Below are 72,089 nucleotides of genomic sequence, written 5' to 3'. Positions count from 1 at the left end.
CCTGTTATGGCACCCTCTCTGAACGTCCAATAAATTAAAGTTTACTCAAGCAATCGTGACAGATTGCGTTAAGTTAGAACACGTTAAGAAGATCCTATGGTTACAATACGTTAGGAAGTTCTTCTCTGATTTGGGCGTGGAGAATTACTATCATAATCCCCAAGTAATGGCCAGGATCTCAAGAAAGATGCTAAAGAATCAATGCTTAATGCACTTAGCTGATCTCCGTCTGTAGCGAATAAAATCTCTTTTCAGCATTCATTGTCAATTCTAACAACTGCCACGATCCAGCCCTACTTAACCCTGAAGTTATCTAGCTTTGATACATTCTTATTGATTCGATTCAGATTAAATATCTTTCATCGTTTCGTAACTTTTCCATCCCCAAATGATTGGTCCAAGCAGTTAACCCATTGTCCATGTGATGGTATTTCTCCACAGTCGCTCCTTCGTGTAACTCTTTTCTGCACATTTTATATTGAACCCAGAAAGCGATGGCTGATTCCGATCCTAAAAACCTTGGGCCTTCGCCAATGCCGCTCTGCTTTTATGATTCTTCAATTTCGGGAATCAGACCTCATAGCTATAAATATCGCACGGTTCCTAAAATTTTGTATTCGGCATAGAACTAATTTGTAAATTGAGTCCAGTTCTATTTTAAAAATATTGCTACATAATGTTTTTAACTTGGAAAACATTTTAAATGAAACTTTTTTACTATTGGAAAATGTAATGTATTTTAAGATGTCTGTTTAAACTGCACTTTACCCTTTAGACTATTTGCTGCTGTGGGAAATTTATTATGCACTTTAATCGGTTATTGAAGGAAGTATCCAGCGTAATTTGCACACTGCAGAATTTAGAACACACAGGGCACTTTATTGCGTAATTTGCGTAATTTGTACCTTATCGCTTATATTTGTACATCTCCCTTCAGACCATTTGTTATTCTGTGGAAATTCTTTGGCACTTGAAATTTCTCCTGATGGTATCCAATAGCGATATTTGCACATTGTGGAGCTTAGAGTGAATAAAGCACTTTATTGCGTTATTTGCACATGACGTTCCCTGTTAAGAATATCTGCCATTTTTGCAATTTGTTCGTTACTAGAATTAAATTTAGATATTGTATTGCGACAACATGCAGCTTAGGCCGCAAGAGACAGATGTTTTGGTTTATATATTTTACCAAGTGTCAGACAATACGTTAATGTTTATTCTCTGAAGCTAATGACAAATGACAGGATAATATTATTAATATTTATGTATCTGTGATGATTTTAACATGTCTATTTGTGATTGCTTATATGGTTGTGCACAGCATACCCAATAAAGCGTTTTGACTGACTAAGCCAATATAATTCAAAGATATAATGTTCAACTTCCCTAAAGCTTGTGCATGCAGACCTTATTACGTCATGTTAAACTCTGTCATCAGCCATCTTTGAAACAATCCTAGGGTTTCAGTCACAGTTACTGACTCAATCTTGGGCACGATAACTCATCTGCATGTGTGACCTTTAGATTCGAAGTAGCAACGAGAATATGTAAATACGACGAATGAGGAGCATAAACAACAACCACATGAAGATAAAAATCAACAACCTGCCAAATAAGTAACAACCTTTACACCAGGATATTGGGCATAGAATACAGTCTATTTGAGACAGAAAAAATATTGCTCACAAAAAATTGGATGACTAAAAGATGTTTAAATCTAGAATTATTTTGTTACAAGTCAGCTATGTCAACCAGGGTCACTGACGTCAAATAGACAAAGAAAGAGCTAAGCACAAGATGACTATTTTGTTACTCAGAACCAAAAATGCCTCAGCACCAAAAAAGTAAGCAACACTTCAACTGGAAAATGGGATAGTATACTGCATACTTGAGACAGATTCTTAATCACAAAAAATCTCAAAGTTAAAGGAATCTTAGGCCAAGGATCATTTACTTCCAAGCAAGCTAGGATAATCCACCACTTTATTATGAAACAGAATAGACACTTCATAATAAATGCATTTTTTCCAAGGACAGACTGCACCTCCAACAAACGCCTCGAAAGGAAGAACAGCCAGATGCAAAATCAAATTCTCTGGTGAAGGAACAAAAACAAATCTGATAGCTTTTGGACACGTCTACTCCTGGCTGCAAACATATTTTTGGTTGATTTGAATGTTTTTGACAATCTGTACATGTTGAAATTGTCTGTCTGCAAATTGCGTTTGCGTGGCATAGAAGTAGTGTATTTGTTTTTGTGGGGTTTTATGTCATGCTGTGTTACATGCATTTTACAGCTGTCCGAACCCCCTTCGCAAACAGTAAATGCTGGTCCCAACTGTGGAGGTTGAGGCCATTTGCGCAGGGTGTCCTCGCGGCTGGCTTACTATGGGCTCTGAGCAACTGGGCCAAGTCCCTTCAGCACTTAGGGCCATATGTATCATAGTTCCGTTTTGCGAATTCCAAATAGCGATTTTTAAGGAATCGCTATTTAGAATTGGCAAAACGGTATGTATGTACAAAATCGCTTTTTTATAGCGATTCCTTACCATTCCTAATTTGCGATTAGCAAATTGCTAATCGCAAATTACCCATTCATTTCTATGGGCCAGGAGGCCCATAGGAATGAAGGGGCAATTTGCGATTAGCAATTTGCTAATCGCAAATTAGGAATTTTTTCAAGGGTGCAGGGGTGTCTCAAGAACACCCTGCTGCACCCCTGAAAATGACATTTGGGGGCATATGGCGCACATACATGCCCTAAGGGCATGTATGAGCGTCATATGGCACCTTTGGTTTTTTGAAAAAAGCTTTTTTTAAAGAATTCGCAACTTACCACCAACTAGAAGTTGGTGGTAATTTGCGAATCCTTATGGGCATTTTTTGAATATTTTTTCTTTGATACATTGCATTTAAGGAATCTTTGCGATTCCTTAAGTGCAATCGCAAAATAAGGAATAGCAAATTTTGCGATTCCTTATTTTGCATCAAACATGTTACATACATACCATTTAGCTAATTAGCATTCGCAAAGGCCGAAATTCGCAGAATTTCGGCATTTGCGAATGCTAATTAGCTTGATACATATGGCCCTTTACTCTCAGTGGTAGCACTGGTCGAGTAGTCCAAGGTTTTTTTGAGAGGAGGTAGGGGTAAGGCGAGCACAGACTCACAAGTTAAAATACATCCAGCAATCCCAATATATGATTGTTCAATCAAATACCTGCTTTTATGTAAAAAAAAGAATTTATCACTAACACAAGTACCTTACAACACACTGCAAACAATATACACAACCTTCTTGAGACAAGCCCATTAGTGTAACCCGGGTCAGCTTTCTAATCCCACTTCCCCATTTTCGGCTGATGTTTCTTCCCCATTCACATGTGACGATATCCAAGCTAGTTCCCACTAAGGCAATCACGTCTCAGAAGGTAGAAGGTGTCTCTTTAGTAAGATCCCCAAGTCCCTACAGTGGAGCTTATCAATTCAGTGCAAATTCTTCAGGGCCGGATGACCCATATGTCAAATTTACCAGTTCTCATGGAGTAGCTGGTTCAGTGTCCCCTGGAGCCTCTTGGCAGCCTGACTGTGCTGAGATGTTGGGAAGGTCCGGTCACGGCAGCCACAGTCCTTGGTGCTTCTCTGATGCGATAAAACTACCCCGGTATCTGGGGACAGGTCTTCGATGCTCCCGAATGGGGGAGTTGATACAGTCCCCAGGAAAGTGTTCTTGATCCTCCTGGGTGATGTCTCCTCAGCCAGCATGGTAATCTGTCAGACCCTGAGCCCTCAGTCCAGTTCACAACAAGCAGGTTTCGTGTTGAGCTTCTCCGCACTGATGTACAGCTTCAATTCGATAATTTTGTAGTCTCAAGCTCCCCTTTCATAGTCCATTTCCAGACACGCTTGTGATTTAGTGTCTCTGTATTTGAAGTTCTTGTTCTGGGATTTCTTTTCTTTGAGGTGCCCACTCATTTGTTGTGCTCTCCCTCCAGGGAGCAATCTATCACAGCAGTCCAGTCTCCAATCTTGACAGCCCCAAGCACAGGCCAAGGAAGTGACTAGAGGTTCACACCTTGCTGTCAGCCTCAGTGACATGTGCTTCTAAGGTTTACTACCCCTACTCTTTATGATTCTCTTATTAGCCTCATCTCCTTCCTCAGGTGTGTCCCTGTCTCTTTGACTAGTAACCTCCTTTCAGTATTAAACAGCTCCTAAGAAAGTGCAATGAAGAATCTAGCTTGTCCTTCCTCCAATATGTGTCCCACCCAGCTCTCTGAAAATCAGTAATCTACAAATCTGTCTGGGGGAAACCTCCATCACTTCCTGCTCATCCAGCAAACATGGGTCTCCCAAAATGAAAAACAGTGTATTCTATGTATTGTGCTCTTCACAAATGCCCCAATACCCCTGTGTGTACACGCATTCAGATGTGCATAGTCTCCAAAGTACTATACCTCTTCCCAAGCACACATACATTTTAGTGTGCTCATGAAACATCACACGCTATCTCCTATGTGCAGTACCTTCCCGCAGACACATTCTATCCTACCACGCAGTTTCTCACACTATTTCTACTGCACTGTGGCATCTCCCAGGCATGCATACCTCCTCACAAGTGCCTGAAACTACTTACGCTATTTCCACTGCATTGTACCATCTCTCAGGCATACATACGGACTCTTCGCGGTGAACAATGACTATACGCGACGCCTGCCAAAATGAATCTTCAGCAAAGACTGCTTTTCGCATATGCCACACCATCAGTGTTGACCACAAACGCGAAGCTCCAGCATAGACCGGCTCTTCACACCACACCAGCGACCATCTGCTACAACCCAGCCTGGTGTAGTGCTCAATAATATTATGCTTAGATAACAATTCAAGTTCTTTCTCAACAGCTTCTTGCAAATGAAAAGCAATTTGACTATGTCTTTGAGCAACAGGATGGGAATCCTCATTAATATGCAACTTCACTTTCATTGTTTCCAAACTATGAAATAAACAAGGGAACAGACGTACTATTTTGAGGTTAGCATTCATGTTGTAATTCACAGAAATCAGTCCCATATCAGAGGCTGTGCTGAAACTGAATAGACAGGCATTAGATACTGTGCCTTGAAGAACATGGATGGGAGCTTGTACCTTGATTTTTGTGTGTTGCATTGTCACCACAAATTATCCTTGACTTTTTAAAGGTGTAGATGCAGCCCATATATTCACTTCGGTTTTTGATAGCTAAGTTGCGGTAATGGAGATTTATTGTATTTCTCCTCAGGCATGTTTATCGATGCACCACTGTTGATTATGAAAGGTATCGAACAACCAGTCCTTCCAAGTACCACACATCAAGCGTTAGATTAACGCATTTCAGTGAGGTATTCCACAGCACCGTACTAAAATGCATTGTTACGCATAATGCATAGTCTCAGCTGTCACAGAAAGAACTTCAAACTGAGTGTGTGTGGCAGCACACACCTGTGGCCTGCGTGGGCTGCTCCCGCAGGCTTTAGGCGCTCTCAGCATCGGAGAAGGCTCACAGTGCTGCTACAATGTATCTTTTGTGATTCTCACGGCGCCACAGGGCAGGCTGTGAGGCACTACAGCATGACGGATCACTGTTAAATTATCGATCACAAAAACACAGAAGTACAACAATATTGAGGTGAAAATATCGTATACAAAAAGATCGTCATCCTATACATATACAACTTTTCACACAAATATCGATATTAAATTATCGCCTTAATAAATATCGTGAACAAAAATATAGACTACAAAAATATTGAAAATAAAAACATTGAAAATTTTAAATAAAAAAACAAACACAACAAAAATATCGATAACACTAATATCGACTTACAACTGCATTTATAACTTATACAAAAAATATTGAAAATACTATTCAACATTAAATAAACACTCCTTGAAACTATTAATTTAATATATTAAAACAATTACTATTTAATAATACCAACATATATAAAATTAATATATATTTAAAACAAATATAAAACATTTATAAAAACGCAAATAAATATATACATCCACAAAAACAATAAATATACTCACTAACACATATTTATTCACATATACATATCATATACAACAATTATTTAAGTTATAAAATGAAATTATTAACAAATATTTTTAAATAACTACAACAAAAAATATGTTATAAACATCTAACAAAGAACGCATATAATTACCTACTTAAAAAGTAACTGCTACCAAGTTCAAAAAACGTATCTCAACCAATTAATTTAAACTAAAAGACCACAAACCTATTAAAATTGAGAAGTACTTAAGTAACCACTATTCTAATAGACCCCTAAGACTTAACTTAAAGAAAATTACCGTTGATCGGCCAAACACGGAGGAAGAGCGTTACTTTGCTGGAGAGAGAGAAAAAGAAGATCTACAAAAACTACTGTAACAGGTTATACAACAACACAGGTAAGAAAAAGCATTTTTTAATTAATATATATGCCTGAACATCCCTAACTTAACTCCGTAAATTAATTAAATGTTCTCTTCTTTTTAAATTAAAACTAAACTTTCTAACAACAAAAGCAGAAAAAAAATGTGATAAAGTACCTTAATGAGCTGAGCAATTGTGGGGCTAACCCGAGCGGGTTTCAAATGCCGACAGCGTGTTGCCCCTTTGGCGGGAAATAACTCGAAACATGGGGTTGATTCTTAGTTGAATGTGGTGTTAGTGGAAGCAAGAAATAATTATGGTCTTACGATGGGATTTAGTCTAAGTAGATTTTGAAGCAGTTAAGCATGTTTGCTCCGTTATGAAAATGGTTGTCCTCACGTTGCAATTATTGTATCATATGCCTACAGAGTGGGTATTATGTAACGACATGTGTTACTAAGTTCAGAGTATAGTCATTGGGGACCATTAGTAGATTAGTGATTATTGAATGCCGATTTTGGACTCTTTCTGGATATCAGTACAGGACTGGATATTTGGAACTTCTGGGTCCTTCTGATCCGTTAATGGTGGCTTTTTTGGCTCATTTAGGCTTATCACAGCCTTGGGAACTCACCCCCTCATAGTACTCTATATTATCGCCTGGAATTCTGACCAAACCTTTTTGGTTCTACTTCTTAAAACTTCAGGTAAGAATTTATGTGTCAAGGTAATATGTCACTTATTACTTGTTATCTCTCACGACTCTCGCTACACGCATTGACGGCCATGACTGATCCCGGGTGCTTTTTTAATAATCTTTTTAGATAACCGCAAAGTGTGCAGACTATCGAGAATAATTTACTTACTGCTATTGGATCTTAAGTGGCGTTCACTGATTATCATTTCAGTATTCATTTGGACTATGATTCGATACAGGTCAGTAACCTGTCCTCGACTCTCTTCTCTTTTTAGGTTTAAAGTATTTTATTCAGTGTAACATAAATGGACAGACATACAAAGTGTATGAGGCAATAAGTCAGTGCGGACCAGGCCGTACCCACAGCGGCAGATCGTTAAAGAACAGTTCAATCGTGGGCCAGTCCGCATCAGCAGTGAAGGATATGCATTGTTGCAGTGTTAAAGTACCATTTTTAATTCAAACTCCCCCCCAAACCCCAACACCCAACTCCCCCATTCCCTGCCCCTCCCCCACCCACCCATCGTCCAGTGCGCAGGCCATCCCCAAGCCGTCTACCTCGGTCGCCCTCATTGAGAGAGGCGGATCCCGTACCCATTCAAGAGGCCGGCACTGCAGGAACGTGAGCCTCAGGAGACGGAGATATTTAGGAAAGGTAAGTTCCTTGAATTCAGTGAGTAGCAGGGAGTGAAATGGTTGCCAGAGGTCACGAAATTGCTCAGTGTCCCCCGCCACTGTGAGTGATAATTTCTCCATGCCTAATACGTGTCATAGTCTGTGTAGCCAGCCCGTGAGAGAGGGTATTGTGGTAGTGCGCCAATGTATTAAAATGTTTTGAACTGCTGAACCCAGTGCGATAGCTATCTGTCTACCCCTGCGGGATCTGAGGGGGTACATCAACCCATTCGGGAGTCCCAATAGGGTGTATGCGGGGAAGCGTGGCAGTTCTATGTCAAAATGAGAGTCAATTTCGTCTAACACTTCCTTCCAGTAGGGCTCTAGAAGCGGACAATCCCATTGAATGTGTGTCAGTGTGCCCCGGTGCCCACACCCTCTCCAGCAGGTGTTGTCCTTGCTACGGTCCATTTCATGGACCCGTTCTGGTGTATAGTACCAATAGGTAGATACCTTAGTCAGCGTGTCAGTGAGGCCCATGTGGTATGCCGAGTGTCTCGCCCTATGGGATATCTGTTCCCATTCCTTGTGGGTCAGTGTACTGCCTAATTCCCGTTCCCTGGGTGTGAGTGTTTGATTGATTCAGATGCTCCGTCCATCTCCACCCCCTTTTGTACCGCTTTTGGCCGCCATAAGTGTGGCAGGGTATGCTCAGACGTGAGTCCCTTGCTCACTTTGCCACTGGATTCAAGCAAGCCGGGCTGAAGACGGCTGGAATGCCAGAAACCGGTCCTCGGAAGCTTGTTTCCGGTCCAGGGAAGACATGGCTTGGCAGTTCAGGCTGGACTGTTCCCATGAGGCACAGGGTGAGACTGATTTGCATATAGCCATGTCTGAACTGGGGTGGCCGAGTGGGCTAAAGAACGGTGATGGATTAAACCCAGATCTTTTGACTGGGTGTGAGTGTTTGATTGATTCAGATGCTCCGTCCATCACCACCCCCTTTTGTACCGCTTTTTGCCGCCATAAGTGTGGCAGGGTATGCTCAGACGTGAGTCCCTTGCTCCACTTTGCCACTGGATTCAAGCAAGCCGGGCTGAAGATGGCTGGAATGCCAGAAACCGGTCCTCGGAAGCTTGTTTCCGGTCCAGGGAAGACATTGCTTGGCAGTTCGGCCTGGACTGTTCCCATGAGGCACAGGGTGAGACTGATTTGCATATAGCCATGTCTGAACTGGGGTGGCAGAGTGGGCTAAAGAACGGTGATGGATTAAACCCAGACCTTTGACTGGGTGTGAGTGTTTGATTGATTCAGATGCTCCGTCCATCACCACCCCCTTTTGTACCGCTTTTGGCCGCCATAAGTGTGGCAGGGTATGCTCAGACGTGAGTCCCTTGCTCACTTTGCCACTGGATTCAAGCAAGCCGGGCTGAAGACGGCTGGAATGCCAGAAACCGGTCCTCGGAAGCTTGTTTCCGGTCCAGGGAAGACATGGCTTGGCAGTTTGGGCTGGACTGTTCCCATGAGGCACAGGGTGAGACTGATTTGCATATAGCCATGTCTGAACTGGGGTGGCAGAGTGGGCTAAAGAACGGTGATGGATTAAACCCAGATCTTTTGACTGGGTGTGAGTGTTTGATTGATTCAGATGCTCCGTCCATCACCACCCCCTTTTGTACCGTAATTCCTGTTCCCAGCGCTCTCTTCCCGGATTGTAAAGGTGTGAGGAGGGTGGTTGCAATAGCTTATAGAGATCCGTGATCAGTTTCGAGTCGGACGAGCGAGTCATGAGCCAGTTCTCATATGGGAAGAGTCGTCTGTCGGCTGACTCCCGTGTCTGCGGGTGTAGTGCCCAGTGGCGGACCTGTAAATAGCGGAGTCTCTCGGATTCAGGGAATGAGAATTCCTGTCGAAACTGCGGGAAGGGGATGACTCCTTCCGGGCCACATATATGACACAGGGCCCGGCACCCGGCCGCTCGCCAGTGAGTAAAGGCCCCGTTTTCCATCCCTGGCGTAAAGTCTGGGTTGTCCACCAACGGTGTGAGTGGCGACGGGAGCGTAGTGAGATTGTATACAAGGTTGGTGGCATACCAGACCCGCAGCAGCACCCTGGTGACATAGGAGGCATACAGATTCGCGGGGCGGTGTGGTCGGCGTAGAAACTGGACTTCCTGCAGAGGTCGGCCCGCCACAGCCTGATCCTGGAATAGCCAGTGTTTGTCTGATTCCCACCTGCTCCATTCTACCAAATAGCGCAGCTGCGCCGCTTGGAAATACTTGCGGAGATCCGGTATGCCTAGTCCTCCCGCCTCCGGGGCTAGCGTGGAAAGAGCCCTGCGCATCCTGGGCTTCTTACCCTGCCAGATAAATCGGGAGAGGTCTGCTTGCAGCTGTGGGATCCACCCGACCGGTGGCTGGAGCGGTAAGGCTCGGAATAGATAAAGGACCTGGGGTAGGACCGTCATTTTGACCGCAGCTATTCTGCCTAACCAGGAAAGAGTGCCACGATTCCACCGTCCTAGTTCCTCTCGGATCTTCTTGCCTAATGTTGTGTAGTTGGCAATCACCATGGCCGGCAAGGTAGAGGCTAGCTGGATCCCCAGGTAAGGCACCAACTCCGACGACCAGAGCATGGGGAATTGGCCTTGTAGGTGTGTTCTAGTGGCCGGCTTAAGGGAGATGTCCAGAGCCACTGATTTCCCCATATTCATTTTAAAACCCGCAACAGCACCAAAGGAGTCCAGCTCCTTGACGCATGCCGGTAGGGCCGTCCGGGGATCCTCTAGTGATAGTATGACGTCATCCGCATAGAGGCTTATGGTGTGCGTAAAGCCCCCGAACCGCACCCCCATCGCCGCCGGGTTATCACGCACCCGTTGGGCGAAGGGTTCCATATAGTGGGCGAAGAGCAATGGTGAGAGCGGGCACCCTGTCTGGTACCTCTCTCGATATTAAAGCTGCTCGAGTTGTAGCCATTCACTCGCACGACCGCGGTCGGCAGTCTATAACAATTAAGGATCATGGAGCGAAACTTGTCTCCTATGCCTGCTTTCATCAATACCCGTTCAAGATAAGGCCAATGTACCCGGTCAAACGCCTTCTCGGCGTCCACCGCCAACATCATTCTCTCTCCGGGAATCCGGGAGGCCTTCTCTAAGAGGTGAACAATCCTCTTGGTATTGTCTACTGTCTGTCTCCCCGGAACAAATCCCGCCGGGTCCGGATCTATGAGTCCCGGTAGGTGGAGGGCTAATCTGGCCGCGAGGATCCCCGTGTACAGCTTCAAATTCACGTTCAAGAGGGATCGGCCTGTAGGAGCCACAGTGCCTCCGATCCTTCCCGGGCTTCGGGATAACCGTGAGGGAGGCTCGCAAAAGGTCAGGTGGAATGGTCCCGGAGTAGCGAACGAGTTAAAAAGGCGGGTGAGCATCGGAGCCAATGAGGTGCAGAACGTCTTATAAAAAAGTGGGGTGTACCTGTCCGGCCACGGAGCCTTGCCATGCTTAAGTCTGGCAATGGCGGAAATCACTTCCTCTGGTCGAATGTCCCTCTCTAGGTGCTCTGCCTGCGAGGGGTCCAGAGAGGGCAATGTGACCGAGTCCAGGTATATGGACATCGCCGTATCATCCAATGGGTCTCCGGTATATAGATCCACGTAAAATTGGCGAAACGTTTCAGCTATGTGGGCATCTTCCGTCACCACCGTCCCCGTGGCGTCAGAGATCTTTTTCACTAGGTGACTCTGATGCACCATTCGGAGCCTGTTTGCCAGCAGTCTGCCACAGCGGTCCCCCCCGGTGTAGAATGCATGGCGCAGGCGAAGCGCGGCGTACTCGGCACGGTCCAGATCTAGGGCCGCCAGGAGTTTCCTAGCCTCTTTAAGCTGTCTCCATATTCTGGGGGCACCTGTCCTACGGTGTATCTGTTCAAGCTTGCGGGCCCTCAGGGTGAGTTCGTCCCTCTTGGCTTGTCGTTCTTTATTTTCAGTGGAAGAGATGGCCAAGAATTCCCCTCTAAGGACCGCCTTCAGGGCCACCCACCGCGTCGCCAGGGTGGTGTCCGGGTTGTCATTGTGGGACAGATACTCTCGGATTGCCCCCTCGATGCGGTCAACCACTACCTTCCTGTGTAGCAAAGTGTCGCTGAGGCGCCATATTCTGGGAGGACCCGCCACCGCCGGCAGACGCAGAGTGGCGGAGACCGGGGCATGATCCGATAAGGACAGCACTCTCATGTCCGACGCCGAGACCAGGGCCCGCACCGGAGTCGTGACCAGGAGATGATCCAGCCTCGCTCATGTCTTGTGGGCATGGGAGTAATACGAATACCCCCTGTCAGTGGGATGCATGTGACGCCAAAGGTCGTGTAGGTCCACTTCCGCTAACTGTGCCTTACACCCGGCTGAGAATTCCCCGATCTGCGGGGAGCGTTGCACCGATCTATCCACGGCCGAGTCAAAGACCATGTTAAAGTCACCCCCGACAATGATGTGCCTATCTTGCGAAGTAGTAACGTCTACCAGCGCTGATTGTAAAAAGCGTTCTTGCTGTTCATTAGGGCTATACAAAGAACCAACTGTAAAAGTGATATTCCCAGTCCTGAACCGATAAGCTAGCAGTCGGCCTTTATGTTCTGCCTGTTTGTGAAGGATTTCCCCTGTAAAGTGTCTGGCCACTAGGATTGCAACCCCCGCCGTCTTAGTGGTGCTAGAGGAGAAAAACTGTGTCGGGAATTTATGCGAGCGTAATCTATGTGTGTCTCGTGACAGTAGGTGCGTTTCCTGGAGGAGACAGACATCAGCCTGAGTGCTCTCTAGAAGGGATAATACCGCCCTCCGTTTGACCGGGTTGTTGAGGCCCCTGAAGTTAAGGGTCACTACTTTAAAAGTGCCGGGAGGCATAGAAAAGGGTGTAAACGTAAGCGTAAATTCCCCACCTGGACCAGGCAAGGTATAGGAGTGCTGTCAAAGCTGTTAGAACCTGCATAGTGCACTGGATGACCCCCCCACCCTTCCAACTCCCCGCCCCCCACCCACAACACTCCACCCCCACCCCCCAACCGTCACTCCCCAGCCCAACCCCAAAACTGACCCAAAACCCCCCCTCCCCATCCCAACCCCCCAACTGTCCCCAGAACCCCAGTGTCCAAGTCCAGTCCTCAACGGACAAGTCTGTGGAAAGTTACTGAAGTGGATGTCCAACCACTACACACCCTCCCGCCGCCCCCCCTCCCCCGGACCCCCAAACCTGCATTATTGATGAGGCTATGTCGATCTCCCCCCGGAGTACTCTCAGGCCGTCAGCGCAGTGTCACCAGATGCCGTGTCCCTGGCCACCTCCCGCACAGCATTGTCCATTTTCGCTCGGATAGTGGGTGAGTCGTGCGGAAGAAGTAGAGGACTGTCGACCAGGGACTGTCTGCCAGCCATCTCTAGTGATGCGTCGTCGGCGCGGGGTGGGCGCTTCTTCGTCCATCGCAGTGATTCCCAGCACCCCGCAGGTATCTTGGAGGGAGCGGAGCTGATGCAGAGTCCCGTTCCATCGGAAGATGAGGTGGAAGGGGTGGCCCCAGGAGTACTGTGTGTCATGCTCCCGGAAGTCAGTTGCTATTTTGAAGGCTCTGTGTTTCTGCAATGTGATTGCCGATAAATCCTGGAAGAGGGCCACCTGGTGCCCCCGAAAACGTAAGGATGGCTTCTTTCGTGCTTCGCGGAGGATCCGCTCCTTCAGGGGGTAGTCCGGTAGGAAGGCTAGGATATCGGGGGGAGGCGCCGTGGTCCGACACGGTAGGCCCACTCTATGCGCCCTGTCTATCCTGATGGGGAAGTCGACCGGCTCTCCCAGTATCTCTCTAAACAAGTCTCTCAGGTATCCAGCCACGTCCTTCCCCTCTTCTCTGGATGGAATTCCCCGGACCCGGATGTTGTTACTCCGGGACCGGTTCTCAAGGTCCTCAATCTGCGCCACGCTCCCCGTCCACCACGCCACCTCAGACGAATATGAAGGGGTTATCTCTGAGCAGGCCGTTGCGATGCCCAGCCGTCCCCAGGCCGGGTAGTGAGAGGCGAGGTCGTCCGGGGGCTCACCGGCGCCGGGTCCAGGGCTGGCCCGCTCCCAGCAGGCCCGCACGTCGCCGCCGCAGGCCCTCCCAGGCACCCCGTGCGGGGATCGTAGCCTTCCCCCTGTCTGTTGTCGAGGTCCCGTGTGCTGCCTCAGCGCCGGCTCTCCCACCCGGGTATGCCTCACCCCGCTCTCCGCCGTATGCACCCCCTATCGACCGCCAGGCAAGCAGCCGGGGTACGCCTGTGCTGTAGGGAGATCCGCTCTGTCTCAGGCCTCAACTGTCCATGCTCGTGAGCCCAGCGCCGCCGTTATCCCCAATTATCCTCTCGGGGCTTCTGCACTGCAGCCAGGGTCATCCGCTGCAGTAGGGAAGCCGTTCGGGTCCTCCCCACCTCGTCCGGTGAAGCGCGCCAGGCAAGGGGGCACTCTCAGAGCAACACCGGGACCCGATGCACAGGCCGCAGCCACGGCGTTGCGTAGTTTCTCGCGCCCAGTGGCGCCGCTATCCCCGATTGTCCTGTCAGGGCTTCATCACTGCAGCCGGGATCGTCTGCTGCATCAGGGAAGCCGCTCGGATCCTCCCCACCTCCTTCGGTGAGTCGCGGCAGACAGAGGGGCACCCTCAGAGCAACACCAGGGATTGATGTACAGGCCGCAGCCTTGGCCTCGCGTAGTGTCTCACGCCGGGGCCCGTGCCTCAGTCTCCCCGCCCCCGGGTGCTGGTTGTCCTAAACCTCCGGGACCCGCTGAAAATTCGGGCAGGTGCAGCCTTCACCGCCAGGTGGGCCGCGCAGCTCCAAGGCGCCTCTCGACCAACACCACAGTGCCGAGACGTTCCCCGCCTCCACCTCCGGCCTATGCACTGTGCCGCCGCTGCTCCCGGCCGCGCCTCCGAGGCCCCTCCGCAGTGGCCACGGAGTCCGTCGGTGCTCTGGGTAGTGTCGCTGGGTGCCCCCCACCTCCCGTTGCAGAACTTCAGCAACGTGGGGGGAGATCAGCGAATATTAGTGGTCTAAGGGCCCAGGTTTGGAGGAGCTCACGGAGAGTGCGACCACTCACTCCGCCATCTTGGCCACGCCCCCCTCTTCTCTTTTTTAGGATAGACAGTAAGCGTGTGATATAGTTATTCTCCTTTCTGTCTTTGTCCTATAGATATTAGGTTTCACCCAGGATCTACGCTCACGTCTTCGAGTCCGTGACATCCCTTTTTGCGACCTTTTCGGAAGTAAGATCCCATTAGTTAAGACTGAGGATGCTAGTACGACTGGACTGATCAAGGCTGGTTTACTTTAATCATCTGCTTCTATTACAGATAGCCTTATAACTTTCTTGAACACACGTCGCTCAATTTGGTTAGGTATTTTCCTCTATAATCCTTATTATTGTTTTTTGACATACTTTTGTATTTTTAATATCGGTTATTCATATTTATATTTATTTTTATTGCTGTCTAATATTATTGATATCACGTCTGGGATCCTAGACACTGCCTAGAATTGAGAAGATCCAGATACCCTTAGGTCTGGTTTTGATCGGTGAAATTCCACTTTAAGATGAGACCACATCTTTCACCTTTGAACAACCATACTAAGAGTCCCTTTGAATAGATGGGGTCCTATTTACACTGAGACTTAGGGGTCTATTAGGATGGCGGGCGGTGACACTACCGCGATGCAGGTGGGGCAGAAAAATGCCTTTTTCCGCCCTCAAGCAGCGGGAAACACGTCCGCCATATTAGTATAGCAAAACATAGGTCAAATCCCGTCAGCTGCGGAGCGACGTGCACCGCCATCAAAGTGCACCTGCTACCGCGGCGGTGGGAGCCAATGGAGACTCTCCGCCGTGCGGAATGACGTCCGCTCCACAAATTAGGATAGCCCAAACAGGCAGACGCACTGCAGCGGAGACACCGCCCAACCAGAGATAGCGGAAACTCGACAGCAGAGCGCGAGAGCAGAGACCCGGTCCACACCACCCGGTCACGCCCGCCATGGACCCAGCTCTACATGTGTATCATGTGCTGTACCTGCTACAGCACTATCATTAACTGGGCCGCCGCGGATGCCGCAGCAGGTACGCAACTACACAAATACAACACACAACACATGGGCTGACACAGTGTCCAAAACCACAACAGACACCCTGCTGGGGGCAACAACACGTCCACAAGGGCACCCACACATGACCCACCTGCCACCAAGTCACCCCACTGCATCCTGGACACACATCAAATAAATGCGAACTTGCAGCAACGTCCCGGTCATGTCACTGCAGCGGTCAACACATGTGCACAATGCAGAAGGCTGGGCCAGTCCAAGGCATGGGAAGGGCACAAAGACCACAGGGACACACCACCCCCAACCACACATCAACACACCCCATCAAGTCATCGGTCAGGTGCCCATCCTGTGCACCCCGTTGCACCACAACAAGCAAGCACAATCCACACCCTGCACCACACAACAAACAACCAGGGAGACAGCCACTGCAGGAGTGGCTGACAAGGAACACACAACACCAGTGCCACACACAATGAAGCCTGCCAATACTTGCCAATACATACACACACAAACAAACACAAACCCTGGGTGTAGCCACAAACATAACAGTCACACACACAGGGATGCCTGAACAAATGCCTACCCAAAAGCAAAACACAAACACAACAGAAACACACACAGAACCCCATCAGAAACAGACATACCCTGTCAGCTAAACTGTGGAAAGGCAATGGGAGCACAGATACAACAGGAATGCACAACCCCATCACTCAGGAACAAAACACACACAACATACCACAAATCACACAAGAAGTGCACCATCACAGAACTACACTGCCACATGAAACCAACCACAAATGCACATGAAATCAAAAATGAACAAACACTACAGGACATCAGGGGATGCACATCAGGCAATGCCAAGGCCACATACACACAGCACTGTATGCACAACAAGTAGTGTGTGCACACCAAGCAGAACAGTCACACACAGACATGACTGACACAACATCAACACACAACACAAATCAGCACAAACACAACAGCACACCCAGAAAGTGAAGCAATACCTCAGCCAACACACATACATCCAACACAACAACAACAGATGCACCACTATGGGATACAAGAGCAGAACCCTCTTGACCACAGCATTGGGCAGCACACACAGCTGAAGTGCGCATGAGCAATCCTTACTGATTAATAGCACAAGAACACCACACATAAACTATTGGGGCAATGTCCTGAGTGGAACATCACTCTTGGCCCAAGAACTGCACCACAAAGTACAGTGTCACAAATGAAGTGATGGGGAGGCACACACACATGTAAACCAAGGGGACAGCTGACATCAAAGTGAACTGACTTACATGTCAGTAGTAGACATGTAAGGGTTTACCATACACAAATAGAGGGAGTGCAGGCCCACAATGGGTAGGCATAAGTGACCCACATAGGGGATGGCATTACAGCACTCACACCATGACATACAGCAGGATAAACAGCACCATGTGCCTGCAATGCATGAGAAACACAACCACAATGGCAGTGTGGAGCACACCAAAGAGCTTGCGGCCAAAGAGCTTGGCAATGTTTAAGTGACACATATAGCATTGGGGACAGGCAACCAAATGCACACACCAAAAGAACTTTAATCAGCAAGGACACTGACCAAACAGAAAACAGGAATAACTGTCTTTATTCACATATTGCATAGATGTGACAGTAGAACAACAGTAGACAAGAGCAAGGCACAGAATGCTGATCATATGCAAGATAATCTGCACAGGCAAACTCCAAACAGGAAGGCCAGTGTCCATGGCAGGTGGCACAGCAAGTACATGAGAGTCTGCACAGGGGAGACTCCAACACAGCAGAGCAACAGGGCCAGTGTCCATGGCAGGTGGTGGCACAGCAAGTACATGAGAGGCTGCACAGCGGAGACTCCAACACAGCAGAGCAACAGGGCCAGTGTCCATGGCACAGGTGGACACCAACGCAGCAGAGCAAGAGGGCCAGTGTCCATGGCACAGGTGAGACTCCAACACAGCAGAGCAACAGGGCCAGTGGGCATGGCACAGGTGAGAGTACAACACAGCAGCGCAACAGGGCCAGTGGGCATGGCAAAGTGCAGAGTCAGGACATGAGAAGCTGCACAGGCAAGGCCAGAACAGCAGAGAATGAAAAGGCCAGTTGGCATGGCAACGTGAAGAGTCAGGACATGAGAAGCTGCACAGTGAGTGTGTTTGACTGTACCCATCCATGGCCAGCAACACACCCAGGTGGTAACCAATGGGCAGGACTAACACACCTGTATGAGAGACAGGTGTATGAGGGGGTCTACCACTCACTCTTGCCTGTCAGGCTGACTTGGAGCTGGCTGTGTGTCGGGGACAGCAGGACCACTTGACTGGGGAGAGAGAGGCCCAGGTGATGTAGAGCTATCAGTGGCTTGGCAAGCTGGAGGGCTGTTTGGACCAGGTGGTGTAGTGGCACGTGGAGGCGGAGTCATGCAGACCTGTGACACAGTTTGGGTGGGAGAGGTTTGAGGGGTGCCTTTCCACTTCTTGGGAATTCGAAATGCCTTCCATGTACTGGGATCAATGGAAACTGGTGATGACACAACAGGCACACACACCAACAGACCCGCATCAGGTGCAGACACTGGCACTCCCTCTGGTGACGGGCTGGATCTTGCTGAATGCTTTGACTGGCTACGCCTCTGGACCACCTTCCCCTGCCTGTTTGCCAGGTGCCCCCCCCTACAGTGCACTCCTTTGCCTGTTTGCCAGGGGTAGCCCCTACAGTGCCCTCCTTTGTCTGTTTGCCAGGGGTAGCCCCTACAGTGCCCTCCTTCACCTGCTTCACTGGGCTTGGAATTGGAGTTGATGTGGCGGGGGAATGTGGCCCTGAGCTCTTCCTAGGTGTACCCTTGCCATACAACACCTCCTCAGTGGGCATAGACACTGCACGCCTAGCTCTGCGTTAAGTTTTAGGGACAGGAGAGTCCTTCGCTGGCAATGCCTCTGAGGCATGTGAGCCTGATGTCTGCTTTTTCGGCCTTGCTCTTTCCTGATGGGCTCTTGTCTTTGCATTCTGGGGTGGCTCTGCTCTTCTGTCGGATGGTGTCTGTGGGCGGCCCCGCTTGGGTTGTTTCTGCTGGGTGTTTCTTGTGCTGTATCGTGACTGTGACGCATGCGAACCGTGGTCACTATCATCCGATGTGGCCACTGACTGGGGGGTGGACAAAGGCACTGGAGCAGGAATGGGAGTATGTGCCTGTTGAAGGGCAGACGTCACTGTGGACGACAAAGCCTGGACTGTACGGTGTAGCCCACCCATGTCAGAGTATATGCCCTCCATGTAGGTAACCCCCTGGCCTAATTTTTTGTCATGGTCACTGAAGGCATTGAGCAGGGCTGTCTGGCCCACACAAAGCTGGCGCAGGAGCTCTACAGACTCAGCACTGAGGACAGCAGGGGGACAGGTGCAGGCTCAGCGGAGCCAGGTGTGAATCTAACTCGTCCCCTCTTACTGACACAGACACTGGCAGCACCAGAGGAAATGATTGGGAGGCTGGCCACTGGCCGCTGTGTGGTGGAAGATGATGCAGAGTACCCATTCCCTGTGCCAGCCAACATGGATGCATCACCGCTGGCATCAGATGATATAGTACTTTCTGTCTCAGGCAGGGATTCCTCGCGCATACTCCGGTCCCCCTCAGATGTGCTGGTGAGCTCTGTGTCACTGGGCTCTGGTGCAGCTGTAGTGCTACTCTCGCCACCACTGGTTTCCGGTTCCTGTTCCTCCGTTGTCCACTGGCGATTCTGCATGAGAGAGAGATGCAGGGTTGTGTTAGTGTAATCAGCAGGACAAAGTAATTCAATCAATGCAGCACAGGAGATTCCCAAATCAACATGGTGACCACGACACCCTGCAATCACATTGCAACAACACACTACATAGACCACAACAGTGCCTGTAACCCTGAATATCTGCCATGACTAAGCCATGTTAAGGTCACACAGCACAACACCCTGCCCGTGGATGAAGTGTAGCAGACATACAACTTGCTCTGCCCACACCTAGGGACATGATGTGGGGACACCACTTATTACCACTGAAAGACCTTGAGGGAACAGGAGGAGACAACACACACACCTATTAGGACATGACAGTCCACAATGGCAAGTAGCCCATACCAAACACCATGTGGTACTCTGGGGCACATTGTTGTCAGATGTGTGGGCCTCAACGATCATAGTGCATGCAAAGTAGGCATACATGAAGTCACCATCAGATAGTGGACACTGCTGTTCACCCCCTAATAGATTCCCCACATTATCCCAATGCTGAATGACCATGTAGATACTAACACATCTGGCTATGGGAATGCACAGCAGGGGGGATCACCTGTGTAAGGCCAGTTTGGGCCAATGCATGACACTGGCACCCATCCCAGCAGCCACTCACATGACACAGCCCACCACCACCCCATGAACATCACATGGGCCACCGCTGCCACAGGCCCTGTACACATGCATCCGCTCCCAGCCAAAGTCACCCTCCCCAAAAACTCACCCCTGCCTTGCTGCCGATGCTCCTTCAGACGTGCATCCAGCTCAGGATGAGTCACTGCTAATATGTGGCCCATCAGTGGTGTCATGCTGCGCCGTGCTAAACGCCCAGTGCGTGGTAGCAGCCCCAAGGTCATCTCTGCCATGCTCTTTGCCAGCCGGCTGATGTCATCCCACCTCTTGTGCCAGTGGGTGCGTCGTCGGTTAGATACCCCCAGGGCTTGCACCTTTGCTGCAATGGCCCTCCACACGGCCTTATGCTGGTGTACCTTGAGCTACAGGCATGGGAGAAAAGAAGGGGAAATGACCAGTGACATAGTGTCATGTACCAACATCTATCAGTACAGTAGCAAGGCACAGACTCATTACCAAATGTAATCTCCCTCCATCCCAAACTGGGGTACACCTCACAAGGGCACTCTGCATGGGCCAAGCAGAAGTGATTGCATGCATTTATGAGGGCGTACAGGGTCCCTGATAATCTCACACACATGCAGGATGACTGTACTGAACCCCCTCTGTGGCTTGCACACATCTACAGTCCTATGCATGTCTGGCCACTACATACATCACATATCGACCTGTGTCTGTGCGTAGAATCACGGTGTACATGACTGGGCAGCATTCAATGAGCATTTTCTGTGAACTTATGTGTATATAATGTGTGTGGCATCGGGGTACATAGACTCACCAACAAAATATCCATCTACACAAGTGTGGTTGTGTGCAATTATACAGGGCTGAGATGGTGCATATTTTTATTTCAGTGTAAATGAACAAGAGTAAGGGCACAGTAAGTGCAGTGATGTGATCTCGTCTTGGTGTGCGGGCACTGGGTATAGCCTCTGGGTTCACACTGAGTCGGACAAAAGGGGCACCCAGAGAAAATCAGCCGAGCAATTACTGTCCTGGAACCTGCATGTCCAACCTCCTGTGGCTCTGTATGGTTGACAATATAACACACTCCTCTCAGACATACAACTGCAGGCAGGGAAAACCGTGACATTGGGACTCACACACTCCTTCGCCCTAGAGACAGCATGTTTGTCAGTGTATGACACAACTGAGAGTCTGCCATATTGAGCAGTACTATCTTTCTACCTGTGCTTAGTACTCATGTGTAACCTGCACCCGTCACTTTCTCTTGTAACACACTGTTTTCTACCTCCTACAATTGTTTACCTGCACAAGTGCCACCATTCCCTTCTTATTTGTTCTTGTGCTTGAGTGCCCTCCATATATTGCAGTATTATAGCTTTATGTTTACCTTGTACGCTTTTGTAACTTGCACACGTCACTTTTTCCTCCTGTATTGCACCGTTTGCTACCTCTTTTATTTTATTGGTTCACGATTGTCACTTTTGTAATGCACCGTTTGCTACCTCTTGTATTTTGCTGGCTCACGATTGTCATTTTTGCTTCATTTAATGTAACGTTTGCCTTTTTATTTGGTTCACTTGTAATGTTCTCATGTACCAGTTCTGTTCCTATTGTGAAGCGCTCTGACACCTTCGGGTAAAGTCCGCGCTATATAAAAATGCACAAATAAATAAATAAATAAATAAATAAACAACCCCACACCCTCAGGCATATACTGCAGCAGTACACCTACATGTCTGCCCCCCCTGCCCTACACCTCCCTTTACAATGACTTATCACAACATTAGGGGCACCATACAGCCTTGGGTACTGTGCGAGCACCTCGTCCACCAGGACCTCCAGCTCCTCGCTTGTGAATGGACTAGCACGGATCTTCTCTGTCCTTGCCATCCCTGTGGACATGGAACACCTGTACTGGAAGTGGGTGGTGAGGGGTCCCAGGCAGCAGGCTCTGTAGGCAGCAGCAGGAGAGGGTCCCAGGCAGCAGGCTCTGTGAGCAGTGGAAATGTAAGGCTCACTCCCACAGATTTATAGCCCCCTGGGATTGTTTCATAGGTGCCAAGCTGCAACAATTGGTTGTCCAGGTCTGGCTCTTTCAAAAGCATCCACTGACCGCCTCCGCGATGGCGGAGCACACCTTCCGCGATTTTCAAAACTGCATCATGCCACCGCAATCATCGCTCCCATTGGCTGTAGGCAATGCTCCACACCGCCGTAGCCAGGCCATAGTTACCGCGAGTAGGGTGGCGGGGCATGCCCACCGCCATATGGTCATGTCTCCATGCCAATGACTATCACACTTTTGTAAGGGGTGGTGCTAGTGACACACCACCGTGGTGAGGCGGTAGCTACCGCGAGTAGGGCGGTGGAGCATGCCCACCTCCATTTGGGCATGTCTCCATGCCAATGACTGACTACCGCACTTGTGTAAGGGGTGGTGCTGGTGACACAAAGCCGTGGCCAGGCGGTAGCTACCACGAGTAGGGTGGCGGCACATGCCCACCGCCATTTGGGCATGTCTCCATGCCAATGACTACCGCACTTGTGTAAGGGGTGGTGCTGGTGACACACCACTGTGGCCAGGCGGTACCTACCGCGAGTAGGGTGGCTGGGCATGCCCACTGCCATTTGGGCATGTCGCCATGCCAATGACTACCGCACTTGTGTAAGGGGTGGTTCTGGTGACACACCGCCGTGGCCAGGCAGTAGCTACCACGAGTAGGGTGGCAGAGCATGCCCACTGCCATCTTCTCATGTCTCCATTACAATGACTACCGCACTTATGTAAGAGGTGGTGCTGGTGACACACTGCCATGGCCAGGCGGTAGCTACCACAAGTAGGGTGGCAGAGCATGCCCACCACCATTTGGGCATGTCGCCATGCCAATGACTACCGCACTTGTGTAAGGGCTGGTTCTGCTGACACACCGCTGTGGCCAGGCGGTAGCTACCGCAAGTAGGGTGGCAGAGCATGCCCACGGCCATCTTCCCATGTCTCCATGCCAATGAATACCCCACTTGTGTAAGGGGTGGTGCTGGTGACACACCGCCGTGGCCAGGCGGTAGCTACTGCGAGTAGGGTGGCGGGGCATGCCCACCACCATTTGGGCATGTTTCCATGCCAATGACTACCGCACTAGTGTAAGGGGTGGTGCTGGTGACACACCGCCGTGGCCAGGCGGTAGCTACCATGAGTAGGGTGGCATGCAATGGCAATGTCCATCAGGAACAGTTGAACACGTACACAGTGGGAACATGGTGAAGGGCACATCATCGTGCACACAATGCCATTATTCCATTGGATCCACAGGTGCCTGCATGTGCCATGGTTGGGTATGTGTGACATACATTGGTCTGTAGTCCCTGTCATGTCAATTATGCATTTGATGGTTGATGATGCGTGACAGTGTTGAAGTGGACTCAACAATGTGTTGTGGGTCAGTGATGACCGTGGCAAGGCTTGTCTCACTGTATGATGTTGTTACTTACTTGTGCTTTTATGTCTGCTCATACACACAATTGACAGTCCGTGAACTACTGTGATCATTGTGTTGTGGAAGTGTGCCAAGTTTACATGATGCATTGAGGTGTGACAGGTACAGCAGATGAGTATGAGACAGTCATGTTCATTTTATCCACATTGGCTGGATGGTACGCTGCAAGGCGTGCATATGTGAAATGTGGGGTTTAGTACGTGTGCATTCACATTGACCTATGTGTTGTTTGAGGCACTTGTGTATGGTAAATGGAGAGGTGTGCCCTCTGTGTGGCTCAAACGTCCACCCAAGTAACCTGGTGTGTCACGCATTTCTCAGGGCAGTCTTTGTTTTTCTGTGACATCCTTAATGGGATGTGCTTTGGCCATCTCATGATGGTTGTCATTGACATGTGTCCATTTTCATCTCAACTAGGAGGAGGCCTAATCTCCTACGTCACTTGAGACTGCTGGAGGACATGGAGGATGTTGCGATCATTCGCAAATTCTGCCTCAACGGACCCACCCTGAAGACCCTTTGTGATCTGTTGGAGCCCCATCTGCAGACTCGTTGCCACTACCCAACAGCTTTCTCACCAGCGTGCAAAGTGATGGCAGCCCTCCATGATTTTGCAAGTGGTTCCTTCCAGGAGACCGTGGCCAGCGCTGCAGGGATGTCTCAACCCATGTTCAGCCTGGTGCTGAGGGGTTGTTCTTGCATCCATGATGATCTATAAGGACAGATACATACATTTCCCCAGGGGAGCAGAATTGGCCGTTGTGAAGGGAGACTTCTATCCGCTTGGGAACATCCCCCATGTTGTTGCTGCAATTGATTGCACATGTGTCGGTCTGGTGCCACCACAGGCGAGTGAGCACATTTTTCTCAATCAAAAACATTATCACTCGATCAATGTGCAGGCGGTGTGCCTGGCAGACATGACCATTTCGCATGTGTGTGCCAGATTCCCCGGCTCGGCCCATGACTCGTACATCCTGAGGAACAGCACTGTGCCCCGGATGATGGCAAATCTGCTTCCCGAGCGTGCTTTGACTGTGGATGAGTATGCCTAGTAATATTGCATGCTGTGTGTGTGACCTGCTGCCCTCTGCCCGTGCAACATTGCAATGTGTGTTTGTCATTTCTAGGTGACTCTGCATATCCCAGCCGTCCATAGCTGCTGAGCCCACTATGTAATCCCAGGACCCCGGCTGATATCAGGTACAATGAGGCCCATGGCAGGACCAGTCGTGTCATTGAGTGGACTTTTGGGCTGCTCAAGTCAAGATTCCGCTGCCTTGACAGGACTGGAGGTGCATTGTCTTACACGCCTGGGAAGCTCTGTAAGATTGTTGTGGCATGCTGTATGCTCCACAACATGGCCATTCACAAGGGGATTCCCCTGCTCCTGGATGATGATGAGTACCCAAGGCCCCCGCCTGCCCATGGACCTGAATCCAGTAATGAGGACAGTGGAGAGGAGGAAGGAGTTGACATGCGTCAACAGCTCATCACCCACTACTTCACTTAAAGGTGGGTGACGAGGAACAACTTGTACTATGTATGGTGTGATTGCTGTGGTCGTGAAGGGCTATGTACGGATGGTACAGACAGGCACATGTAAAGTCACCTGTGTGTGGAAATGTGGCAGTGACATTTCATCTGTGAACATATACGGGACTCAGTTTGTTGACACTTGTTGCACATTGTGTTGTCTGCCTGTTGACTCCTGTAGATGGTTGGTGTAGTGTACTGTCTGTGATGCCACACTCAAACCAGTGACTGTTGTTCTGTTGTGGCTCCACAGGCAGATCTTCATGAAGGTGGTGATGGAGCAGTGAGTTGACAGTCAAGGTAAATGAGATGTAAGAGTAGACACCGCATGGATGTGGTGACCCAGTCCAACAGACATGTGCCATTCACAAGGCAGTGTGGGGAAGGACAGTCCAAACAGTCAATGCAGTGGGGAAGAGGGTTGCCATCAGGGCTGGCTCCGTGACTGGCGTTTGGCTAGTGCTTTGCCTCCAGAGCCTCCCAGGCTCTTCTTTGGACGCCCCCTTGGTCGCTTAGCCGGGTGGACCCTGCTGCATGGCCAGCGGCCTCTGAGGACTCACCTCTCTCTGTGACCACAGGGGAGGATGGTGCATTGTCATCCCGCAGCACAGCAGAGGGGGGCTGAGGTGTTGTTTGGGATGCAGGCCTGTCCCTAAGTAACGCCACTTGCTGGCCCATGAGGTCCACCATTTGTCCCATGCGGGTGTCGATGGACCTTATCAGCAGGATGAGCTCGCGTAATAGTTCTTCAGACCGGCCACTTTGTCCCTGGACCTGTTCTTAGGCCCCAATGATTCTGGTGAAGTGGTCTAGGGATGGTATCCCAACCTCCTGAGGTCTGGGGTGACCCTGGCCCTCCCACCTGCGATGCTGCAACGGACCTGTTGCCTCACCACTGTGGGTCCACGCACACTCTCTCTGCCGTCCACAGTTGTTGGTGTGGGCTGGTCATCCCCTGGACAGGGAGGGTACTGCAGGTGGCACTGGTGGTGGTGGTGGTGGTGGCGGTGATGGAGGCACAGTACGTAACTGCAGGGCTCTGCTGTGCAGTTGTTGCAGCAGACGTGGTGGTGGGGAGGATGGGGGCCTGGGACCTGTTGCTCCTTGGCACACCAGATGGGCCAGCCTGGAGCTCATCGTCCAGAGAATCCTGGAGTCTACATCCGAGAGTCCATGTACCGGGGTGGAGACTGGCTGTGCTGGTCATTGTTGTCGTCCTCAGCAGTGAGTCCTTGGTCACCTGTGGATTAGATGGGGAATGGTCAGTGTTGTGCACTGTGTAAGAATTTTGTTAGCTGTGTGTCATCCACTGTCTGTACACTACACAATTGACTGTTCTTCACTATTTTTTGTAAGTGCAATACGGTGCCTCATTGTCAGGTATCAATGCATTGCATGCAATTGGTGCTGTGTGTAGTGATGCAGTGCTCCCACCCACAAACAGCCAGCCCAGGGAAGATGGCTATCTACCTGTAAGGTGAGGGTGAACAATGCAATGGCTTCCATGTGCTCCTGGGTGGTGAGGGGAGGGCTTCATCTTGCAGGGGTGTGGGACAGGGGGCATGGTCACCCGGTCACCCCACTCACCGCACGGCCCCCGTGTGCCCTGGTCACCGCTGCTGCCTTCTCGCCGCTGCCTCCTGCTGCCTCCTGCTGCCTGGGCTCCCGCCCTCAGGCTTGCCCCCTCGCCACTTCCTGTGTCTGTTTTTCCCGCCGATCCCTCTGTGTCTGTTTTTTCCCACCCTTGTCCCCCCCGCTCACCGCCACCGCTCCTCTGCTGCCCCACCCCCTTCCCTCTCCCCCAGTCCCCATTCGCCACCCCGCTCCAGCCTCCCAGCTGCTTCTCCCTCCCACTTCGCCATATATGGCGGGGACCGTGCGTACGCGCAGCCAAAGGTAAGCCCGTCTGCGCCTGTCCGCGCCTGGACCGCGCTGAGCGCCAGGACCCCTGGCCCCCGATGCTGCCAGCCCACACGACGGACCTACGACGCCGCCACCCTCAACACACTCAAACCCGGTTGGAACCCCACCTGCCACCCCCAACGCACCCATGGACCCTTCACCTGCCAAGCCTGCCATTTCACCTGACTCCGGACCTGCACCGCACCCGAAAGGGCAGGCTCCAGCAACAACCACCACAAGTGCATCCTGCTCAACACCCGCTCCGTCCACAGACACGCCGTCAAACTCTGGAAACTGCTCGACACAACATCACCAGACGTCACCTTCCTCACGGAAACCTGGATAAACGCCTCCTCAGCGCCCGACATCGCCATAGCCATCCCGGACGGATACAAGATCACCCGGAAGGACCACGTCAACCAGACCGGAGGAGGCATCGCCATTGTCCACAGAAACACCATCCGCGTCACGACCAACTCCGACGGACGACACCCTCACCGCCGCCGAGCACCTTCACTTTCAGATACACACCGACCCCAAGACCACCCTCAGAGGCACTCTCATCTACAGACCCCCGGGACCACGCACACAATTCAGCGAAGCCATCGCAGACTTCATCAGCCCGCACGCCCTCACCTCCTCAGACTACATCCTCCTAGGGGACCTCAACTTCCACCTGGAGAACAACAATGACAGCAACACCAGCACCCTGCTGGACAACCTCGGACTCAAGCAACTGGTGAACACCCCCACCCACTACGCCGGCCACACGCTTGACCCCGTCTTCTCCTCCAGCAAGCACATCTCCTTCAGCCAGTCCACCGGACTTCATTGGACTGATCATAGCTGCGTCCACTTCAACTTCAGGAGAACCATGACCCACCACCACCCGCAACAGGTTCCCCGCAGGAGCTGGAGCAAGACCACCACCGACCAGCTCACCACCTCCCTCAGCCAGAACCCTCCTGCCAACACAACGGACCCCAACTAAGCAGCCCGCAACTTCACACAGTGGCTCACCAACTGCGCCGATGACCTCGCACCTCTGAAGAACCCACCCAGCAGACCCGGCAGCAAGAAAGCCTCGTGGTTCACCAACGAACTCAAAACCTCCAAGAAAAACTGCCGCACCCTCCAAAAAGCCTGCCGTCACGAACAAACCACAGGAAACATGACAGCCCTCAAGAACGCCACCCGCATACACCACATACACCACCAGCTGATCCGCACCACCAAAAGGACAACATTCAAAGAATGACTGGACAACAACACCCACAACAGCAAGGAACTCTTCAGCATCGTCAAAGAGCTCTCCAACCCCAGCGCCGCAAACAACGGCATCACACCCTCGCAAGACCTCTGCGACTCACTCGCCTCGTTCTTCCACCGCAGGATCACCGACATACACAACAGCTTTGGCGCACAGACCACACACCCAACCACCGAACCAACGCCCCCCACCACCACCCTCTGCAACTGGACCCTGGTCAGCACCGAAGACACCACCCGCATGATGAACACCATCCACTACGGATCCCCAACCGACCCCTGCCCCCACCACGTCTTCAACAAGGCCGACTCCATCATCGCACCCCAACTCCGGAACACCATCAACATCTTCTTCACCACCGCCACCTTCCCGGAGAGCTGGAAGCATGCCGAGCTCAGCGCTCTCCTGAAGAAACCGACAGCGGACCCCACCGACCTCAAGAACTTCCGCCCCATCTCGCTCCTCCCTTTTCCTGCCAAAGTCATCGAGAAAACCGTCAACAAACAGTTCGCCGCCTTCCTCGAGACGAACGGATCCCTCGACCGTTCACAGTCCGGTTTCCGAGCCAACCACAGCACCGAGACCGCCCTCATCGCAGCCACCAACGACATCAGATCCCTGCTCGACAACGGGGAAACAGCTGCCCTCATCCTCCTGGACCTCTCTGCAGCATTCGACACAGTTTGCCACCGCACACTAATACAGCACCTCAGCAACACCGGAATCCAAAAGAAGGCACTGGAGTGGATCTTCTCGTTCCTCGCCGGAAGAACCCAGAGAGTCCGCCTCCCCCCGTTCCGATCCGCGGCCCCCGAAGTCATCTGCGGCGTACCTCAAGGATCCTCGCTCAGCCCCACCCTCTTCAACGTCTACATGAGCCCCCTCGCAGCCATTGCACGCCAACACAACCTTAACATCATTTCCTACGCCGACGACACCCAGCTGATCCTCTCCCTCTCCAACGACCCCGCCACCGCCAGAGCCAGCCTACATGAAGGAATGAAAGACGTCGCCAAATGGATGAAGGACAGCCGCCTGAAACTGAACTCAGACAAGACGGAAGTCCTCATCCTGGGATCATCCCCCTCCGCCTGGGATGACTCCTGGTGGCCCCCTGCCCTGGGCACCACCCCCAAGCCAACGGACCACGCACGAAACCTGGGCTTCATCCTGGGCTCCTCCCTCTCGATGACCAAACAAGTCAACGCTGTCTCATCATCCTGTTTCAACACCCTGCGCATGCTCCGAAAGATCTTTTGTTGGATCCCCACCGAAACCAGGAAGACGGTCATCCAGGCCCTCGTCACCAGCCGACTGGACTACGGGAACACCCTCTACGCTGGAACCAAAGCCAAACTACAGAAAAGACTCCAATGCATACAGAACGCCTCCGCACGACTCGTCCTGGACATCCCCTGCCACAACCACATCTCTGCCTACCTGAGAGACCTGCACTGGCTCCCCGTCAGCAAGAGGATCACGTTCAGGCTCCCCACCCATGCACACAAGGCTCTCCACGACCTGGGCCCCAAGTACCTCAACAACCGCCTCACTTTCTACACGCCCACCCGCCAGCTGCGATCGACCAGCCTCGCCCTCGCCACCGTACCACGCATTCGCAGAGCCACCGCCGGAGGAAGATCCTTCTCCTACCTGGCGGCCAAGACATGGAACTCCCTCCCCATCCATCTACGGCTGACCCAGGACCATCTTTCCTTCAGGAAGCAACTCAAGACCTGGCTTTTCGAGCAGTAACAGACCCCTCCCCCCCAGCACCTTGAGACCCTAGCGGGTGAGTAGCGCGCTATATAAATCTGATTGATTGATTGATGGTGGGAGTAAGAGTACAGGCCTCCCTCCCACATTCAGGCCTCCCAGTGAAGATGGCTACCTAACTGTAAGTTTGTTTGGTGTACTGCAATAGCTTCAAAGTGCTTGTGGGAGGGAGGGAGTGCTCCATGCTGCTGGGGTGTGGGACAGGGGCATGGTGGGAGTAGTAGTGCAGGCTGACTGTGCTCATGCTCCCATGGTTATATTAATAGCTACATTTAGGGTACATGGGAGTGGGTGTCTATTGGATCTGTGAGACAGGTTTTTGTGGGTGTGTAGTGAAGATGGATGTGATTTGTCTGGTGTGTTGTGTGTTTTTGGATGTGCAAAACAGTACATATCAGTGTTTTGGTTGACATTTGTTTGTACTTACCAGCCTCTACTCCCCCGAAAACTCCTGTGAGACTCTCAGGATGCAGTATGGCAAGCACCTTCTCCTCCCATGGTGTGAATGTTTTCTGTGGGATGGGAAGGCCACTGCCAGTCCGGTTAGCCAGCTCCCAATTCTTTCTCATCCTCTCTTTGACAACCCTCTTGAGATCATGCCACCGCTTCATGATCTCCTTCTTGGATCGCGGGGTGGACCCTACTGCATTGACCCTTTGTACTATCCTTTCCCACATTTGAGTCCTTGTGGCTAATGGTGTCTGTTGGACCAGGCTACCAAACAGTGTGGTTCCACTCTTACTATCTCATTTACCATGACTGTCAACTCACCCTCTGTGAATTTGGGCATTTTCTGTGATGCCATGGTGTGTGGTGTTTGTGGGTGCATTGGTGTGGGTGGTGGGTCTGGTGTATTTGTGTGAGGTGTGTTATGTGCTGGGGGATTGTTGATGCTGGTGTGATGGTGGTGGTGGTGGTGGATGTGCTGTGTTCTCTTGCCTCTCCTGTCAGATCTGGTGGATGCCCTTCTCTTCTGGAGTGTCGCAAAGGATTTTGGTCAGTGAAGGGGCTGGTTTTATACACAGCTGTGTGGGTGTGTCCACATGGGATTTTGCTATCAGGTGTGTTGTGGAGGTTGTCCTGGGAATCGTATGTTTCTGTTGGGCATTTTTCCTTTTCATTTGGTTGTGTATTTGGGGGGCACTTTGGTTTGTGCAATGTTTGGAATTGCGGCGGTGTTTTTGCATCGTCCGCCATGTTTTTCATGTATCGTCCGCTGCGGTGGTTATGATGCAGCTCTTTCGCTGTCTCTCACATTCACTCCTGTATGCGACTGCCGCGGTCGGAAACAGCGGATCGTACTGGGGACCATCAGGGATATACTAATTTCCAGTGCGGAGTCTCCGCTATGCTTGCGGCAGGTTGTAGCTTTTCCGCGGCGTTTCCGACCGCCACGGTCGTTTTGTGGACGTCACCGCCCGCGTCGGGCGGTTTTGGTTAGCCCGCTACCGCTGCGGTCATTTTTTTGGGCGATTGTTCCTAATTTGACCGACGGTTTCTCTACAGTCCTGGCGGGTGGTTGTTTCCCGCCTCCATGGCGGTCGGGTGGTTTTCCGCCCGTCATCCTAATGGGGCCCTTAGTGTTGTGCAATCCTTTTTTTCCTCTTGTTTAGGATTCGATATGAGTGCCACGATGGTTTAATTTTGTATCCACTATTTAAATATAATGTCTTGTTTCTACCCTCCCTGACCGTCAACATCACTTGTCTTTGTTATTTATGACATGATCCATGTTGCATAAGAAATGTAACATATTATCTTGAGTATGACCACTCTATACGCAAGTTGTTTTGTAGATATGATGTTTTGTGATTCATGTTTTTCTCTTTTATAAAATGTACTGTTTAGATTATCTATATGTTTATATATGTTTGTTTTTTACTTGTCTCTTTTTCCCAATTCTTCCACATGTGTGAAGTGGAATACTAGTATCTATGTATTATTAGATGGTACTATAATGTTTGGTGAGATTTCTTCCTGTTAAGTGGCGTTATTTAATTATTTATAATCCTCATGGTTCAAATATGAGTCGTGCAAGGATCACGTACCAATGCTCTACTACATCCTTGCCATAATATGTGGCATAACTTTGTTGATATCAAAACAATTGTATCCATGGAGATCTTTTTAAATTCGCATGTTGTTATATTCCTATTTTTTAGATAACCCCCTTTTCTTCACCCCCTTCTTTCATGATGGTTTACAAATCAATGTCTATATGTATATTTTTAAAGGTTGTGACTGTCTTTTAAGAAATCCTTTGGTGGAATTGTGTTCCCTGTGATTGTCCTCAAGCATTCAGATGTATATATTTATGTGTCGATATTAATGTTGTTTTGTGTACAGTAATTTTTTCCTCTCTTCATCTATGTGTTAATTTGTATTTTTTGATTCTGATTATGGTCTCTGTATTCTTTCAGCCCTGATGAAGTTCTTCGATGGAGAATGAAACTCGTTGGCTGGAATCTAAAGCTTTTTTTGATACTGAATAAAATTAAAGGAACGCAAGTAAAAACAATTTTTTATCTTTTGTACTCTGTTATTCCACGCACGCCCACCAAATTGTAAATGTGATTAAGTACCTTATCTAATTCTACTAGATAAAAATCACGAACGTTTAAAAAACAAACTTTACCTAGAAATAAAATAAAATTGTCTAATTTTGTTACTAGCTTAATAAGATAAAACAAAACTAATTTAAACATTTTCCATCACAGCTTCAACAAACTACATCTACCAAAGAACATCCCCCAAATTAAATTCATAAGTATACTTTTACTGTAAATAAATTATTACGACAAAGAAACTAAAAATAATCTCCAATATAATTAACATAAACAATTTTCTACCCCATCTACAGAAATTACAACTGTGAAACTCAAAAAACAACAAATAAAGCCATCAACAAAACAGAAAGAACAATGATGTAAGTATTTTCTTTAAATTACTAATAAAGCAAACAAATGTATATATGACCAAAGCATATTTACTCAACACACATGTACATATCTTCACAGATATACCCTAGAAATGGCTGAAGGAGCAAGCTTTATTACATCGCAAAAGGGAAAATTAATGCTTAGCTACATGGGTTATACCTACACCCAAGAAAAGGTAAAAGATAATAAAACACATTGGAAATGTAGCAAATACTATTCAACTGCATGTTATGGTCGAGCTACAACTATAGATAACAACATTGTGAATGTGAGAGAGCACAACCATCCACCCAATGTGACAGAATTAGAAGTAAGGGAAGCCTTAGAAACAATTCGAGAAGCAAGCACAGGCTCCCAACAGACAAGCACTGAAATCTTGAAAAATGTGTTGACAAAAGTACCAGAACATGTCACAAGACAATTGCCCTCTATCCCCAACCTGAAACGATTAATAGCTAAAACTAAAAGAGCTTCTGATCCAACTCCACCCACCCTCAAACATTTCAGGAAATTGACATACTACGTGAATATACTATTACCCACAAAGAGGAAACATTCTTGATGTATGACAACCAAAGTAATGTTAAAAAATTCTTGTTTTTGCAACTAATAATGACTTGCAAAAATTCAAACACTGTGAAACATGGATGATGGATGGAACTTTTAAAGTGTGCCCAAAATCACTTTACCAACTTTACACCATTCATGGTAAATTTCTGGAAACCAATATTCCCTTCATTTATGCATTGCTGCCAAATAAAAATAAACCTACCTATATTTAACTATTAACAACAATAAAAGAATTAACTAATAATTATTACCCCCGAAGGATAATAATAGATTTAGAACTAGCTATGATACAAGCTATTCTGAAAATATACCCACATACTGCAATCCAAGGGTGTTACTACCACTTTAATCAAAGTATGTGGCGACACCTCCAAAAATCTACCTTAAGTATTGAGTACTCTACTAACAGCAACTATGCATATCAAATAAAAAAATGAATTGCACTAGCATATGTGCCAACAACAGAAGTAGCAAATTATTATTAATTTAACTTGTTAATTGTTAGTCCTTTCTACCGAATTAATGAAAAAATTACCTCACTTGTTGGATTACTTTTAGGTCACCGGGGTGGGGAGGTTGCATCGTTCAGGTCACCGTAGACCACCAAAATTTCATATTCCCTGGTGGAATGTCTACGCCAGGCTGCCAGCACCATTGCACAAAAAGCAAAAACGAATAACGCAGTAGAAGGATGGGATAATGCCTTCCAGGCCACAATAAGGGAGAGGGCAACCAACACTGCACAAACTTATACAGTCAATAAAAAAAGAACAAAATTGCCAAGAGCTCAGACTGGAACAATCTCTAACCAAAATAGGACCAAAACTGAGTAAACAAACAATTAATATGTACGAATAACTCCAGCAAAAAACAAGAATGTATCCAAATATCCATGGTCTAGAATACATAGACCTAATAGCAAAATCTATTCTTTAATGTAAAACAAATAGCAAACATTAAAAGCATATCAAACACACAAGTATTTTTATTTTTATATTAGTTAAATTATGTCATGAAATTTTCTATTTAACTTAATATCATATGACATAATATAACTAATAAAAAAATAAAGTTCACAAATATACATGGCCCACCCTCAATAATATTAAAAACAACTCACGATTGTGTAGCTATAGAATATCCTCGAAATAGATGAAACAGTCCAAGGCAACAATAATCCATGTAGTAACGAAATACCCCAAAAAATGGAACAATACAACTGTAGAAAAAAAATCCAACGCAGCAGTCCTCTCGATAACGAAACCATAAAAACCTGAAAATATGTAACTGTAAAAAACTCTCCAACAACTCGATCAAAAAAAGGAAATATATAGCAACTTATTTTAAAACAAAAAACAACTATTTCCTTTATTTAAAAAAATTAAAAAACGTGTGGACAATTCCATCTGTTCACCAAAGCCCGAACCTGGAAATAAAAGCAAACAACACCCACCCATAACAAATATATAAACCCACAAATCGGAATAACAACATATAATAAATATAAACACACATAGTAAAATAATGAGTAAAACATTGCATTGTAATACCGTTCGATAGTAAATAAATCAGAAAAATTACTAACCTACCTAAATAATACGTAACTTTCATAAAAGCGGTTAAATGACACTTTTACAAAGACATTAACACTACCACTAACTTAACACTACCTTAAAACTAACTTAAAAGTAATAAAAGTAAACTTACTGGAACATAGACAAAGCAGCTCCCAACCGTGAGTTTCCGTCTTAAAAAATGACCCCAACAACAAAGTAGATAGTTCAAAAAGTGAAGAAAGGAAAACAAAATGGCAGCATAATTAAAACAAAAATAGGACTAATTCCCCATAGGAATGAATGGAAAATAATAAAAAATGCTTTAAAAATGTATAAAAATTTATTATATCATTTTTTAAATGTTTAACATATACATATGAAATTTTTTAATTATACATTAATTATTTTCTTACAAAAAAGTGTAATATAATAATTACTGTATAATAAAACATATCTTTATTACATACACTCTTTATTTCCTAATATAAAAATGTTAAAAAATATGTCTTTTTCATATTATAAATGAAAAAGTGTACATTTTATTTTATTAAAATAAAATATAATATATATATAATATAATATGCTATATAATAAAACATAATGTAAAAAATGTACAATGTATAAATATTCGAGCTACTGCACTTTTATAAATCATAATATAAAAATGTAATAAAAGTTGGTGACAAATATTTAAATTTCTGCATTAAAAAATATTAAACAATACAAAAGATACTGTATATCAATGTAAAAATTATACTATTTTACTTTACCATTATATGTGTATACCAAAAAAAGTAAAATGTTTAACAACTATTAAATACATTTGTACATCAATGTAATACAATATCATTTGTTAAACATGTCTAAATAAATGTTACAATATATTAATAAAATATGAAAAAAACATAACAAGGTGTATTATTTTTTCAGTATTGTAAAACATTGTACAAATATTTTAAATGCCATAATTTACTATTCTAACTGCAACTCCAAAAAACATATAGGAAAATGCTGGATGGTAAACAATAATAATTTACTATTCTAACTCCAAATGCAATAAAAACTCAGGGAAAGTGCTGGATAGTAAACCATCATAATTTACTATTCTAACTCCAAATAAAAATAAACTCAGGGAAAGTGCTGGATATTGAACCATAATAATTTACTATTCTAACTCAAATCCAATTAAACTCAGGGAAAGGGCTGAATATTAAACAATAATAATTTACTATTCTAACTCTAAATCCAATAAAACTCAGAAAAAGTGCTGGATGGGAAACCATAATAATTTACTATTCTATCTCCAAATCCAATTAAACTCAGGGAAAGTGCTGGATATTAAACCATAATAATTTACTATTCTGACTCCAAATCCAAAGAAACTCAGGAAAAGTGCTGGGTGGTAAACCATAATAATTTACTATTCTAACTCCAAATCCAATTAAACTCAGGGAAAGTACTGGATGGTAAACCATAATAATGTATTATTATAACTTCAAAACCAATGAAACTCAGGGAAAGTGCTCAATATTAAACCCTAATAATTTACTATTCAACTCCAAATCCAATAAAACTCAGGGAAAGTGCTGGATATTAAACCATAATAATGTACTATTCTAACTCCAAATCCAATGAAACTCAGGGAGGTTCCGTCTTCACAAATGACCCAAACTCAGGGAAAGTGCTGGATATTAAACCATAATAATTTACTATTCTAACTTCCAATCCAATGAAACTCAGGGAAAGTGGTGGATATTTAACCATAACAATTTACTATTCAACTCCAATTCCAATAGCTCTGAGTCACTTTGTTGGGGAACAATGGTGACTTTCTAGCGCCGGTCGGGAGGAACGCCTTGTGGTAGGAGAGTGATCCTACGGACTTCGCAGATTCATGCCGCTATAAAGTAAGGCGAGGTGGTGGGAGAGATGGGTATCCTCGGCCGAGACTGCCCTGACTGCCCGAGACTGCCCTGACTAAGTGGTGTTCAGTGTATTGGTGTTTTGTGTATCGTTTGCTGTTGAGCCTCGGCACTCGGCTGATTCTAACAGGGACGTAACTCCGCCTCCCGGGGTGCCCGGTTCAGGCGGCTGCTTAATGAGGATTGCTGTGAGGAAAAACCCATATGCTCCTTGCGATTCCTGTGATTTTTAGCTGGCCTTTGGCAGGACTCTCTGGGTTGAAATTGTAGTTACCCCTCCTTTTCGTATTGTTCTTCCATACGTATGGGCACTAGTACCTGTTTGCTTTTAGCAGGACGCAACTCCACCCCCAAGCCGCTTCTGTGAAGACTGCACAGAAGGCAATAGGGAGGTTACATTGTACATATAGAGGAGCGGAGTGGAAGATCGGTGTCCCCATAATGTTGAAAGGAGGTGGATGACGGGGGCTCTGGGAGCTCCTTTTCCCGCAATAATATTACATGAGCTGATTTCAAGGCCTATTGCAATTCAGGAGTGGATGGAGAAAGAGAAGGACCCTATATCAAGGGACTCACCTCTTACTGTCTTGAGCACTGCTGGACCAGAGATAGTAAAACGAGTAGAAGGAGCTGATACGGAACAAGTCCTGGGGCAGGGGCAATTAGCACTAAAGGCACTGAACGTGCTTAGTGGTCTTGGGGATTCTGGCGCTCTTGAAGAATCTTGCAAAGGGGCACAGCCTCTCTTAACTCGAAGGAGTAGATATCTTTTGGTTCTGTGCAAGAGAATAAAAGTCCTACTGCTATACAAGCTAGTACTCCCCAAGCCATAACTCCTGTTAGGAATCCTCCTAAAGGAGGTAGAGTGAGAAAGTGTAAAAAAGAGGCAGCAGCTTTACTGTCTAAACCACCACCCTCGCTTCAGTTGTATTTCAAAATCATGGAGCTAGTGGTTGGTCCAGCAAGGGCTGGGAAGGCTCTTGGCGCTAGAGGGAAGGGGGCCGGTGTCTTCATTCCACAGGCAGGGCAGAATGAGTTGAGTGAGCCAATGAGTTTGGAGAATCGTTTTTCTCCTCTTATGGGGACTGGGACAGCGAGCCTGGAAGAAATCATATCTAGCACCCCAGGGGCTCTGAGTACTCCTGCACAGACCTTTACCACGTCTACCCCGATGTCTAAGTCTGCGCCTAAATCTATGCTTCTTTTACAAGTTGTGCAAGAGGAAGGGTCTAGCAGGGAGGGGCTGACAGGAATCAATGAAGAAGGGGTGAGGATCGACCATGGGGTTTTGGGGGAGGCCCCCCTGACAACTCAGGTGACAGAGCTCTTACTGAAGTTAAGACAGAACATGAAGTCCAAGGTTTGAAACCTCGGGGTAAAATCAGAAGGCTATACAGGAGAAATGTGGGATCCTTGGGCAAAAGGTTGATGGGATCACGCAGCGTACAACAGCATTGGAGGAGGGCGCGAAGGCGTTGGGCGAGGCTATAGCAGGGAATTCCAAGGAAATAGCGATCCTTAGAGAAGAGAGTAAGACCTTACAAGAGGATCTGGAAAGGTTGGAACTTCATGCTAGACAAAATAATGTTCGAATTCTGGGACTGTACGAAAACGCAGAAGGCTCGGACATTAAGGGCTTTGTATGTAAACTCTTGGGAGAATTGCTCCAGGATAGGAGTGATATTGACTGGGATAAAGAACTCCAAAAGGTTCATAGAGACCCATATAGACTTCATTCAGGGAGAAAGACCCCAAGGAGAATTTTAGTAAACTTCTTAACTTTCTCGATTAAGGAGTTGGTGCTGGGGCGAGCGTTAAAAGAACGAGAGCTAAAATATGGGGATGTCACGTATCAAATACGTTCAGACTTGGGCAAAAGAACCTCTCAGCGACAGTGGGAGCTGGGCTCCAAAATGAATGAGTTGCGTTCCAGGGGGGGCCAAGTCCAGATGAAATTTCCTGCCATGCTTAAGATAATGTGGCATAATAAAATGCATGTGATTAGAGACCCTATGGAGGTTGATGATTTACTAAAACAGATGGAAAACCCAAAATAGTGATAGTCAATGTATATAGATGTGTATAGATGTATTTAGGAAATCCACAATGTTAAATAGTTGGGCACAATATAGGTAAGAAATACACAATTGGTTATAAATGTAAAGGAACATGTATAGGAATATACAACGTATAATATTTTCATTCATATATTTTCCTAACAATTGCTAATGGATTCTCTCTCTATTTACATGGTGAGACCTCAAAGGCCTTTTGCCTTAAGAGATAGGGTGGGGGGTTCCCCAGAGGGGGTGGTGGGTAGGGCACGGGTATGTGGGAGCATGTGGGAGAAAAATAAAAAATATAGTCCTTGTTCTGATATTCGATGGGTGGTCCTTATAAACGTATGTAGGCTTGTGTACCAGTGCTGGTATACTAAGGGTTGGTCGATATAAGAGTGACTTAGAAGGTATTGGTAGAGGCCTAAGGTTAGATATATGATGAAGGATTTAGTCCACTTTGTATCCTGGAATGTAAATGGTTTGAGGTCTGCAAAAAAGTTAGATCGAGTAATGGAATTTGTGAAGAGATCTGAGGCGAACGTTATACTGTTACAAGAGATGCATCTAACAAAATACGAATGTGTGAATGCTTTTAAAAAATGGTCCTTGGTACAAGACAACGTTTGTTCAGATCAAAGCAGCAACACGCACGTGGGGGGTGGCCATCCTTATAAGAAATAATGCAGGTATCATAATAGAAAGTCAGCAGACAGATTCTTCTGGGAGGTGGGCCCTAGCTAAGATACAAATACAAGGAACATCTGTAATTGTAGTTAGCTATTATGGGCCCAATGAAGATAACCCGGATGCACTAATCAAATTGGAATCATCTTAATGTCTTTTAACATCCCAGTGGTAATTGGAGGATATTTCAATTTAGTGTTAAACAAAACGTTGGATAGAACCTCCAAAGCTAAATACGTCATGCCACTAAAAACTATGGCAGTCCTTAAAAATATGATTAGAGAGTTAAACTTAATCGATATTTGGAGGCATAAGAGGGATTTTACCTTTTTTAGTAAAAAGTACGGCCATCACTCCAGAATCGATTATTTTTTATTTAATTACAAGCTGGCATCCGGGGTTCAAATGATAAAGCATGTACCTGCGATATTGTCGGATCATTTGATGGTCCTCCTATCGTTACAAACCCCCAATAAGAGGGATATAACCAGATGGATAGGACAATTTTGCTGGATGACGGGGTGATCTATAAAATGAAAGAAGAGACAGTGATATTTTTTGAAGCCAATAAGGGGTCAGCTACACCTCAAATTATCTGGGACTCTTTTAACCGCATGCGTGCGGGCGGAATTCCGCCCGTACGCTGAGATTTGCGGTATCGCATGTATCATGACGAGCTGGGCTCGTCATCAGCGTAGCAGGAGGCTACCTCATGACGAGCCCAGCTCGTCATGAGCGTCGAAGGGGTTAAGGCCCTTTTGAGAGCTATTGGTACAGGTATTATGGCAGGTAAAAACATAGTGTGAGGCATCAAGAAGAAAGGATTTTAGAAACTATTAAGAATGAAGAGCAGGATGTACAAAAAGCTTCTCTTGAGAGCTCTAGTAATGTGGCGTCTCTTAGGAAACAACTAGAACTGTTGCAATCAGAGTATCAAGGTGCCTTGGATAAAATATTAACGGATAAAAGGAAGGTTAGTAAACTGCAGCATTTCGCCTATGGGGAGAAAAGTAGTGCCCTGTTGGCATTGAAAGCAAAGACTGATAGAGTGCGTAATCAAATAAAATGTCTGAGAGATCATACGACAGGGGATATATTGGATAATAATGTTAAAATTGGGTTGGAGGACTCTAGACACATGTGTAAACTGTATCAGGAGGATACCTCCCCTGGAAGGGATAATATTGAAGGTTTTTTTTAAGGCAATTGAACTCCTAAAGCTGAGCGAAGATCAGAAGGTAGCATTATCAGTGGATATAACAGAAGAGGAGATCTGACAACAGTTCAGGAAAATAGCTAGAGGGAAAGCTGCAGGGCCGGATGGCCTTCCAACCGAGATGTATCTTTACCTCTTAGATGAGGTGGTACCAGAGCTCAGGGTACTTTTTAATTTAATACTAAGAAAGGGGGAAGATCCTCCTGTAAGTTGGGCTGAGCCAACAGTAACATTGATATTGAAACCCAATAAGGACCCCCTAGTGGTGGACTCCTATAAGGCCATATCTTTGTTAAACATGGACTATAAGGTGTTTGCGGGGATTTTGGCCATCAGAATCACAAAGATTATTAAAAACATAATACATGAAGACCAGAAAGGTTTTATTCCTGGAAGGCAGCTTAATGAACTAACCTTCCAAATATTGGGAGTGATAGATTTGGTGGAAACCTATAATCTTCCGGTAACGTTGGTGGCAGTAGATGCCGGAAGTTTTAAAGCTATTTTGATTCCCTCTTAATTTAATAAAGGCCGTACAACTTTTGTATAAATCACCAAGAGCTAAGGTCTTGGTTAATGGGGAGCTAACCGATTGGGTCAATATACTAGGAGGAACCAGGCGGGGATGTCCCCTGTCTCCACTTTTGTTCAATATGTATATTGGAAAATTAGCGGCATGGATTAGACAAGATCCCGCTATCATTCCGTTTAGATATGGGAATCTTGAGATTAAGTTAGTGCTTTATGCAGAAGATCTTTTACTTTATAACCTGAATCCGCAAGTGTCTATCCCCATATTAATGGCTAAAGCCGAAGCATTTTGAAGGGTTTCAGGATACAGAGTGAATATAAATAAGACCAAAATTATGGAATGGAATCAAGCAGTTCAACAGTTACAGGCAAAATTGAATATGCGCTATCTTGGCGTTATAATTACGCAGAAATTGGCGGAAGTCACTAAGGCTAATTGGGAAAAGATTAGGCATGAAGTAGAGAAATTGCTGGTTAGATGGGCAAATCTTTCGCTAAATTTGTATGGTAGGGTAAATCTTATCAAAATGATTATTTCACCTAAAATAACATTTCTTTTTAATTCGATACTATTATTGTTTGATAGAACAAAAATTGCTAAACTCCAAGGAGCGCTAGGAAGCTTTATTTGGGCCTCCAAGGGTTCACGCATATCTTGGAAGAGACTGAGGAGGAGATTGGAGAAGGGCGGGCTGGCTTTAGCGGATTTGATGTCGTATGGGTATGCTTTCTTTTTAAAGAATCGTAGGATGCTTTTAAAAAGGGTTGACAGTTCTGCTATAGGCAGTCTGTTTGGGGCCATGCTTGGAGAACTAAGGGAGGGCCAAGATCAATTTCTGTTTAAGTTCGGAGACCCGAAGTTCTTCAAAAAAGTAAGGTTGAAGATTTTATTGGATGTTTTGAATGCATGGGTTCATATTCGGAAAAAGTTAGGAATTCCATATTATTCATCTAGGGCCCTGATTTGGGGGTCCATAGGGACACCGGAGTGTTTAACTGATTCACTTAGTCTCCCATTAAAGGTTTCGGGTATTTCTTCCAGGGGGGTTTTGAAGACGGGAACCGAGCTAGTTAGTTGGGAAACTCTAAATTTAATTACGAGGGGAAATTTAACTAGGTGTAAATACTATCAGCTCGCTGCATGGTGGGGATATCAAAACTGGAGTGAAGAGGAGGATGACATCTGGTTAGCTCAAGCGATTAAAACTGGTAATATCAAGAAGGAGATAGCAATGTGGTATCAATTTCTGATCAATGAATAAGATGATTTACAAAGAGATATTCAGAGGCTTTGGGGGGAGGAAATCTTGAATATTGATTTGAGGGAAGCGTGGTTGGCCTCTTTTGCATTGCTGAGAGAAAGTGTTAAACCTGCTTACTTAAAGCGAAACCACCTCTTCACTGTGTATACGGTATATTGGTCCCCGGAGAGACTAGAAAAAAATGTTGGCACACATTATGAATGCCCAAGATGCAAAGATTCCGTAGCTGATGACATTCACATGTTTCTTACATGCCCTGAAATTGAGAAGTTTTGGTTTGAGGTGTGCCAATTTCTAACTGAAGTTACAGGCATCATTGTGAAGGTCAGTCCCGCCCTGGTCTTTCTTGGAATATGGCATGATAGCATCATCAATATTAGTAGATTAGACGCAAGATTTGTTTTCTATGTAATTCTTTTAGGGAGAAGAGAGATTAGTAGATCATGGATGGCAAATCTTCCACCGAACTTTCTGGAATGGAAAAAAAGTATTATATATATATAAGTAAGCAGGACCTATTGTGTGATCTAGTAGTAAAGAGAAAGTATGGCTTAAGTTGGTGGACTGGATCCAAAAATATGTGGTCCAATGATTAAGCCAATGTTGAGCTGTCGGTCCTGTGGGCACTTTCGGGAAGGGTGGAATTGGAAACAGCTTTTCTCTCTTGATTTGAATGACCCTAACCTGCCCTGGTCCACCAGAGAAGGATATGAGTATAGCCAGCAAGTAAATTGGCAGAATGAGGACTAAAAGAAAACACTAAAAAAACTCCAAATCCAATAAAACTCAGGGAAAGAGCTGGATATGAAACAATAATACTTTACTATTCTAACTCCAAATCCAATTAAACTCAGGGAAACTGCTGGATGGTAAACCATAATAATTTATTATTATAACTCCAAATCCAATGAAACTCAGGGAAAGTGCTTGATATTAAACCATAATAATTTACTATTCTAACTCAAACTCCAATGAAACTCAGAGAAAGTGTTGGATATTAAACCATAATAATATACTATTCTAACTCCTAATCCAATGAAACTCAGGGAAAGTGCTGGATGGTAAACCATAATAGTGTACTATTCTAACTCAAATCCAATGAAACTCATTGAAAGTGCTGGATAATAAACCATAATAATTTACTATTCTAACTCCAAAGCCAATGAAACTCAGGGAAAGTGCTGGATGGGAAACCATAATAATGTACTATTCTAACTCCAAATCCAATGAAACTCAGGATAAATGTTGGATATTAAACCATAATCATTTACTATTCTAACTCCAAATTCAATGAAACTTTGGAAAAGTGCTGGATATTAAACCATAATAATTTACTATTCTAACTCCAAATCCAATGAAACTCAGGCGAAATGCTGGATATTAAATCATAATATTTTCCTATTCTAATTCCAAATCCATGTAAACTATAAACAATAAATGTTGAATATACACTCTTTCATTTACAGTATTGAAAAATATATACCCTTAAAACAACATATAAGAAATGAATAGAAAATGTCTTTCTACATTTAAATTAAAAACATATTAAATGAAAATACAAATATAAAATTCTTTATTCTTAGTAGTATTGTTTCAAATTTAAAATATATATTTTTTATATTAAACTATTTCGTTAATAATTAAATAAATATCCCCGCCACAATGCTGGAAATGCACGATGTGCATTTGCATGCACAAGGTGACAGGCACTGCCCGGTGCCTGCCACCTTGTGCATGCAAATGTCGGGGGTAACATGGGTACCCCCCAAGTGCAGCCACCCACCCCCAAACCCCCTGGGGGCCCGCAACGGGCCCCCAAAGAAAAGTTTCCTGGCCTTTCCATGGCAGAGTCTCCGCCATGGAAAGGTGAATCACCGCCATCATTCTAATATGGATGGCACCATATTGCTGGCATTTTCCGACCGGTAGGCAATCAGGCAGTTTGCCCTCTGGCAGAAAACCGGCAGACGGTCTTTCCATCTGCCTGGGTCCCCACCGCTATCGTAATATGGCTGGGGGAAATGTTAGGCGGGCGGTGGAGAATGGCAGGCGGATCGCCACCAGAATATGGGCAGTGGCCATCTGCCCGCCATCCTAATGAGCCCCTACATTTTTAACATTCAAATATGAAATTAATTAATTACCATATTTTTCATTTTTTTAATTCAAATATTGTAAATTATACACAATTTACAGATTTGATTATTTTTTTAATAACAAATTATTATTTACAATTTAAAAACATATTTTCATAAAATGTATAATTTCTAATTTAAAATTATACATTTTTAATTTCAATTTTTTTTTCTCTAAATTTATATTATTATTATTAAAATTGTGACACAACATTTTTAAATTACTACCCACCCATATCCCCTGAAACACCAACATCCTGCTCCTAAAATATATACAAATTTAAGCAATTTAATACATTTCATGCAACATTTTTAAATTACTACCCACCCTTATCCCCTATAAACCCAACATCCTGCTCCTAAAATATTTACAAATTGTTTACATTTAATACATTAAAAATAACAATTTTGAGGAGGAGCTTGGGATATCCTGAACATATCCTGAGTCTTCACGAGGATTTATGTAGAGGACGCTGGGCTGATCTTCCTGTGATTTTTGGAATTTGATTTGGACCCGGGGCGCCGAAGATACGGCGATTCGAACTTTCGGGGTCCGCCCTTGGGGTGCGCCCGGGACTGGGTGAGGCTCTCTGGCCGTCTCGGAGTTGAACAACAACGGCAGGGGGATTGGACTTGTGGATCCCCCTCTTAAGTTTCGGTTTCGATTCTGCCTCAGACTGAGACATCTGGCAGGGGCGTCTGGCCTGGGCTGGTTCCGGCACACGGTACGGCTGTCGGGCCTTTGGCTGACTTATTCTCCTTTCAGGCTGGTCCTCTCTTAGGGGTACCCTTGCAGCGGCCTTTTGGTCCCGACGCCCTACTCTCCTGTGGCCATTTCCATCGGGTCGAGTGAGTCTCCTGGTGACGCGGTTTCCGACATGGCGGGCAGAGGGGACCGAGAGACACGAAAGACCAAGACGCCCCTGCGCGGGGGCCCGGTCCAGTCTAACGTTATGGACCGCTACACCCATGCGAAGGGGTCCCCCGGAGCCGCCCTGCCTGGCCCAAGTGCGGTTGACCACATCGTGGACGCATCAACGGAACCGTCCTTGCAGGACATCATGGGCGCCATTTCTGGCATGAAGGAAACGATAGGTCAACAATATGAAGCTTTGGCCCACAAAATCGACACCGTGGCCATTGATGTGAACTTGATTCGGGCCGACCTATCTAAAACCAATGAGAAGGTGAAGTCATTGGATCTCAAGTCATCCAGCCTCACGGCAGACGTCTCGGAGATACAGACAGAGATTGGCAATCTCCGTAGGGTGAACGAGTTCATGACCCGGCGCTTGGAGGACTTTGAGAACAGGGCACGTCGCTGTAATGTGCGTGTGGTTGGCGTTCCGGAGAATCCAGAGCCGCACTCTGTTGATCTCCTGGTTGAGGACCTGATCCTGAACTACCTCTCTCCGTCTGGGCTGAGTAAGTTCTTTGCAGTGGAGCGTGCCCATCGTGTTCCGGGAGGCCAGGGTAAGCCTGGCGCCCCGCCGAGGCCTATTGTTGCGAAACTCTTCCACTATAGGGATCTGGACGCTATCCTGCAGGCATCGCGTGTGAAGGGCCCGGTGGCCTTTGAGAATGCCACGGTGAACTTTTATCCGGACTTTTCTCAACAGGTGCAGAAACAGCGTATGGGCTTCCGTGGAGTCAAGAAGCGTCTCCGGGACATGGGACTGCGCTACGCTATGCTTTTTCCGACCAGGCTGCGAGTTGAGTACAATGAACGAACCTTCTTCTTTGATCGGCCTGATTCTGTGAATGACTGGCTGGACTCCCTGCCGGACCGACCTCCTACGGCTGAGTCCGCCGCCCACCCGGGTGGTGCTGAGGGTGGTGTAGAGAGCTGAACTGTTTATTTATGCCCGGGTCCTCGTGTAAAGTAACTTCTTCTGGGATTCTATGCCTAAGTGCCTCTGCTGTCTGAGTGTTTTCTTTGTTATTTTTCTTGTTGGGGTGGCGGGTGGGTCAGAGCCTTTCCTCCTCCGGGGTCTTTTTGTAGAATGGAGGTTCTTGGGCGACAGGCACACTGCATGTTGGGGTGGCTTTTTAGCTTCTTGCAGGGGTGCAGGGTGGGGGGTGTTTTCTCGATTGTTGGGGGGTGGGTGGATGGGAAGTTTGATGTTTGTGTGTTGTGTTCTCAAGGCGATTCTATCTTGCTAATGATGTTTTTGATGTCATGCTCATTGGAGGGGGGTTGCGGCGTTGCTGTATGGGATGGGGGGTAGCGGGTTGAGGTTTATTTCGTGGAATGTTAATGGTCTGGGGGATCGTATTAAGCGGGGTGTGGTGTTGCGATGTATACGACGTTTGTCTCCAGATATTGTTTTTCTACAGGAGACTCATTTGGTAGGCAATACATGTCGTGCAATGAATAGGTGGGGCTATCGCCTCGCCGCACATTCGGGGTTTACCACGGGTTCCAGGGGGGTGGGTATCCTTGTTCGGGCTTCCCTCCCCCTAGCTATTGATGATGTGGTCCTTGATGATCGGGGGCGTTACGCCGTCCTCGTGGGTCGCTATGAGGGTCGAACCCTTTCCATGTTTGCCGTTTATGTGCCCCCCGGTCTACAGACCTCTACCTTTTCCGATTTGGGCCGTGTGTTATTGAACCTCCCTGATAGTACTCTCTTCATGGCAGGTGACTTTAATACTGTGCTCTCCGGTCTACAGGATCGTCACCCCCCTAGGGACACCCCTTTGGCCCAACAGTGGCTGGGTGGGTTTCTGGATACGTTCGGCTTGGTGGATTGCTGGAGACTTATGCATCCTACTCAGCTTCAATACACTTTCCACTCTGGGGCCCATGGGAGTCTGTCTAGACTGGATTATTTCCTGATGCCTGCGGCACAGTCGCCAGCGGTTCGTGAGATTAGGCACCTCCCTCGGGGCATCTCTGATCATTCCCCGCTCTGGCTTTGTTTTGAGGTGGGAGTGGAGGTGGCGGGCCGGGTGGCTCCTATCAGCCCATGGTACCTCACCTCCCCCGAGACCCGCAATCTCTTGATTAAGTCTTTGGACAATTATTTTTTAGACAACGAGGGTTCCGTCTCCTCGGCTGTATCCCTGTGGGAGGCCTTTAAGACAGTGATTCGCGGACAGGCCCTTTCCCTTATTGCCGAAGCCAAAAGGGCGAGGAATCGGGAGGTGGTAGACCTTGAGAGGGAGATTGCTGAGATAGAGGCTGACCTAGAATCGAATGTTACATCTGCTAAACTCCACGCCCTGGGTCTGAAACAATTTGCTTATAAGTCTTTGGTCACAGATGCGGCTAAACTGATGTTTCGGGAGCAACAGGGTCGTTTGTATGATGTGGGGGACAAAGCGGGTAAATTACTGGCATGGTTGGATAAGACAGAGAGGGCGAATCGTGTGGTGCCTGTGATTCAGACTTCGAGTGGCGTGGGAGTGACAGACCCAGTTGGAATAGTTGAATGTTTTGCGGATTATTTTCGTGCGATTTATACCCCTGTGTCTGAACGGGATGTTGATGACTCTCGCCTTTTGTTGCGTGATATAGCTCTGCCCAGTGTTTCCGATTTAGACCGAGTATCTTTGGAGTCCCCTTTTACTACGGACGAGATAGCGATGGCCATTCGCTCACTCCGATCGGGCAAAGCTTTGGGCCCGAATGGATTGCCAATTGAATTGTACAAGCTACGTCCTGACAGGGTGGCGCCCTATCTTCGTACCATGTTTTTGGAATCCCGCGAACGGGGTATTCTCCCATATGATCAGCGTTTGGCTACGATAGTTGTTATTCCCAAAGAAGGTAAACCTCGGGACCTTTGTTCGTCTTACAGGCCCATTTCCCTGTTGAATGTTGAACCCAAGGTCCTGGCTAAGCTCCTGGCAACCCGCCTCTTGACGGTCATTAGTGGCTTGGTTCATCCAGATCAGTCCGGATTTATCCCACATCGCAACACGGCTCTTAACCTACGTCGTCTCCATGGCGCTGTTGCGAGGGCGGGGCTTCTGACGGAGCCGGCCATTTTGGCTTCGCTGGACGCCTCGATGGCCTTTGACACGGTAGAGTGGCCCTATCTTTGGGCAGCTCTTGAGAAATTCGGTTTTGGTCCTGAGTTTATTGGTTGGGTGAAGTTGTTATACGCCGAACCCTTGGCACAGGTAGTGGTAAACGGTCAAGTTTCTATCCCCTTCTGTCTTGGTAGGGGGACCCGTCAGGGATGCCCCCTGTCTCCGTTGCTTTTCGCGCTTGCTCTGGAACCATTGGCTGCGTGGCTTCGATGGGAACCTTCACTCAAAGGGATCCGTTGGTCACCGGATTTTGAAGACCGCGTCTCGCTTTATGCGGATGACATTCTTTTGTATCTTACCTCCCCGCGTAAATCTTTAAATGTCTTATTCGACGTTCTTACTTCGTTCGGTGCTAACTCGGGTCTGGTTATTAACTGGGCTAAGTCCTGTGTATATGTTCTTTCGGGTGTTTTGCCCCCATTACCGGACAGGTTTCCTATCCAGGTTGTCCAATCTGGCTTCAAGTATTTGGGGATTTTTATTACGCTGGACTCCTCACTCCGGTTCGAGCGTAACCTCCTCCCCCCGCTTCTTAGACTGCGACTGGATGTGGCCCGTTGGCGTAAGCTACCCCTGTTTCCTCTGGGCAGGGCTGCCCTTTTTAAAATGATGTCTTTGCCGCGATTCCTATACGCGCTTCAAAATTCTTATGACGACATTCCCGCTACCTATTTCCGGGAGATCGAGAGTCTTCAAAGGCAACTGATCTGGGACGGGCGTCCACGTATCGCTCTTGCGAAACTTACTATCCCTTGGTATGACGGGGGCATGGCGCTCCCCGATATCAAGAGATATTATTGGGCTGCCCAGCTGTCTGCCATTAATCACGCACTGTATTCCCCGGGTCGAGATCCGGCCTTTGAGATGGATAGACTCCAGCTGCCGGGAGGGGATTTTAATAGAGCGCTTTATTCCAGATCGGCCGGGCGCCATCTTGTGGGCCCGTCCAGGATCGCAGTCAATGTGTGGCGCGCCGCGAATGTGAGTTTGGGATGGGAGAACCGACTGACAATGGCGACCCCGCTTTATGCTTCTGAACGTTTGGGGTGTCTCTGGTCTACTAAGGGCTTTGACCGCTGGGATATGATTGGGATATGTAAAGTAGGTGACGTCTGTGTGCAGGGTAGAGTGAAGTCTTTCCAGGCCCTTAAGGCAGAATATGACTTGAGTGATAGAGAGTTTTTTCGGTATTTGCAGGTCCGGCATGCCCTGGCCTCAGTTCTGACTCCTGATGTGACCCTGCCCGAGTCCTCTCCCCTTGAGGATCGTATACTGGATGGACACATGCCCGATAGCACTATCTCCCTTATCTACAAGAAACTGATTAATAATCGTGCTGACTTATTGGTCCGACTTAGGGAGGTTTGGGTCGGTGACGGATTGGACTTGGATGACGAGGATTGGCAGTCGGCACTCTCTTCTCCGAAAGAGGTCGCCATCCCCGCCCGTCTCCGTTTGGTTCAACTTAAGATCCTCCACCGGGTGTATGTAACTGGTCCGCGTCTGGTTGTGATGGGTTTTTCCCCGGATGGTTTATGTAAGCGTGGTTGTGGGATGAGTGCCACATTTCTGCATATTCTTTGGGAGTGCCCGGTGGTAGCAGCCTACTGAATTGATGTGCTTGCGGTGATGACTGTTGTGACTGGTATTACCCTGCGGCCTGAGGCCCGACGATGCCTGTTGAACGTGTGGGAACCCACCGACTATTCTGTGGCCCAGACCAGATGGGCGACCTTGGGATACATGGTCGCGAAGCGGGACATTGCGCAACTTTGGGGCGCATCCAGACCTCCCGAAGTTTCGGTGTGGGAGGATAACATGGACTGGTCCATGTTCCGAGAGAAGACCGTCTATGTGGCTAGGGGCAGACCCAGGGCGTGGACGAAGATTTGGGGTCAATGGAATGCATATCGTGGAGATATTTGTGCCCCTCCCTTGGTTGACACTCCAGATGTGACCCTATCTCCCTAGGCTGACGTTCCCGAAAATTTTTCATATGGTTTTAGGATTTTCCTGCCCTCCCCGCTGGCCCCCCCCCCCCCGGCCATGCCGAGTTTCATTGCTTTGCTTTTGTCTTCCTGATTAGTTGCTTTCCCCTCCGCCTCCTGGGCTGACTTGATTACTGTGCATTCGCCTTGTTTAGAGTTTGTTGTTTTTATGAATAATATAAAAATTGTTATGTCCTGTCCTATGCTTCGAGCAATAATTGGTACCTTCCTTGTGCCCGGCCACGGGAATGATCGTTCGCTACTTATGTTGTGCGTTGCTATTAGCGGCCAGCCCGTGTGGTTGTAGGCCCATCTTTGTAACTCTTATTTTATTGCTCAATAAAAGTTTTTGATAAAAAAAAAAAAAATAACAATTTTAAATTACTGCCCACCCTTTTTGCCTATCAACTCACCATCCCGCTCCTAAAATTAGCAATATAAAAATGTCATTCATTTTTTCCGTACAAACAGTAGAAATTTGAAAATATAACATAAAATAACTATAAAACAACTAAATAAAATTCACATCATAAACATAAAATCCATATATTTACATCGATATTTTTTACATCCTTATTTTTAACATCATATTTAACACTCTCGATATTTTTACACAACTAACTAATCGATATTTTTTACATAGATATTGTTTACATCGATATGTAAAACAAACGATATTCTTACCTCGCTATTTATGTATGTCGACATTTCCCCGTCGATATTCTTGCTCTGCACCAGCATGATGTCATGGACGTCCGGGTAGTGCCCAATAGCTATTACAGAGACAATCGGGGCCTGCCCCAGTCAGGTTGAGTGTTTCTGGCCGTGGCGCCGGGAGGGTCACGTCCTGCTGACTGCCGGAGCGTAGGGAGTTACTTTGCAAGGACGCCGAGGTGGGCTGGCTGGCCGGCTGCTCACTGGTTTGTGGGCGGTGCCGCGGCGGCAATTATGCTGCTTGGCTGGCTGCCACTGTTGCTTGCACCTGCCTGGTTGGGCCGCCTGCGCTGTGGGGATAAAATTATTACATTTATGGCCGCCGCCTGCCTGCAAATTATTTCTGGGCTAAAGGAGAGTGAGTGCTGCAGCCACTGACTGGTCGTCACCGTCACGTTCACTGACCGGTTGCAGGGGCCGACAGGAGTAGAGGACAGTTGGCCTCAGCCTGGACCGAGGTAGAATACCTGCCAGGGGAGGGGTCACTGGCAGCCAGCTTGATTTCTTTCACTGAGTTGCTGACACGCCAGACAGTCATGCTGCTTGGCTCTGAAGGTCAGAAGAACAGACAGTAAATAGTATAACCACCAGCAACTTCAAGTTGTCACTGCAGTGTATAATAACACAATGAATCAAATAACATTTAATTGGAGAGAGCACAATCTCATATGCTATAGAAGTTCCATGGCCGCCTATTGGGGGTATTAAGCAGTCAGTCATACACCTCAGACCTCATGAAGGATACACCTGACATTTCAGACTACAAAGTTGGTAGGCGACATAGGCAGCGAGCCGGGAGCATCACTGCGATCTGCAGATCAGGCTTCGGGTTCCAACAGGGCTGGCTGTCCTCATCCTTCTCTGAGGTTAATAAAGTGAGCACCATTGAGTTGGACAAGAAATCCCTGGAATACTGTGCCTGAATGTCACTCATACGTACACAATACTAAGAAATGTCACACATAAGCATTCTGAAAACTTGCCAGGTATGATCATTTCTGGTGCTTTGTAGCAGTTTAACGATCTTCCTAGAGTTGCTCAAGTGTGTGTAATTTCTGATATTAATATGTTTACCTCTTCTTCATTGCTTGATGTTGCTTGCGAGAAAGTGTTACTCTTTGTCATTGAATGTCACTCATAATTACACGGAAATTATGAAAACGTCACACATAAGCTATCTGAAACCTTGGCAACTATGAACAACTATTTATTATCAGAGTAATTTTAGGACAATGTTTTAATGACTTTGGTTCTTTGGCATGTCGATCTTTCTTTGACTGACATTTTTCATCACAAGCGACTAGCCCAACATGTGCATGCTTTTTTGAGGTAAAAATCAACTTGGCACAATCATTGCCTTCATTCTCACTTGATATTGATACAGAGAAACTGTTTGACAATGATTTCGCCGACGATTGACCTTGTTCGATGCCAATTTGTCTTAAATGATACCGCCGCATGGACTTGTGGGTGCATGTCGAATGTTGCTTCTGGAACGTTTTAGGGGCCATTTTGTTTTCACGTCGTGAAGCACTTGCATTTCACTTGGCTTTGCAAACTTTCACAAAATGGCCCTCCTTCCCAGAGCCTTTACAAATCTATCCAAGAGTGGGACATTTACCGTTATGTGGGAATGAAATTTCCACATCTAAAACACAACTTCTTTTTACTGGCAGAAATCACTTTGTTTCCTTCAGTCTTTGGCTTCAGCCTACTTTTTACACTCATGACTGATTCATTCTGGGCGCCTACAGCCTCCATGTCGGCAGCTTGTCTATCGGCACACTCTTCTGCTCTGACAGCCATTAACACTTGCTGAAGACTAAGACTTTCTTTTTGCATTCGCCCTCTGAATGAATATGACAAGCATCTAATAACAACTCTGAGATGCAGAGCTACTACATCATTAAATTGATTGAACTTGCAATGTCTAATAAGTATGTTGAGTTTTCCACAAAATTCCTTTAGTGGTTTTATCAGCTTACTGGAGTTCTTGGTTGAAGATGTATATTTCTTAACCAACATTTGGCATTGGTTTTAACTTAAGATTCTTATCATAGCTGAGGGTACCCCCAATATATATTTATTTTACGTCTAGAGGAGGGGAAAAGGGCGAAAGATACACAATAGGAGAACCTCTGGACTGACCTATCTAATTTCAACATTGGTATGACTCAAGATAAACATTTTTCTACAAGGACTCAGCAGAGCTAATTCAATACATACAAAGGACAGTTGTTAAGGCTTGATTTATCATTTATTTCTCTTAATTTGTCATTTATTTCTAAAAGCCATTTTTTTGGTTATTTTTCAAAAGATTTTTTTTTACATATACAAAAGCAAAAATACACATTTATCATTCCTGTATAATGGAAAAGAATAATTTGGCAATTAGTACAAAACACAACATTTCAAATAGTACCCCCACCTAAACATTCCATGATAGAGATAAAGTTAAAAAAAGGCAGCTTTATTCATTCATCCATATCAGTCTCTACAGTCATACTAACCATACACACTATTTCTAACATACTACGCACAAGGGATCTAACAAAGCAGACAACCAACCGAATTCACAAAGAAACCCCCAATGGGGATATATTTAGATGTTATACATAGATATCAACCCCAAGTTTTTCGTTTTCTATCTTTCTTTTTGGGAATCCTTCTCAGTTGGATTTTCAGTTGTCTGTGAATGGCCAATGTACGTTTCGGTGCAAAACATAAAACTATGCTACCTTCATCAGGGCCAATAAATATACAGTATACTTAAAGGTAGGGGTATCTTCACATCTGTAATTATTACAATATTGGTAAATATGTGAATGCTAAGTCCTTGTCACTCATACATATTATTTAGTTAATTTGTATTAGTAGTGGACGTGATCAGTGCTCCAGTGCTCAAAAAGAAAAAAGTGATAAGGAAAAAAGAGGAAGAAAAGGGTGATCTCAGTAACTTTATTATATAAGTAAATAAAGATTCTCTGAGTTGGTTTTTCAAAAAGACAAGAGAGAGAATTGTATCAGATGTGCATAAGAGATGGAATATGAATTTCTATAGAAGATGGTGTCTCCTTAAAATCCCCAGAGGATGAAAAGTTTCCTGATATTATAGTGAGCTTCCACCAAGAAGTAGCGGAGATATGTATATTATCCTCACCTACTACTACTGTAATAGCAGCGCTAGTTCACGATTGTTTTGGAATATTCCTGTAAATATGTATATTAAAGAGAAACATTTTAGATATTGTTTTGGGCCTCTTGTTCCAAATACTTCAATTTAAGTCTGTTGGCATGGATACCTACAAAAATATATATAAGTGTCCAGTCCAGAAAAAAGGGGGGTCTTTATCTGCTTTCCCAAAAGCTGCAATATCTTGTCTCGTGTCACAGTCTAGGGACAGAAAATTCTTCTCTTATCTCCTTCTTTATGTTCCGATAGGAAGATTCTACAGTTTTGAAAAATGAATATATTAAGAACATCAACATATACTAGAACCAGTTTCCGTTCGAAGAACACGAGATTTTCCTCATTGTGGTCTCACCTTTCGAAATTGATCTATCTCTGAGAGGGGGAGGTACTGTCGATTGGTATCTTTAAGATGTATTTCTGTCTTATAATAGCTGTTGTCACCATCCAAAGCGTGTGGTCACTAAAAGGCAAACATGGGGACAGCAAATAGAACTATCTGGTTAAAAGTTTGTCATTTACACATATCCATGTGAGAATGAGTTCCTATAGTGGTCACAGGCATAGATAAAACCTGTGATGGAGGAATGAATCGGCACCTATATAATGTGCAAGCAGCCGTTACTCCCTCTAGACAGTCAAATTGTTATTAATATAGCCAGGAAATAACTTCCTATGCATTGCTGTACATTCGTGTCGCCCATGTAAAATATACCTAGTGTTTGTATGGAAGTTAAACTCTTGTGCGTACTGATGTTTTAACAGTGGAGTGACCTCTTTCTCCCTAATTTAACATTCATACAGAGTAGGGGTGCACCACAACAGAGCCAGTGTTATTATATTGCCTATATTGCGGTCTACCGTGAAAACGAAGACCGTGTTAAAAGAAGTTATATACTTACTACAAGGACTGGCTGCATAAAGCGTGTTTTTTCATCAACAGGCTTTAAAGCCAGGCTGACGGCTTAAAAATAGTGCTCCGAGACATGAAGCCGTGCCACGGCGCCATGCTACGAGAAAAACTGACTGTTAGTAGCACGCTACCTGATATATATTGGACCAAGCAAACTAGCTTGTGGCATGATATGAGTACTAGTAAACCGGCGTTTTCTGCTACACATTTGCCGCAATAGTCTACACAAGTGTATGTATTGAATTAGCTCTGCTGTGTCCTTGTAGAAAAATGTTTATCTTGAGTCATACCAATGTTGAAATTAGATAGGTCAGTCCAGAGGTTCTCCTATAGTGTATCTTTAACTTAAGATTCAACACATCTTTAGTTTGACAACATGTGACTACTTCATCGGTTTGTAGCATTCTCTTCATGACTTCTTTTACACCATTGCCAGAAAGATGTTTGAGATACTTGATAATCTTTTTTGTGTCAGTCTCTTCAAATGTATCGATGAAATCATCCAGTGTCTCTAACTAAGCAGTCCATCTATCACCAATAATTTGTTTATTGGTGGTATTGAATAGTGGTGGGGGTTTCAGGAACGCAGCAATATTGTAGACCAATGTGGAACTTACTGACACTGCGTGTGGATCTCTGTGGCTTGATTTATGTGACTCAGCAGCGAGGTCTTGCGACATGCTGGCCTCTGGATTATCTTTAAAGATAGCTGGAAACGTGACTTCCTTTTCTGCCAGCTGAAACATTTCACCATTCCAAAGATATTCAGAGACTGTGGTGATGGTAACGCACATGTCAAACACAACCCTTGCGGCGGCTGGTGCTGAGGTTGTAACGGCTCACTTTACTCAGGTTCTGGTAAGTAACAATTGTTTGATCCTTAGAAGTCCCTTTGCGCACTCTTTGCCTTCACCACTTTTTAATTGTAATGTTATCTTGAACTTTGTGATTATCAATAGCAGCTCTTTGAAAACCTGGCTGTTCTGCCTTTAGCGTTCAAGCTATGGATTGCATATGACTGTATATTGGGTAGCAGTGCAGTACCTTTACATATAATCTGACCAGCAGGCTCTCGTCATCTTTGAAATCCTTTTATAATTTGTAACTTCTTTATGGTGGCTGGAGTTGCGCTTTGCCTCCACATGCATTAAGTATCAGTCCCTCTCTTTGACTGCAACATGGGTGGAATGCACGACCAGTTTGCTTGGACCAAGGCAAACTCTCTGGGAGAGACCTGTCAATCTTCGGGCAACTTATCCCTAACTCATCGCCAGTTGTAGCATCCTCCCCAGCCTTGGTACCCACAAAGGATTATGCCACACATGGAGCAGGGTAATACGCATCTTTATTCTTTTGCATGTAACCACAAATTCAACATTCTAAGCCAGCCTTCAGTGCATTCTGCTCTAACCCGTCCGTCACAGTTCTTCAAAGTCCATCTGGAGCGAAAAAGGGTTCCATCATTTCAAATTCACACAACAGTACAATCAGTAGCTTGATAATTAGTTGAATGTGAAATTCACATAAATTGTTTTCACCTAGTCCTACAAAATTTCTGGAAAATTACTCGAAATTTTACATAATTTTGTGAAATGCAAATCTGGAACTTAAAGCTAGACTTTATCATGAAATGTTTCCTTGTGCCCATTTTGGATGAGACGACGCATTTCATGCTAAACAATAGCACAAATAACACAAGCTTTCAGGTCATTCTTGCTGTTCGTGCACTCCTATGCTATAATTTTACTACAAACGCAGCATAATTATGCAACGTAGGGGGATATTCACAAGAACGTGTGACAATCATCGCAAAATTATCTTAATGCAACTCTTCACATCGCAGTCTATCGTGGGAAAATGACGCCATGTTAACGTTGTATTCTCAACACCGCAGTACCAGGTGATAGTCGCACGATAATGTGTCAAATGACCACGTTAAAATTAACGTAACACCAAAAAAACGCGAAACATGAACATGAAAATAGTAGCGATGAGGCCAATCATGATACAAAAATCAGCGATAACCAGCGACAGGCCTGCAATCCCCACACGTCACGTGGCAAAATGCACCAGAAAAGCAGTGAAAAAAAATGGTGAGATGACAATGTATGAGTACAACCCCACATCTGTGCTGTAGAACAAATGTCCATTGTCCCGCATCAAATAGGCATCTCCTCACAAACAGTCACAATGTACATTTACATGCAGTCTGCATGTAAACTGCGCCAATGCGGAAACACACATGGAACACACTGTGAAACCGCATCTCCCCTTCACATTGCAGAGGGACAATCAACACCTCCTGCACACAGACGTGTCGTGTCCATGATCAATCAAGTGTGAAAGCATGGACGAATGCAGGGGCAGTGACCCTCTTAAGTACATGTTGCTCAAGGTTGTGGGACTTGAGTCACAGGGTGCATCCCTGCATCATGGTGGTACATATTTGACCCCAAAACAAGCCCTGTTGTAACTTGTAGGTCACAAATGACAGCCTATATGTAATGATTTGGGACACATGTGTAACGTGGAAGAGTGGGATTCCGTAATATCTGTGACACACAGAACTGGCTTTTCGAATACGTGACACCCTAAACCACCTCTCCGTACAGAGGTGGCACACCCACCATCTATCATCAAATCATGAAATTGATAGCACATGTCTCACTTACACTTGTCTGAGTGATGTGCTTGTACAGATGAGTGACATGCACTCAGGGTATGTGTGTTGTAATGACTTTATTTGCACATTTTGTACTGTCCCATGATTGCTAAGGATTGTCACAATGTGATGTGCTCATGTGAAGAAATTGTCAGTGATGGTGTTCCTACGGGTTATTCCTTCTGCAGCTGCAGTGGGGTGTGGTCCACCTGCCTCATCTTCATCATCATCGTCAGGTGCATCTGGCACTTGTATCCATGGGGTATTGGTGTGTACACATATGCTGTGCAACACACAACATGCAACAATCATCTTGCACACAATGTCTGGGCTGCTCAGGAGCCTTCCACCTGTGATGTCCAGGCACCTGAAACGTAACTTCAACACGATGCCCCTGGTGCGTTTGTGGGCCACATTGTACTACCACTGGGCCTGTGTGCTCGGGGCTTGGAGGGGTGTCATCATCCAAGCGCAGAGTGCATATCCTTGATCACCTGTGACAGTGCAGAAAGACATGAGCCAATAGTTCATTCTGCATGATGTTTTGGCATACTCACTGGTTCATTGGTGTGTGACTGAGTGATTCCTGTTTGACTTGTACTGCTTGTAGCAAAAGAGCGGCATCAATGTGTAATATGTAGCCGCACAGCTGCTCCTCTCTTCCCGAGCCTATTTACAATTGTGCATAGTGCAGTTGCGTCAATTGCACTCCTACGACACACCAATGTCATGCCTGTCTGCGCATGTCCACCAGCCTGACAATGACACTGTGATGTTGTGTGCCGAACGTGGGTGGCCAAGTATGTGTAGGCCTATGGTAAGGATAGGGTGGACACAGATGTAGAGTTCATGGCTGGCTGAACTCGCCATGCGGTTGAGGGTAGACCTTTGGCTTATGCTGTTGTAATAGCGAAACACACAACAGTTGGCATATATGATCCCGGACTCCGAGCGGGCTTGCGCTCCCTCATGTACCCCATCGGCCGAGCCAGTACTCTGTGGGCATGCTACATAGCAACATTGTCCATTGCGGGATGGGTGGCGCTGACCCTACAACAGAGACACACTTCCTTGGCAAGGCCTGAACTTATGAACAACAAACAAACTTAGAGGTCTAAATCAGAAACCTGCTCTGAATATCTTTCAAAATACCTTCATGTCTAAAAAGTACATCAAGATAAAGAAGTGGCTAACAGTTATGAACAACAGACCAGATCACCAAGAAAAGGGCCACCTGTAATTGCTAATCAAACCCCATTATGGATTCCCATCAATAACTTGTATGGATCAATGTTTTCATTTGGTAATCCTGCCAGGGTATTCTGTCTCTTGATCATTGAGACAAACGGCATACCCCCATCTTTGGCATGGGGTAATGACCTACAATTACTAGACCAAATGATGATGATCTGATGGGAAAGTGCAGTGCAAAAAAATGAAGATGAATGTGATGGTTAAAACAGGATAGGGAGCTTTAACAAAAATTACTTTATTGGGCATAAGCCCCTTCCTTGTTAAAAACAAGAACAGTGCAACAACATAAACGCAGTTTAAACAAATAGCTGCGAGAGGACCAACATGTTTCAGCCTATTATGGGAGGAAACCCAAGGCTTTCGTCAGGGTCTCTGTTCTCAAAGAATGCTACTGCCAAATTAGTGAGAAACGTGTGAAAAAATTATAATAAAAAACACACAAGTGAATTAATAACAGTAAAGGATGTATTTCTCCTACATCTGTTTCAATTCCTCCTTGGCACCTGGTGTGATCTATAACAACAAAAACAAAACATATGTGGAAGAACAACATGGAGTGGAATCACATCTTACTGACCATTCTGTCCATCAACTGTGTTTTTTGCAATTTCACCCCGAGTGGGCTGGGGATGCTCAGACGTGAGTCCCAGGCTCTCCACACCACTGGAGTCAAGCTATCCAGGCTGATGAAGGCTTATAGCCAGAAACCGGTCCTTGGATGCTTGATTCCGGTCTGGGAAAGACATGGCTTGGTAGTTCGGACTGGACTGTTCCCATGAGGCACAGGGTCAGAGCTGATTTGCATATAGCCATCGACTGCACACATGTCTTACTTTTGCCCCCTGCCGACACTGCACACAATTACCGCAACAGAAAGCACATACATTCCATCAATGTGCAGGCAATAGTGGACCAACAGGGACTCTTCACCAATGTCGTCGCAAACTACCCAGGCAGTGTGCATGAACCCTACATCTTCCGATAGTCCATCATCAACCAGCGTATCAGGATGGCACCTAGGAAAATGCTCTGCTCGTTGGTAAGTACCAAATGAACACAACCACACACCCCATCTCCACAAACATGTAACTCACAACTCTGGGATTAAACATGTTACAAACTCACGTACAACATGCCAAACAACCTGCCAACCTACCAGACACACAGCACAACTTACTGTGGTAACCTGGGCCCGCCATGTACATGATTCATCAACGGCATAACACCTCAGTCACACAATAGCAGGATGTGTGTAGAGGTGGGAACCAGGCATGTGTGAAGGAGGCAAGTGACCCATGAATGAGAATGTACACAATGCCAAGTGTGGCGTGGATGTGCTGGCCAGACTGGAGGATGAATTCCACAGACATATCCATGTCGACATACACTGCTGGTGTTTGAAGTGTAGTGGACAGTGGACACAACCATGTCACCCCAAGAAGTGGAATCGTGTTGCCTGCGATCCTGTGCCCCTGCTGCACCCCGGGCTGCTGTTCCCCAGACCCGTCATGGCCGCCCCTGAGCACCCAGGCCTCACTGCTCACCTGCCGACACCGGCTTGTGTCAAAGAAGGCCCACCACGTGCCAGTGCAAGCTCCAAGACCGAGGCCCGCAACCTTGGCAGCCTCGTCAGGCTATCACGGCCTCCGCGACACAGGCCAGCAGTACTCCTTTCTCGATGATATACTTCACCGCTGCCTCCGGCCTACACTACAGTCAAGTAGGTCAAACATTTGGAATTGAGTCTTGATTTCTCAATGGCAGAGTACATATTGTTGCCCGCAAGGAGGAGTGTAAGAAGAAGATACGTTACTGTCCGGAGGATAAAAAGATCATCATTACCGAGGTGATGGAACACAACCAACAACTGCTCTGGTGTCATTAACTCTGTGCATCGCAAGCCAATGACACGTGGCTGTGGGCCCCTGCTGTTTGCTGCCTCTAGCCTACACTGCAGTCGAGTAGGTCACACATTTGGAACTGAGTCTTGATTTATTTATGGCAGAGTTTATATCATTGTACAGGCCTCATCGCAGACTGCATACCCTTTCAGCTCCGATGCCACTAAGTCTGTTCCCCGACATTCATGGACACTCTCGGGTTGAACTTTGGTGGCGTCTGAGTTTATGGCCTGGGGGTTGTCTTCCTCATCATGTAGCTGATACTCACTTGGTGGTAAAAACAAGGCTGTAGCATTCCACTCCTCCGTTTGCCTGTTTCTGCTGGCTTCTGCCCTCTGCATCATGCCCAGGAGGACACCTTCAACTGTCTCCCGCAACCCTCTGCGACATTCACCTTCGACATCGACGAGGTCCCACTCAGCTCACGTGGCCCAAACTCAGTGCACCGCAAGTCACCATCCCGTGGCGGTGTGCCTGCCGCAGTGCATCCAGGCCACTAACTCTGTGCAGCTCAAGTAATGGACCCTTGCTGTTTGAACTTTGAACTTCTGATTGTCTGATAACTATTGTAGGTGTTGCCAGCACCAACCACTCCATGAGGTCTGGCTTACACTCACCCCAAACCCATCCAGCACAGGCGTCACTGGACAGGTGACCCTGGCAATAAAAGGGGGCAGGCGCACTTGCCCGTAGCCAGTCCCACAAACTATCTAAGTGTGTCTGTGTTGTCAGAATGTATGTGTGAGGGCCCCAGGCCCTACCACATTACATTGTGCTGTGTACAGCGGATGCAACCATGTCACCTTATGCAGTAGGGTAGACTTGGGCCAAGTAGCTGTGTCGTACCCCCCTGTGAGCCTAAGCGGAGTGGACTTGCGTTCGACAGTCCAGTGTTGTGGTGTGGTTAATCAACCTGTGGCTCTGGGTGTGGTTAAGTTCAGGCCTTATATATATAACTAACAAAATGGTATCGGAGGGCTAAAGGGACATTTAAAGACCCGTCTAAGTTCTATCCCCTTGAAGGAACAACATGAACAACAAACAAACTTAGAGGTCTAAATCAGAAACCTGATCTGAATATTTTTCAAAATACCTTCATGTCTAAAAAGTACATCAAGATAAAGAAGTGGCTAACAGTTATGAATAACAGACCAGATCGCCAAGAAAAGGGCCACCTGTAATTGCTAATCAAAACCCATTATGGATTCCCATCAATAACTTGTATGGATCAATGTTTTCATTTGGTAATCCTGCCAGGGTATTCTGTCTCTTGATCATTGAGACATACGGCATACCCCCATCTTTGGCATGGGGTAATGACCTACAATTACTAGATTAGACCAAATGATGATGATCTGATGGGAAAGTGCAGTGCGAAAAAATGAAGATGAATGTGATGGTTAAAACAGGATAGGGAGCTTTAACAACAAGCATTTACAATGCAATAGGTCTCGGGATAATTAAGTTTGAGTTTTTGGCATTGCTAAATATTGCAACACCAACTGCAACAAAAGTCTATAATTGTGTAGTTGTGTGTGTGTGTAGTTGTGTGTGTGTAGTTGTGTGTGTGTGTAGTTGTGTGTGTGTGTAGTTGTGTGTGTGTAGTTGTGTGTGTGTAGTTGTGAGTGTGTAGTTGTGTGTGTGTAGTTGTGTGTGTGTAGTTGTGTGTGTGTGTGTAGTTGTGTGTGTGTGTGTAGTTGTGTGTGTGTGTAGTTGTGTGTGTGTGTAGTTGGGTGTGTGTGTAGTTGGGTGTGTGTGTGTAGTTGTGTGTGTGTGTAGTTGTGTGTGTGTAGTTGTGTGTGTATGTAGTTGTGTGTGTGTGTAGTTGTGTGTGTGTGTGGTTGTGTGTGTGTGGTTGTGTGTGTGGTTGTGTGTGTGGTTGCGTGTGTGTGGTTGCGTGTGTGTGGTTGCGTGTGTGTGGTTGCGTGTGTGTGGTTGCGTGTGTGTGGTTGTGTGTGTGTGGTTGTGTGTGTGTGGTAGTGGGTGTGTGGTTGTGGGTGTGTGGTTGGTGTAGTTGTGTGTGTGTGTGGTTGTGTGTAGTGTAGTTGTGTGTAGTGTGCATGTAGTTGTGAGTGAGTGTGTGTGTAGTTGTGTGTGTGTGTGTGGTTGTGGGTGTGGTTGTGTGTGTGTGGTTGTGTTCTGAGTTACTGATTTACTGGGCGAGTAAAAATACCCCACGACCTGCTGAGTGCCAGCGTAAATCTGGCGACACCCCTCCCTCTGGTTACACGGCTGAGGAGGGGGCTTGACCACTGACACCCTTTAATGACCACAGGAGGGGAGAGGGAGACACAATTTGGGTATCTCGTTTTATTGCTCCCCGGGGCCCTGGCAGCTGTCCTGTCGGCCCCAAAAGGCGATCATTATCGACAGGTTAATCAATACCCAGCAGCTGACACTACAGCACGCAATGGGGGGGTCGTTCTGGTGCAGAGGGGCAGCCGTGGGGCTAAAATCACACGCAGGACTGTACTTCTTACAAAAAACAAATATTTAATGCAGAACAATGACTTTTCGCTGCAGCACACTGTCTTCTGCGCACTCCAGCCCGTGGCAGAGCAAGTCATGCCATGGAGAGACGTTGGGCATAATGCACTGGGTAATAACAATAGTAATAAGCGCACTAAAGCCACAAGACTTTCAGCAAGCGATATAATTAAACAGCAAAATAGCAATTATTATTGCTATGAATTCGCTCCGAAGTGTAAAAATAAAAACAGTGTTCAGATGGTGCTACCGGGTGGCGCTGCAGCAGGCCACAGGTCACTGCTCGTTTGCACAACCTGTGTTATGGGAACCGCAACTTTTAGGGGCCCCAAGAAGGGATTTAAGTGCACAAGACACCAGTGAGGTCCTTATTCAAATGTGCGCAGGAAGCTGTTCTTTCAGTGCCTTAAGTAACGTGTAAGAGGTTCGTGACACTTTGTAAAAAATGTCCTGCTACCTGCCTACATGTCCACGTGCCACTGCCAACAAGAGGACGGCAACGTCACCTCACTCACTTCAGGCTGCAGCCTGTTATTAAAGAGCCGTAAACGGGAGCCGCCTCTCCTAGGGACAGACGATTCTGGGAAAATCATTACTGCCAGCTGGGCAGTCGTTCTTTCTGTCAAGTCAGTCAATGGAGTGGTCCCACTTTTCGTCCCCATCTCACGCGTGAGGACTATATAGCATGCCTTCAATTTGGGAATTACATCAGCCGTGCAAAGTTTTTCGAAAATATGAAAGATCACGTTTTTGACCGACAGTACTAATTGGTTTACGTTTGCAAATAAAATGCTGGTTTAATCCCTATAGTCTTTTATATGTAATATCAGTGTGTACACTTCTGTGGCGATTACAGCCTGTCACTGATTTATTTAAAAGTCCTCGTCGAGCGGTGCTCGCATGTCAGGGAGTAAATGCCTCAATCACTTCACAGGTGGTTAGAGATGGAACATGGCGCACGTCAGCGCGGTAACGTCATATTCTTAAAACTGGGGGGGACAGAGGGGAGGAGGGGGGAGAGAGAGAGAGAAACGACTGCCCAGCATCCCAAAACGAAACCTAGCGTGGGGGCGGGACTTCCGTCTTGTGCGCGAAGCCCGCGCCCACGGAGTTCCTGCTCAACAGCAGTGCGTGATGCGGGGCTCCCATGCCGGAGAGCCCCGCGGAGGCGACAGAACACACTGGATTGGCGGTAAGTGGGCCTTGGGGGGCGCTCGTGTGTGTGAGTGTGTGTGCGCGCGTGTGTGCGTGTATGTTCGCTCCTGTGTGTGTGTCTCTGTACAGCGGGGGGGAGGGGGAGTGTGCGCTTCCCAGGAGACAGCCAGGCCGAGCGCGGCGCGTGCCAGTCGGCGCGTGCCACTTTCAAATCGCCTCCAAGGCGATGCGCGCGGCCAGCAGTGTCTCCTGGAAAGGAGACACGGCAACAATAGGCTGTCGGCGGACACGCGCTTCCGCGCGTGCAGCCGAGACCTAAAAATTACTTTATTGGGCATAAGCCCCTTCCTTGTTAAAAACAAGAACAGTGCAACAACATAAACGCAGTTTAAACAAATAGCTGCGAGAGGCCCAACATGTTTCAGCCTATTATGGGAGGAAACCCAAGGCTTTCGTCAGGGTCTCTGTTCTCAAAGAATGCTACTGCCAAATTAGTGAGAAACGTGTGAAAAAATGATAATAAAAAACACACAAGTGAATTAATAACAGTAAAGGATGTATTTCTCCTACATCTGTTTCAATTCCTCCTTGGCACCTGGTGTGATCTATAACAACAAAAACAAAACATATGTGGAAGAACAACATGGAGTGGAATCACATCTTACTGACCATTCTGTCCATCAACTGTGTTTTTTGCAATTTCACCCCGAGTGGGCTGGGGATGCTCAGACGTGAGTCCCAGGCTCTCCACACCACTGGAGTCAAGCTATCCAGGCTGATGAAGGCTTATAGCCAGAAACCGGTCCTTGGATGCTTGATTCCGGTCTGGGAAAGACATGGCTTGGTAGTTCGGACTGGACTGTTCCCATGAGGCACAGGGTCAGAGCTGATTTGCATATAGCCAGTGTCTAACCCAGGGTGGTGTGGAGTGCAAAAAAACGATGGATTTAGGCCCAGAACTCCCTGTACTGGGGTGAATGTATGACATTGTTCTACATTCTGTCCATCAACTGTGTTTTTTGCACTTTGTAAACCCCTGTGCCACATTATACCTGTGCCAGGTATAATGTATGCAAATGTATGCAAAGGGGGCGTATTGACGCAAGAAAGGGTCGTAGAAGTGACGCAGTGAAATCTATGAGATTTCACTGCGTCACTTCTAGGACACTGTTGCGTCAAAATCTTGCGCCTGCCTCACAGCAGGCGCAAGACTGACGCAGGCCCTTTCACATGGGGCTTGCCCCATGTGAAAGGAAGCATTGCTGGAGTTGCGTCACTTTTGTGACATACTCCAGCAATGCGTCACTTTTGCGCTTACAGATACGTCAGAAATACTGACGTATCTATAACTCCTTGCGACATGATGCGTCATACATTAAATATGACGCATCAGGTATGTCGCAAGGAGTGCGCACTGAGAAGTGACGCATCGCTGCTTTCACGCAGCGATGCGTCATTTCTCATAAATGAGGCCCAGGGTATTTTTCTCAATTCTTGTAAAACGCAGAGGATACTCTGGAAGCACCTCCTTTATTACTAGTTAAAGTTAAGTAGTTACAACTCGATTCTTGTACCTAAAAACATTAAAAGTCAGGTTTTGTAACAATAGCCTTGTCAAGAAACAATGGGCCAGATGTAGGAGCCCAAATACCGGTCAGTAACGGCCGATTTCGGCCGTTACCGACCGGTATTTAGGAATTGGCATGTAGGGGGCCAATTTTACCGAATCTGTATTTTTACCGATTCGGTAACTTCCAGATGTAGGTGGGACTCTTCTGAGTCCCAAAGGCCATTCAGATTCGGTATTTCACCACCCAATCCAATTGGGTGGTAAAATACCGAATCCAGGTGTGCATGCACATGTGTGCATGCACACCTATGCCATGTGACAGACAAACATGCCCTTAGGGCATGTCTGTGTGCCACATGGCACACATGCCTGTATTCGGGGTGCTAGAGGGTGTCAAAGTGACACCCCCTGCACCCTTGCTGGATTCGGTATTTACCGAATCGGTAAATACCGATTCGGTATTGCCCATTGATTCCTATGGGCTTCAAGGCCCATAGGAATCAATGGGCAATACCGAATCGGTATTTACCGATTCGGTAAATACAGATTTTTACAGAATCGGTAATTCAATTACCGATTTTACATAAATCTCCCTCCTTCTATTTTACCGATTCATAAATACCGAATCGGTAAATTTCGGTATTTATGAATCTGTAAAATAGAATTACCTACATCTGGCCCATAATCTGTCTCTTGAGGAGACATAGTGGATTTCAGCTGGGACACATAACATGAGCCCCCAGGTGCAAGTGTCATCAGCGAGTATTTTAGCAAAGATTCCCAAAAGGCCAATATAATGTTCAAAGATATAACATTCTTGGTAGTAAAGAGATACATTTTTTATTATGCTATTGGTGTTTACTGCCCTGCAAGGAGCATTTTCAGAAGGGTATTTCAGTCCCCGTTAAATGGTTACCTTTTTGTGCAAAAATTAATCCTTGTTCCTAGGCTGACAATGATAAATAAACAGTGCACTCTCCCCTTTCAATGTGGGGCTCTCTGCAATTAGCAACTGAGGCATGCATATCCTTGCCTCCCCAGCCACAGAAATCACACTGGTGACAGCAAAAAATGGCTGGCTCTTCGCGGAGACAGAGCAAACACGAAAAGCATAACACGCGTCTTCCCTCAGGGGCCGCAAAGTGGATTAAGGAGTGGATAAAGCTTGCCAGTGTTGTTCCTCAATTAAACAGAAGTCGCTAGCAAGGGAAACTGCCACAAGACTCCATTCTCCTCACAGTAACACCCTCAGAGTATTATAGGACGTCGCCATCTTCCACGGGCATCAATCCACACCCCCTGTAGGCATCCATTCTAACTCAACACTGATCATAGGATGTTCAATGAAATAAATCTCATACTCCTCCACCCTTGTACATGTCCAGATGTAGAACTTCAGAGTACAATTCCAACCTTGTTTAACATTCTCTCTGATTCTTCATATGAAGATTTTGTATTATGTCAAAGCCTAGGTGAAATGTAAATTATGCCAGTGTAATTCAATGAATTTCGGTAATTTAAATTAATTTCCCAAAATTGAACTACGGGCATATTCTCAATGATTTATCACCGAGTGATCGGCACTTTCTAGCAGCCAAAGTGGCGATAAATCTATTGCCCCATGCTAACATCTGATATCGCCACTTTACCTGCGATAGCAGCCGCAAAAAATATTCCCACAGATGACACCGGCAACTATCGCTAATGAGATGCAGAGTAGGCATTCCCGTGCAAAAAGCAGCAACAACACCACTCCGCAACATTCTCAACGAGCAGCCAGTTCGACGATAAGATCCCAAAACAGGCGATAAGGCGCGTTAGCAGCAGGAATTTAACACCTGCTCTGACCTGTTGTATAGTTGGACGACAATCTGCACAATAAAAGGGAGCCAAGCTCAGAGCCACACCTGAAGAACAACAGATGCCATGGAGCTACTGATCATGCAGCTCAGAGCCCCAACACCCACCGCCACCACCCCCAGGCCCCCCTTCCCTCGGATCTCAAGGCCTACCACAGAGGCAGCGCAGACAAAGACAGTGGACTATCATAAAACGCACTAGCCTAACAGACCTAACACCAGAGGATGTCATTGCCCACTACAGGCTCAAAAGGACAACCATCCTCCGCATCCTGAACATCATTGCCCACAGGCTGACGGTACCAATACAGCGGACAACCAACAACCCTCTGCAGACAAAGCTGCTGTCTGTGCTGCATCTGTTGGCCTCTGGTACCTTCCAACCAACAACTGTCAGAGTCGGAGGAGTCGCACAGCCAGCCCTATCAAAGTTCCACACAACTGTCTTGGGTGCCATCATCAGGTTGGTATCCTAGTACTCTCGCTTCCCCCGCACTGCGCAGGAACAGCTGGAGACCTAGCAAAGCTTCTACGCCATAGCTGGCTTCCCGCACGTGTTGGGGGCAATCGACTGCACACATGTCTTACTTTTGCCCCCTGCCGACACTGCACACAATTACCGCAACAGAAAGCACATACATTCCATCAATGTGCAGGCAATAGTGGACCAACAGGGACTCTTCACCAATGTCGTCGCAAACTACCCAGGCAGTGTGCATGAACCCTACATCTTCCGATAGTCCATCATCAACCAGCGTATCAGGATGGCACCTAAGAAAATGCTCTGCTCGTTGGTAAGTACCAAATGAACACAACCACACACCCCAACTCCACAAACATGTAACTCACAACTCTGGGATTAAACATGTTACAAACTCACGTACAACATGCCAAACAACCTGCCAACCTACCAGACACACAGCACAACTTACTGTGGTAACCTGGGCCCGCCATGTACATGATTCATCAACGGCATAACACCTCAGTCACACAATAGCAGGATGTGTGTAGAGGTGGGAACCAGGCATGTGTGAAGGAGGCAAGTGACCCATGAATGAGAATGTACACAATGCCAAGTGTGGCGTGGATGTGCTGGCCAGACTGGAGGATGAATTCCACAGACATATCCATGTCGACATACACTGCTGGTGTTTGAAGTGTAGTGGACAGTGGACACAACCATGTCACCCCAAGCAGTGGAATCGTGTTGCCTGCGATCCTGTGCCCCTGCTGCACCCCGGGCTGCTGTTCCCCAGACCCGTCATGGCCGCCCCTGAGCACCCAGGCCTCACTGCTCACCTGCCGACACCGGCTTGTGTCAAAGAAGGCCCACCACGTGCCAGTGCAAGCTCCAAGACCGAGGCCCGCAACCTTGGCAGCCTCGTCAGGCTATCACGGCCTCCGCGACACAGGCCAGCAGTACTCCTTTCTCGATGATATACTTCACCGCTGCCTCCGGCCTACACTACAGTCAAGTAGGTCAAACATTTGGAATTGAGTCTTGATTTCTCAATGGCAGAGTACATATTGTTGCCCGCAAGGAGGAGTGTAAGAAGAAGATACGTTACTGTCCGGAGGATAAAAAGATCATCATTACCGAGGTGATGGAACACAACCAACAACTGCTCTGGTGTCATTAACTCTGTGCATCGCAAGCCAATGACACGTGGCTGTGGGCCCCTGCTGTTTGCTGCCTCTAGCCTACACTGCAGTCGAGTAGGTCACACATTTGGAACTGAGTCTTGATTTATATATGGCAGAGTTTATATCATTGTACAGGCCTCATCGCAGACTGCATACCCTTTCAGCTCCGATGCCACTAAGTCTGTTCCCCGACATTCATGGACACTCTCGGGTTGAACTTTGGTGGCGTCTGAGTTTATGGCCTGGGGGTTGTCTTCCTCATCATGTAGCTGATACTCACTTGGTGGTAAAAACAAGGCTGTAGCATTCCACTCCTCCGTTTGCCTGTTTCTGCTGGCTTCTGCCCTCTGCATCATGCCCAGGAGGACACCTTCAACTGTCTCCCGCAACCCTCTGCGACATTCACCTTCGACATCGACGAGGTCCCACTCAGCTCACGTGGCCCAAACTCAGTGCACCGCAAGTCACCATCCCGTGGCGGTGTGCCTGCCGCAGTGCATCCAGGCCACTAACTCTGTGCAGCTCAAGTAATGGACCCTTGCTGTTTGAACTTTGAACTTCTGATTGTCTGATAACTATTGTAGGTGTTGCCAGCACCAACCACTCCATGAGGTCTGGCTTACACTCACCCCAAACCCATCCAGCACAGGCGTCACTGGACAGGTGACCCTGGCAATAAAAGGGGGCAGGCGCACTTGCCCGTAGCCAGTCCCACAAACTATCTAAGTGTGTCTGTGTTGTCAGAATGTATGTGTGAGGGCCCCAGGCCCTACCACATTACATTGTGCTGTGTACAGCGGATGCAACCATGTCACCTTATGCAGTAGGGTAGACTTGGGCCAAGTAGCTGTGTCGTACCCCCCTGTGAGCCTAAGCGGAGTGGACTTGCGTTCGACAGTCCAGTGTTGGGGTGTGGTTAATCAACCTGTGGCTCTGGGTGTGGTTAAGTTCAGGCCTTATATATATAACTAACAAAACGGTATCGGAGGGCTAAAGGGACATTTAAAGACCCGTCTAAGTTCTATCCCCTTGAAGGAACAACATGAACAACAAACAAACTTAGAGGTCTAAATCAGAAACCTGATCTGAATATTTTTCAAAATACCTTCATGTCTAAAAAGTACATCAAGATAAAGAAGTGGCTAACAGTTATGAACAACAGACCAGATCGCCAAGAAAAGAGCCACCTGTAATTGCTAATCAAAACCCATTATGGATTCCCATCAATAACTTGTATGGATCAATGTTTTCATTTGGTAATCCTGCCAGGGTATTCTGTCTCTTGATGGACAGAATGTAGAACAATGGCTTGGTAGTTCGGACTGGACTGTTCCCATGAGGCACAGGGTCAGAGCTGATTTGCATATAGCCAGTGTCTAACCCAGGGTGGTGTGGAGTGCAAAAAAACGATGGATTTAGGCCCAGATCCTTGTACTGGGGTGAATGTATGACATTGTTCTACATTCTGTCCATCAACTGTGTTCTTTGGGGTTTACAAAGTGACACATCTACCTAGATGCGTCACTTTGTTAATATGGCGCAACAAGGCGCATGGTTTACGCCACTGGTGCGTCACAAAAAGTGACGCACCGGCGGCGTAAAAG

This window comes from Lissotriton helveticus, chromosome 2_1 (genome assembly GCF_964261635.1).
Source record: "Lissotriton helveticus chromosome 2_1, aLisHel1.1, whole genome shotgun sequence".
NCBI lineage: Eukaryota > Metazoa > Chordata > Amphibia > Caudata > Salamandridae > Lissotriton > Lissotriton helveticus.
Note: the sequence above shows the minus strand (reverse complement) of the source record.